This window comes from Vicia villosa, unplaced genomic scaffold (genome assembly GCF_029867415.1).
Source record: "Vicia villosa cultivar HV-30 ecotype Madison, WI unplaced genomic scaffold, Vvil1.0 ctg.000009F_1_1_3, whole genome shotgun sequence".
NCBI classification, from domain to species: Eukaryota; Viridiplantae; Streptophyta; class Magnoliopsida; order Fabales; family Fabaceae; genus Vicia; species Vicia villosa.
The window spans coordinates 454,140-526,228 of NW_026704939.1; the positions used below are offsets into that span (position 1 = coordinate 454,140).

The window sequence follows — 72,089 nt, forward strand, 5'->3', positions numbered from 1 at the left end:
ATCGATAAAAAAAAGTTAATTGTAAAAATATCTTAGAACGTTTTCTAAAAATTAAATATTTTAATGATAGTAGTTAGAAAAAAAGTTTTATTATATTTGCTTTAGGCCTCACATTATATTGGGTCGGCCCTGCCCCCAAGCGTGAGGCTCAAATGGGTGAAGTGCTTAAGATTTATGCCGCCTAACCACTAACATCTAAGAATCAATATATGAGATTTACAATGTATGTATATACATATATAAGACAATGACAAAAAAATTATAAAAACACTATCGTAGTTGCATGTGACAATGGTGTTTACATGATATATAATTCCATAAACTCTGCATGTCGAAATTCAACTTGGATTGTCACATTCCATATTACTCCTAGACATTATTTTCTCATCGTATACTCTTGGTGATTTTAGAACGATAAAATAGAGAAATGAGGGCGTTTGTGAAATTGTTGGTACGAGATGTTTGAGTTGAAACCAATATTAGATGCAAGCTTAAATTAAAGAATGTGAGACATGTTCTTGATATTTGTCCCTACTTGATTTTGGTCAAAGCCTTGGATATTGAAGGTTATCAAACTCACTTTGGTAGTGGTGGCATATGTAAGATCACCAAAGGATCACTAATGGTAGCAAAAGAGCAAAGTCCCACAACTCTTTACAAGATGCATGTAAAGTTATGCAAGGAGGAAGCAAACGCATGTGAAGATGCATATAATAATATATGGCATACACGCCTTGGTCACTTGAGGGAGAAAGGACTCAACATTCTTACAAAGAAAATTTTCTTCTAATGAAAGATACTCCTTTAAAAACTTGCACTCATTGTTTTTTTATAAGCAGCCTATAATTTTCTGTCATAGTAATAGTCATCATATGAGGCTAATTATTCTTTATTTAGTTCACATTTATGTTTTTATAATGGAGGGTAAATCCTTAGGCGGTGCATAGTAGTTTGTTACATTTATTGACGATCACTCTAGAAAAGTGTGGTCTTTTGTTTTGAAAACTAAAGACCATGTACTCCCTGTTTTCAAGAACTTTCATGCAAGTTTTGAAAGAGAAACAATAAAGAAACGGAAGTGTGTTAGAGCTAATAATGGTGGTGAGTATAGAGGTCCATCTGAAGAGTATTGCAATCCAAAGACGCCTCAACATAATGAACTTGCAGAAAGAAAGAATTGTAAGATTAAGGACAAAATCATGTGTATGTTATCTCATACAAATTTATTAAAAGCCTTTCGAGGGTGAAGCATTGACAAGTGCAATGGATTTGATCAATATTTATCCTTCTATTCCAGTAGATGGTGATTTTCCATATAGAGTATGAACAGGGGAAAGTGTTTCTTATGGATACTTGAGAGTGTTTGGCTATATAACTATTGTTCACATTCAAAGAGATGAGAGATCCAAGCTTTATAAAATATCTAAACAATATGTGTTTGTAGGTTATGGTCATGAAGAGTTTCGTTATAGATTATAGGATCTAATTGACAAAAATTATTAGAAGTTGTAATGTCATATTTCTTGAAAGCCAAACTATAGAAGATTTTCATAAAGCCAAGAAGCCAAAATATAATGTTAGAAGTTACATTGATATTGTGCCTAAACCTCCCAGTGGAAATTTTGTTGATGGAGAAGATATACATGTAGATAATGAAAATGTAACCAATGATAAAGAACTGTATCATGATGAGCAAGTTGAAAAGGCTCCACCTGAGCCACTGATTGAGCCTTAGTTGAGAAGATCTACTAGAAAGCGTCAAGTTTCTCAGAGATATCCTTTACACAAGTATGTGATTATCACTAATAGCAGAGAATCAAAATACTACCAAGATGTCATTTCAAATGTTGATAAAGAAAAGTGGTTGAAGGCTATGGAAGAAGAGATGAATTTATTTCATTAGAATCACACATTTGATTTGGTGAAATTTCCTAAGAGTGTGTTTGGATGAAGCATTTTAATGAGGTAATGTAATGTTTTGAGGGAATTTAAAATAATTTGTACAAAATTTATTGTTTGGATACAAAAATGAAGAATTGTTAAAATGATGGAAATTTATGGAGTATTTTATCTAAGTTAAATTTAATTATTTTGAAATGACACCAAAAACCAAAGAATTTGAAGTTCCTCTCATCTTCATAGAATATATTTGTTACTATTATTCTTCAAATTTTGTAAATTGATCCTCATATTTTTCAAAATTACAAATTTGACCCCAAATTTTTTTTAAAATTTGCAAATTGGTCCTTAATAATTTTTTAAATTTTACAATTTGGTCCTTCAAATTTTTAAAAATTGCACATTGATCCCTACTTTTCAATTTTTTATTTGGTCAAAAAAATTAAATTTTATAAAAAATGACCCTAAAATTCTAACAATGAATTATCTTAATACTTCATCGAAACAAAATATTTTAATAATTAATGGATTTCAATTTAATCATTTAAATTGCTTTGAATTTTAAATTCTCTTAAAATTTGCAATTACCTCATCCAAACACACTCTAAGGGTAGAAAGCACTCAAGAATAAATAGATATACAAGATAAAGTCTCAATAGAACAAATCCCAACAAAGATGCGTTATGAAATGTTTAAATCACTTAAATGGTATTGAATTTGAAGAAAATTTCTCACATGTGGTAAATATGGAATTTATTCGATTTGTGTTGCGATTAGCAGCTAGCTTGAATCAAGAGGTTGAGCAACTTGATGTGAAGACTGTCTTCCTTCATAGTGATTTGGAGGAAGAAATTTATATGGAGCAACCTGAGGGTCTCAAAGTCAAAGGTAAAGAATAGCTTGTTTATATATTGAATAAAAGTTTGTACAGTCTAAAGCAAACTCCACGAAAATGGTACAAAAAGTATGATTCTTTCATGGAAAGAAACAATTGTGGTAAAACTACCGTTGATCATTGTGAGTGTGAAGAAATTCTATGATGGTGATTTTATTATTCTCTTTATATATATTGATGACATGTTGATTATTGGTCACGACACTAAGTAAATTAAGAGCTTAAAGGAAGAGTTAAGCAATTCCTTTAAAATGAAGGACTTAGGCCATGCACACCAAATCATTGGCATGATAATTTATCGTGAAAGGAAGAAAGATAAATTATATTTGTCTCAACATAATTAGATTGAGAATGTGTTAGAGAGGTTTAACACGAGCAATTCAAAACATGTGAGTATTCCCCTTACAAGTCATTTCAAATTGAATTCTGAGTAATTTCCTACAAGTGATGAAGACAAAGAAGATATGGAAAATGTTCCTTATACATATTTAGTTGGTAGTTTGATGTATGTTATGGTATGCACAATACCAAATATTGCTCAAGCTATTAGTGTCGTTAGCTGATTTCTCTCAAATTCTGGTACAAATCATTTGCAAGCAGTAAAGTGATTTCTTAGATATCTTAAAGGTACTTCTAAAGTGTGTTTATGTTTTGTGAGTGGTGAACTTGTGTTAAATGGATACACAAATGCAAATATAGCCGACGGTATTGATTTCATAAAATCTACTTTCAAATAGATGATATTTTTGCAGGGGACAGTTCTTGGCAATCTAGTTTACAAATGTGTGTTGCTTTATCTACTATCAAATCTAAGTATATTGCAACAAATAAAGCATCTAAATAATTTTTGTCATTGAAAAAATTCCTACAAGATATTGGTGTTGAGCATGAGAAGTTTGTGGTGTTCTGTGATAGTTAGAGTGAAACACATCATAGTAAGAACCTGATGTTCCATTCCATGTCAAAACACATTGATGTGCATTATCATTGGATACGAGATATGTTGAATATGAAGTTGTTTTCATGGGAGATGATCTATATTAACGAGAATGGTTTAGATATTGATGACAACGACTTTACCTGTGACAAAGATGATTAATTGCATAAATAAGACAAACGTGATGGAGTAGCTAGTTCCCACTTAAGTTGTGACGGGGAGATTTTTAGGGTGTGTTGTGGGATCCACTATTTATTTAGAAATAGAAAAAAAGTCTTAGTTTTTATAGGCCATGCTCATGTTATTTTTATTTTTATGTTTGGTCCCAAGGTTATTATAACCTAATATAATGCCACCAAAAACAACAAAGAAAAGAAAGAAAAATAACAACAATTAAGAAATAAGGGTTACATTGGTGCTATGAGAGAAGAAGAAAATTGAGTTATAAGATATTGGTGATAGATGGGTGTGTAACAAACTTTATTTATTTGAGTTACAAAATGAGTATGTTATTCCTATCACAATATTAATTATATTTATATAATTTTTTAGTATTCTAACTTTTATTTAGGGTCTATTTGGTTCAACGGAGGGGAGGGGAAAGGGAGAGAATTTAATAAAGGGGAAGAGAGGGGAAGAAATGTATTTTAATTAAAAGTATGTTTGGTTCAAACGAGAAGGGAAAGGGAGGGAGAATTTTTAATTAAAAATATGTTTGGTTCAGCAGCGGAGAGGAGAGATTTTAAAACTAATTTACCTTTTAACCCTTAAAATAGTATAACACTCATGCTAAATCAAATAAAAACAATGTGATATTCTTAATATTTTTGTCAATTCATAAACAATATAGATAATCAAACACAAAATATTTACTATTTCAAATACTTTAAAATATATTAAAGCGTAAATAAAATATTGATAAATTTCATACAATAATCATATGATCCACATCTTGATGATCCATCTAATTCCGTAAAATATTTATAAAATTAAATTTTAGATGATATATATAGCTCATATACTATAATTATATATATATATATATATATATATATATATATATATATATATATATATATATATATATATATATATATATATATATATATATATATATATATATATATATATATAATACAACACAATAACTTATAGAATAATTAAATGCTTACAAAATAATAAATCAAAATGAATATAATAAAACACATGAAAAAATGAATAAAGTTGAGTCACCATATTAATATAAAATAATAGAATTATCGTAAAATGGAGGAATTACAATAAGACGATAAAAATTAACGTATAATATATATTAAAAACAATTTAGGATTTTAATTAAAAGGTGAGGATAATTTTGTCAAATATAACAAAAATAGATTTTATCATAACTCCTCTCTCTCCCCTCCCCTCCAAATCCCTCCGATTTGGGCGGAATGAAAAGTTGCTTAAGAAGAAAATCTGATTACCTTCCATTATTTTGTACTTATTATTTATTGTTAAAATTTTTTATTTTAATTTTTTATGCGCCATTTAAATACAATTTCATACTTTATTTAAAAAAATATTAATTATATCCTTTAATTTAGGTTTATAGAATAAAATTTATTGTAAATAAAACAAAACAAAAAACCAATGAAAAAATTGTTTAAAAATTAAAAGAAACTATTTTTTCATATAATATCAATTTGATTATGAATTTGTAGTAGTAAATATAAATAATAGTGTTTATTAGTCAAATATACTTAACTTAAAATATACTTAACTTAAATTATTCGACTAGGACCTATAGTTTTTATTGTCTTACTTTGACAAAAAATTGGCATGTTAAAAATCTGGTGTCTTTTCTATTTGATTTTTCTGCTATTATTATTATTATTATTATTATTATTATTATTATTATTATTATTATTATTATTATTATTATTATTATTATTATTATTATTATTATTATTATTATTATTATTGTGCTCTAAAATTGATTTGTTTTTTTTTTTTTAAATTGCACGGATTTTTTTAAGAAAATTGCTTTAAAAAGACCAATTATTTCGTTAATAAGTTACACCATGATTCTTTTTAATATTTAAAAAACAAACATCAGAATTCTAAAATATTTCTCATGATTCTTAATAAAAAATAGCATGATTCTAAATAAATAAAAAATTATTCTTATTTTAAACAAGTTTCAATTTTTTTTCAATTTCCTTTAAAAATAAATAACACATGAGTCTACTCTTAAAAACTGAATTTTATTATTATTATTTATAATTAGTTTAAGTAAACACAAAAAAAAATTGATCCATAAACAGTACTGTTTTAATTTTTAATAAGTTTCTTTTAATTTTTAAACAAATTTCTCATTGTTTTCTTCAATTTTATTGAAATTTTTTTTTCTATTCAGTTAAATTAAAGGATAATATTAATATATTTTTAATATTCATGTTGTAAGTATTTTATATATATTTTGTTTGAATAAATATAATAGAGTGATAATATAGTACTAGCACGATATTATAATTATAATGCTTCATGAATCTTAGTAAAAAATTGTTTCTTCTTATTTAAAAATATATTGTTTTATTTTTTTTGTTTGTAATTCAATTATTTTGTACTTATTATTTATGGTTAAAAGTTTTTATTTTAATTTTTTATGCGCCATTTAAATACAATTTCATACTTTATTTAAAAAATATTAATTATGTCCTTTAATGTAGGTTTATAAAATAAAATTTATTGTAAATAAAACAAAAAAAAAACAATGAAAAATTTGTTTAAAAATTAAAAGAAATTATTTTTTCATATAATATCAATTTGATTATGAATTTGTAGTAGTAAATATAAATAATAGTGTTTATTAGTCAAATTTTTAGTAGTATTACTTATAATTAAAAATATAATTAAACTTATTTTTTTAAGAGAAGACTCGTGTGTTATTTATATAGGGAGATATCAAATTACACCCGAAGAATTACACCACGAGTTACACCCGCTCAATAATTTCATTTCGAATTTAAAAAAATAAATAAATAAATTGTTGGATTGAAACATAATATCATATAGATCATACCTATAGAGTTTGAGATTAACGATTCACTATACCATCAAAGTATTCAAAGATTAACGACAAAGTGAACTTTCATATAATGTAAATTTTGATGTAATTCAATGACATAGTAAATCATTATAGATAATCTCAAACTTTATAGGTATGAACTATATGATATTATGTTTCATTCCAAAGATTAATTTTTTTTAAAATTTATTTGAAATGAAGTTATTGAGCGGGTGTAACTCGCGGTGTAACTCTTCGGATGTAATTTGATCTCTCCTCATATATATATATATATATATATATATATATATATATATATATATATATATATATATATATATATATATATATATATATATATATATATATTGATTTTTTAACTTTTAGTCCTCTTTTTAAAAATCTCAGCCTTTCAAAATGGAGTTTCCAATAAATGCATTTTATTACAGCCTAATCAATTGACACATGTTTACAGCCGATTAGAAGTTTGAAATATAATTGAGTATAATTAAAAAAAAAAGGAAGGACAAAATATCTAGTTGTTACACATCATTAAGGCGTTGTCCTAATCGCTTAGGACTCAACTTTGAACTAAGCTATTCGATTAGATAGGTCAAAAAATTTCATATAGCTATTTTGACAGTTCCCAATTTATCTAGTACGACTTCAAGATGCTTTTGAAAATATTTTCTTTGGTAAAAACAATTTGAAAAAGTATTTTAGTGTGTTTGTGCTTTAGTCACGCGCTTTTACGATAAAACCCTTATTTTTTACAAAAGGTTCACTCACTACTAATTTAGGAGGGTCTTTAGCACTTAAAGGATTTTCTAGATGCTTTCTCTTTTGTAGACACTTGCTTGGGTAGCTTAATATGAGGCTTTAGTTACATTCCATTTGATTGCCATCATCAAATAGTCAAGTCTGACAAATCCTAATTCTTAGGTTTGCATCTATATCCACTTAATAGTTTATGCTTAACTTGTTAGAAGAAATTAGTTATCAGCATCAAAAGTTGATGTCCTTGTTAGATGTATATCACCTGCAAAACAAGGTTCCACATTCTCCCATTTTTTTGATGATGACAACAAATCTCTTAGGGGAGATAGTAAAAGAAAACAACATAGATATGTTTGGAGTAATCAAACTCCCCCTGATTTAAATAGAGAGTATACCCTACTCTCCTTAAAAGTATAATTCTCCTCCTTTATCAAAATCAAAAAGGCGGGTAAAGATGCATTACGAAGAATAAATATGCAAAGAAGGGAAATTGAGACATTTAGAAAAGGACAAGCAAATACTCATATTATTACTAAGAAATGCAAATTACAACAGGGAAATTTGCAGAATTTGAAATTACAAGAAGGAAAAATATTGAATTTAAAGTTTGCAAGAAAAATAGGAATAAGTGTGACTATTGTATGCCATATGTTTCGCCATTCCTTGCCATGACTTTCTTCATATTCTCAGCTATGGTTTGACTGAGATTTGGGATTTTGTCTGTTTTGGCGCTCTCGTTCTTAGTTGGTTCATCTTCTTCCTCTTTCTTAAATGATGAATATTTTTCTATCTCTCCATGCTTGATGTGAACTCTAATATCTTTTAGGGCATTCTAGGTGATCCTTGAAGGTTCAAGATACACAAGAAATGGCGTTTGAATTGGGTTTCTAGATTAAAAAAAAGTGTACTCAAGAACACAAACAACTAAGATTCAACAAAAGTAAAGAACACAATTTTTTTATCCTGGTTGAGTGTTAAATGAGTTAATCCAATCCACCCGCCAAGGTGATTTTGTCTTCTCAATAAGGACTTAGTCCACTAATCAAAGACTTGATTACAAACTCAATGAAAACATGTCAAAGACTTCTTGAAAATTCTAACTATACCCAAGTCTCTCAAGGAATATAACCAAAAGGTTAATACAAGAAGATTGTGTTTACAAGTTGCTTCTCAAAAAGTTGATACACGCGTTTAATATAAAATAGATTTTCTAACAAACAAAGAATGAAATAGATAAAGCTTTGATAAAAATGGTGTTCATCTTTGTGTGTAGTTTCTCTATTTTTCGTTCTTGGTTCTTCCATACTTTTTCCAAACTTCTAAGACCTCTTTGTATAGATGAAGAATAGATTCGTTAGCGGGTGGTTTTGGAATATCCTCAATATCACAGCTTACATGAAGGTTCTTGATTGTACAATGGAGAGCAACACTTGCAGCATAGAGTGGGTGAGAGGATGGGACAAGTGGAAATATTGTTGGGACGAGTGGTAAAGTGTAGACTTTTCATGACGCCCTTTGTTACCTCGTTATTATAGCCGATGTTAAATGTATTTTGCATTCGAGGTGAAACGTGTTATTTGTAGTAGTGTCTTGAACTGACTTAAACGTTAGAATCCTAACTTTACAAGGTCACCTCACGCCGTAGTACTAGAGATCATCATCACATGCTCGACATTATATATATATATATATATATATATATATATATATATATATATATATATATATATATATATATATATATATATATATATATATATATATATATATATATATATATATAACCTCGGTATCCGGACTTGACCCAATACAATTGTTTGCACCTTGGCCCAACTCAAAACGGAAATTGTTAATACCTACTAAGATTTAAATCTAAGACCTTCAGAAAAGAACATTTTTAGGATTCAAAACTTCACCACTAAATATTATTGATTATTGATTAATGTATTCTATCAATTTAACCGTGAGTTTAATTTACTCTTTAAATACAATCTCCAATCAAATCCACTCATCTAATCCAAACTACTACTCCATATTGCAATGCTGACTGCTGCTGAGTCACACCAGATTTAACATTTTATGTCTGTCTTCTATTAACTAAAATACATTAGCGACTATTAGTTTCTCTCTGCAGCTACAAAGCATACTATACAAATGTTTCATGAGTCAAAATGAACTTCAACAAAAAACATGTCCTCATACATTGTAAAATTCCCTTTGTACAATGACACAATTATGTCCATATACATTTCTAACTTTTCCTCACTATTCATCACTCTATCTCTCTCTCATTTCTCATCACACACATATATAATATAAACAAACAACAATTTGAAGTTTAATATACCTTCTGCTAAACCTCTTTTATTCCTTAAATATATAGGTTTGGCATGTATATGAACTTCAGAAAAGTTTAAGCTAAGGGAACCAACTATGTATCAACATTGTTCAAGGATGTATGGAACACAGTGGGAATCCTACATGGGAATCAACAACCTAGTTAAGGTTGTTGGATCTGAACAGGTGAGTTTTGAGCCAATCAAATCTCCTTGCAACAATAACATTGTCGGTTCTAGTTTTCAAGGTGAAGAATACTATGATGAGGATGAGATTGAAGTTCCTGATTGGTGTTTTGATAACTTTCCAAAGATAACAGATCCTCCATTGGTGAATTGTCAAGCCTCTGGAGATAACTTCACTGCTTCACAGCTCACAAACTCCTTGTATTCTATTGATGAATCTTTGGTGTCCAATACTGAAGATAGTCATAATTCTTCTGAAGAAGAATATAGTAATTTTCAGTCGGGGAATATGTCGTTTTATGATCACTTTTCGCATAAACATGATGAATTGATGAAGAAAGATGATTTCTTAGATGAGAAGAAGCCCTTTGAAATTTCCTTTCAGAGAACTGAGGTAATTCTTACTTTCTTTATATGTAGCTTGTAGTTTTTCCAATAGGGGTAAGTCAAAAACATTAGACACTACACCTCTATAGTATTTGATTTATGTATACATTTATTATTAAAAAAATTATATAAAATTAATTGCTTTAATTCTTTAATTTCTTTTTATATATGTATGAAATTTGTTCAAAAAAATGTATAATATGTGTTAGAAGAAAGAAATAAACAATTTCTATAAAAAAACAGTTGTCCGAATTGTACTGTATATTGTAGGTGTGTCATACCCATACGGATATGGGACACTGATTCAAAGAGTGTCGAAACAAAGAAAAGATCATTTTTATGAGGACATTTGTCTGACTTTTCTGACACTTATCTAATTCTGACACATGTCATATGAGTGTCATAGAAGTGTTAGACGCAGACTAACCGACGAGTGTCTAACACTGTCATACTCTTACAAGTTCTCTTGCTTCATAGTTTGTTTGTTTTAAATTTTCTAATTAACTATAATTTATGACTTACTATAGTCAGGGTCATGTACAAAGTCACAAAAGCATAGTCCTCAAGTCTATGGAACTACCTGTGGCGTCACTTCTAGCAACTCTGGTTCAAGAAAAGCTCTAACAAGTAAAAGAAGAATAAGATGGACAGAAGATTTGCATGAATCATTCATGATGATAGTTGATAACCTTGGGGGTCCAGAAAGTAAGTTTAACTAAATTATTAGTATTAGTCACACATTAAAAAACAAATCTTGTTACTCAATTCAATTAGTTCACTGATTCATTGCAGAAGCAAAGCCTAAGGCTATACTAGATATGATGAAATCAAAATTGCTATCACTTTCCCATGTTAAAAGTCATTTGCAGGTAAGACTATAGTAATTTTCATTTAACAATTTCAAATGAGGTTCATAAAGATTGTTGTGTGTGGCATTATTCGCTATGAATCGACGTTTTAATATTTTTCTTACGTAATTTCTTTGCAGAAATGTAGGTCTACAATACGTTTACATAAAGCTTTGCAGGGTAAAAATTACATTTTTTTATTGCATAGTTCATGAAATATTGCAAATTAGAATTTTGGGCTATTTGACTATTTAATCATATGCTCAATAAGAGTGACAGAATTATCTCTTTTTTTTTTCAGAAAGATCTGAGGAAGGATTTAGAACAGATAGAGCCATAGAGCTTCAACACAAAATGTAACATAAATTTAGTTACTGAGATCTATAATACTGTTATTAATGTAACACAGATTCATAAATTTCGCTAGTTTTTTAAATGTATATTCTTTGTTTTCCTATTTCCTAGCAGCCTTATGCAAATCGAGGAATCGCAGAAGTTACAAGTAGAGGTTCGAAAAAGTATTTCGCAGCAGCTAGAGGTAACATGCAATTTTGCTTACAAAAATAGTTGACTTGTATATTGTTGAGATTGTGATTCAATCCTTAGGCTTATTCTTACAATGTTGTGTTTGTTTTGTCTTTGGGTTTAGATGCAAAGAAATTTGCAAGCACTAATTGAAGAACATAGCAAGAAGCTCAAAGTAATGCAAAAAGAAAAAACCAACCAAAGAATATCATTGACACAACCAGAAGGTCCATAGTTACAATGTTGAAGTCTGTAAAACATTGATCCTTCAATTGTTTGGAGGGTTAATGTTTTCATCAAATAACAAAATCGGATGAGTTTTGATGCCATCTAAGTTGACAGTAAGGGAGCCTATATCTTTCCTATTGGATGACAAGATCCAACAACTCATTACTTGGCAAGGAGGATAAATATTCTTTATACAAAATGTTGTGATTCAAATGTACTAGAGGTTTCAAACAAAGATGAACAATGTATATTATTGCTAAAAGATGATGAATCATTAGAATGAACATTGTAGACAACAGTGTTTATCTTTCCACAAGTAATTAATGGTGAACATCATTAGGAAGGAGATTCACTTAGTTTGTTATTAAATTGTGATTAGCAAACTTTGTTAGGAGAGTTTCAGAGTAGTTTATTTATAATCTATTCAAGATTAAGTACTCATATTTAAACTCCAACTCTGTTGTTTTATTAAGCTGAATCATAACGGTAATAAAAACAGTTGAATCATAAATTTGATATCATTGTATATCCAGCAAGTAAAAAGAGCAAGAGATTAATAATAGAACTCTTCCGAGGTGGAACAATACGTGATGCTCAAGAAATAAGCTCCTCCGATCCATGGGCAAAGACCCATGTTACAACGGAGCAGTAAGTATCTATAAGATTAGCATTCCAACGCTCACGTCAGTGAAGTTAAAGAGATATAATTTGACTGTGAGAGTGAGATCATACATGTAACCAATGCATGGTAGGGTTTATATATGTCACGCGGTTGGAGCTTCCCCCCTCCCCCCGGCCTAACCTGACGTGTGACACGGGAAACCGTCCAATCATATCTAACGACATGGGATGCTCGAGTGATTGGAATCAAGTGTCTCGTATCTCAAGGAAGCTCCACCTAACTATCAGTCCTACTTTGTGAAGTTCTAGATTAGGGCGTCCGTAACTAGGGATGACATTTTGCTTCCATATTCACATTTTTTCCGTGAAAACATTTCTCTCTTTTTATCTCAATATTGTAGTTTTTATCCTTTCTTTAGCCATGGCCAACCTAGGAAGTTGGAACATGAGTTTTGAGGATTTATTTGGTAGGGATTGAAATTTCGGTGTTTATATCTCATATGTCTTAAGAGATGTCGAGACAATGATCTCTAAACAACACACAATGATAAGGTATAAAAACTGTGCAGAAACTTAAAGAACACAAGTAATTGTTCACCCAGTTCGGTATATAACAATACCTACTCTGGGGACTACCAAGCCAAGGATAAGTCCACTATGATAGTATCCGTTTGAAGTATTATGCAAACAACCTTGTTTACAGGTAAACAACCTCCGGTTTACTGCCTTCTTGCCTAATCACTACATGTGGACTCACCTAGGTATGAGGCCCCCCTAAATCCCCCTCAATCACAACTGTGATAATCAATTACAAAAATTTAGAAGACACACTTCCAAGATACAGTCACTTAATGCTTAAAAGCTTATGAATGAACAGAGAACTTACAACTCAATGAAAACGCTTAACTCTTTTATCAATATGATATTAAAGAAGCTCACAATACACAAGACTGTACAAACCCTAACACAAACTACAAAGTAAGTTCCACACAATACTAGGTTTGTTGCTTTCTATTTAAAACAATCTTCTAGATTGGATTTGGGATTTAACCACATCATAGCACTCTAGAAAATACTCCAAAATCTTCTCCATGAAGATAGGGCTCCAATTATTAGTTTCCTAAATATTCTTCATATTTAGAAACCAATCAAATATCTTGAAAACATAGATAGTCTCATATCCCTAAATCAAGCACCACATAGGATTGCATAATATTCCAAAATATTATGCACCTGTAAATCAAAATCGACTTCAACAAATCCAATTGTATCATTAACAGACACGATGTCGAATATTCCTTCATATGACATCTTTGTTGACATATTGCTTCAGTTGAAGTTAATAGAACATCTTATCAAACATGTTCCCATAAGTTAGTTTTACCAAACATAATGTCAACTATAAAGTAGAGAATTAACTGGGATGAGGTAAGAGATGCTTTCTCAGATATTGGAGTGATTGACTCAGAGGTGTTGGATATGTTTCCTCTAGTAGTGATATCTTCCCTTGTGAATGTTATAGGGATTAGTGGTAGTTCTATCTCTATGAGGAGTTCTGAGGATGATGGAAATGAATATAGGGGTCCTTGGGATGCTGAGGTCTTGGAGGAGCTCGTGGAGGAAGACGGGGACACTAACTCATTTATGCTTGATATTAGGAAAGTCGGTCGTGGTTTCACTTTCTCTGAAGTGCCTATGGTGAACCTAGAAATAGTTAGGGATTACGATAGTGTAGCGGTGAAAAATTGAGACCGAAGCCATTGGATTAACTTATCTCGTATTTTAGTGAAAGTCATCACCGCGTTTTATTGTTTCTAAAGGAAATCGGAAAATAGCAAAATAAAACCCACAGAAGTTTTTTAAAACAAAACTAATAAAAATACAGAGATCTTAGGTTCGGAGGTTGGTTATGCTAGGGGGAGGTATTAGCACCCCTCACATCTGTAACACTCTACAGGAACCTCTTTGAAATACATTATTGTTATTATTGTTATAAACTGTTTTTATGTTTTTTGTTTAAATAAATTGGGATGGTGAGAAAAGAAGTTTTAAAAAAGTGTGTTCGGCAAGATATCACATCTTGTGCCTACATACCCCGTAAGTGCAATAGGGAAGTCAGAACATTTGTAATTTCCCTTAAAAGGAAAATAAAGAGTCAAGTGGCAAAATCTTTTTGGGTGCTGAGCTTTAACAATACTCAACAGGTTTTTAAAATGTTAAGCTTTAACAATACTTAACAAGTTTTAAAAGGTGTCAAGCTTTAACAATACAAGACAAGAGTGATTTAAAAGAGTGGTGATTGAGCTTTAACAATACAAAACCAAGGCTGATTTAAAAGAGTGGTGGTTGAGCTTTAACAATACTAAATATATTATAAATTTTACTCTTATTTTACATTAAAAAAATATAATTTTTATAACATTTTATTTAATTACTAAATACAAAATATATTATAAATTTTACTCTTATTTTACATTAAAAAATATAATTTTTATAACATTTTATTTAATTACTAGTTTATATTATAATTTTAGTATATTAGTTATTATGAATATAATTTTTTTTTTATTTTATTATTTATACATGGTGGAAACAAATGTAGGGTGAGAGTAGATTCGCCTTAAGAGTACCTCCAGCGGAGGTTTTTTCACAGATGTTCTAGTGTGAACATCGTAGTCTTTAAGTTTTGTGCCGTTGGAGTTGGCCAACCTAACCAACCGTTGCATTGCAATGCAACAGATCATTAGAATAAAATATTAATATAATTCAAAAATTGAATGCAACGTCTCTTTTCTTTCTTTTAACACTTTTAGTTAATTATAAATACACTCTATTTGAAAAAATTTAGACACAAATTTTCTTTCACACTTTTATTTTCTCTTAAGTTTTTAATTTCTTTCTCAAAATTTCATCACTTTACTCTAAATTTTTAAAATTTTCTCTTACAATTTATTCACATTAGCTTTCATTTGACAATATATTAAGTAAAATTTAGCCTTCATTTTTCTCTTAATTTTTTTATTTATTTATTTTATATTAATTAAAATTTAAATTATTATTTTAAATAAAATAAAATTTAATATGAAAAAAATATTATTATACAAAGTAAATCTGCTGGACATAATATGGATTGCACCATTTGAGTGAAAATTAGAAGAGTTGTTTCAAGATGATGTGTCTTAATGGGTCCCACAAAGAACCCAAAAATGGGTTGTGATGCTAAGTTTAGGAGTGTACATGAGTTGGGTTGGACTGAGTTTGGTCTAAATTATTACCCAACCCGTTTAAACTTTAATGGATTGGGTTTGCCGTACAACCTACAATTTTATTATCAAAACCAATCGAACTGACCTGCTCATTTATGGCTTGGGTTGAGTTGGATTCGTGGGTTGTGTTTCAAATTAAAAAATAATAATTTTTTCAATTTAAAAATATTATAACACAATTTAATACATTTATGCTCATTTATAACACACAAAATAGATGAAGTACATTATATAATATCTAATAGTATTCATCAACATGACATAATATTGGATAACAATATAAAATTCCACAAGACACATTATTTTTGTAAAATACGAAAGTTGAAAAATTTACAAAAGAAAATAAGAAACAACATTTAGTCTTAGAACTACATATACTCATTGATCTTGTAGTATTATTGGTGGAGAATAAACCGTTTTTAGAGAAATTATGGTTAGTACTGAGATAATAATTTTATATTTCTATTCAAAATGATAAGAAATTACTAATGTCACATAAATGGGTTGGGTCAACGGCTCCGCGGGTTGCAAAACTCAAACTTGATACCTGAACCAAAATTATATGGGTTGTTACGGATTGGGTTGTGTATACTAGTAAATGAACGGGTTCGAATAATTTATGAATTGATTCGGATTGGGTTATCAGGTCTGTGGGTCGACCCACACCCATGAACACCCATACTCAAAATTTTAAAGATTATCTTTAAATTTATCACAGCAAGTGAAATCATAACAAAACAAATACAAATTCTATTTAACTATAGTTTAACTATAAACATTTTATAAATCATATTTAACTAGATTTAATTGTAATAAATTTTAGGTTTTGTGGAATAGTTTGCCTTACACAACAGTTATCAAGGGTGGGGAAAATGAATATATTTTCAATTCCGATAAAAGAAAAAAAATGTGGAGTGTGAAAAAAGCCCAATTATAATTCTAATACATTGGGTTGAGTGAATTTGGTGTCAAATAAGGCTTTGTGTAGAGAAAGAGGTGAGACTCGAAAAGACCAAGAATACGAAAAGAACTAGTAAGAAAGAGCAAGAAAAGAAATGGAAAACTTGAACCATGCTGAATCTTCTTCCAATGGAGATATTCGAAGCCGCATCAATATTCTTTCCAAATCCCAACTCGTTGATCTTCTCTGTAATCTGTGAGTCTCCTTTTCATCTTCCTTAAACTGCATTCAATGCTTTATCAGTGATTAACACTGTGCAATGCATGTTATGTTGAAACACAAACAAAGAGCCTCCCAACATCCTTCAGTCGCACAAGAAATCGAAAATCGTACAACCGTTAATGACGTGACTTTCCACCGAACGCTTTTCGTTTGTCGCTTGTCCTCCGGAACAAATTCACCAACCTTACGTCGTGTGAGTGCATGCATTCATCATTCTTTCTCATTCACCGTAATCATAACAATCAAAGATTGGTTATTGATATGGTATGTTCTTCTTTTTCAGGCATTTGAAGAGCATGGAGAAATTGAGGAAGCGTATGTGGTTCGTCATAGAGACACAAGAATATCCAAGAACTATGGATTTGTCACTTATAAAGATGTTAAATCAGTTCAAGATGCGTTGATTCGACCTAGGAAAGTTATTGATGTAAGCTATAGTGACTATGTTAAAGAAAATTATATTTTCTGTTGATATAAGAATACTGATTTTTTTGCCTTTTCAGGGATCAATGGCTGTATGTGATGTAGCTGATGGGAGCCACGGGAAAACTAATACTAGTAGTGATCCTGATTTACCCCTCGGGAGGAAGCTTTATATTGGAAATTTAGCAGCAGGAGTAACAACCGAAAATCTGCGCAGCGATTTTCAGATGCATGGTGAAATAGTAGAAGCAGTTGCAATGAAAACGTATAGCACCATGTTTAAGTTGGATATATAATATTTATTGTTGCTGATAATCATTGTATAATAATAACATTGTTGTTTTATTTTCAACAGAGCTAGATTTGGATTCGTTACATACATGACAGCAGAGGCTGCAAAGAAGGCCATAGATTACAACACTCTTCATGTAAGCAAATGTGTGAAATTTCATAGCTGTTTGATTGAGGGACATGATTGTTTTTATACTGAAAAATTTGTTGAAACTTGTTGTGTGGCAGCCAACATTTGCTGAAGGAAGAAAAAGGATTGTGAAATATGCTAATCCTCCGAGGGGTCGGCGAGTTTCACGTAGGAATCCAAATCCAGAATACCAGCAGTTTGAAGATGATTATGTTGATTCTCATTCTGCTTATGAAACATATGGTGTTTCCTATCCTCGTCTTTCTGCAATGACAGACCAATTTGGGACCCGTTATTACTATGACTATTCCTATCCCTACCAGTGAATGTATTAGACTAAACATTGTGATGATATTGTGAATTCTTTCTTTGGTCCCTAGTGCCAATTCTTGTGATTAGCCCCTAGTTCTTTCTTTGTTCAATTCTTGTAACACCAATGCATATAACTAGTATACATTTGAGATACATTTTACAATTTTTTAGTAATGTTTTCTTTGTTCAATTTTAATGTTTTCATGAATGGAAGAAATACTGAAATAGAAATGTGTGATAAATTCATCATATTAAATTGGTAAGGAGTATTGAGAGAGTATGGTTGAAACCATGGTATTCTGTGCAGGAGAAAACTATGATCTCAAAAAATTGTGGAAACTCACAAGGGCTTTGAGATTCCTGATGTTGACAATGGTTTTCATATGGGTAAGTTTGATATAGAGAAAGTGGTATCCTAAGGCTCATGGATGGTATTTGGTCATTATTTGGTGGTGTCTCATTGGAGTCCAGAGTATATATCTCCGGCGACAAAAGTGAATCGAGATTTGGTGAGGATTCGGGATACTCCTTTGATGTGGCTCAAGTCACTCCTTTGATGTCAGATATACTCCAAAGTTTGATGTGGCTCAAGTCTCTGTCTAAACTCAACAAGTTACTCATAGGTTCAATTCAGTAATTAAAGTATAGATTAGTGAGATAATAGGGAATTGTATTCGAATAATAGCAAGAAATTGTCACAGTGATACAAGCTAGAGTTCAGATGGAATCTAGCTGATGAATTAGAAAAGTAAAATGCTGAAAATAAAGTTGAGCTCTTCAAGAGGCTTAGTCTCTCCTAAGGTGATGATCACACAATTCATGCATAATCCTAACTGAATATTCTCTCAGCATATAATACCCATTTGGGTAATTTAAATTTAAAATCCTTTATCCGTAATAGAAGTCGTCCAGAAGGTTCTATCGCTGAAGCATACTTGGTTAAAGAATCTCTAGCATTTTGTTCAAGATATTTGTCAAATGGTGTAGATACAAGGGTGAATAGAGTGACACAGAAGAGTGATGATATTCCAAGCATAGGTCATCCAATTGGGATAAAGAAACTCATTTATCTTGATCAGAAGTCTCAACACCAAGCTCATGGTTACATTTTTATTCAATTGTGATGAAGTGCAAGAATACATTAGATACAATCTTCTACTTGCTACAATATTTCATCTTCACATTAAGTATTTTTTTAAACATAAAATTAGTTATTTATTTTGAATAAATCATGAGGTTAATATTCCCAATCCTCAAAAAAGAAGTTAGTCGAGCAAAGCTAACAATCGAAGAGAAAGTTTTATTCAATGGTTTGAAACTCGTCTCATGGATGAGGAAGTATATGATTGGTTTAAGGTGTTGTCTAGGGGACCAAATGATATTTGCTAAAAGGTATTATGATTAAGTTATTAATGGTTATAAATTTCATACAACAAAATGCAAATAAAGGCTTAAAACACAAAATAGTGGTGTGACATTAGAAGTGGTAACTCATGTTCTTAGAAATGCAAAGGATGAAAATCTAAAAATTACGGTGTGACTTACTATGTGTCAGTAAAAGATATCATGGAGGTAGAATATTATGGTCAAAAAGTTATGCATTATTTAAATGTGATTGGTTGTGGCTGAAAAAGACAAATATGGGTCAACATGTGTTTACTCTAACAAAAAATCTACTAAAATGATCCATTTGTGTTGGCCTCTAAAGTTCAACAATGCTTCTTTATTGAAGATCTATTTTAAAAAAATAAAAACTATGTTTTGGAGGCACTTCTAAGGGAATCATTTGAGATAGGAGAACTTTTTAGTTCAGATGGCCAAGAACATGATATTTTAACAAACCTTGATATATCAAATGATGATTGTGAAGTTGATTTTGTCGGGAAAGATGTGCCCGGTGATATCTTCAAAAATCATTTGCCAGAACTTCACAAACAACCAGGGAATGAGAGTGACGATGACACGAGTTGTGAAAGTGAATACAAAACAACGGATGATTCTAATACTTGTTAAGCAATGTTTTTTAGGTAGTGTTTACGATATCTTTTCCCAATTTATTTATATCACTTTTTACAAATATTTGTTACTGGGGTTTGTATTTATTTTAATAGCTTAAGTTTGAACATTGATTATACTGTATAAATAAGTAATTTTATGTTTTCCCCTTTCAAGTTCATCATTCTAGCCATAATGGACAAAGTAATAGGTGTAAAATATGGTGGATTTTGTCGCGGCGGGAAAATTGAGATTAAGTTATTGATTAACTTAACTCAAAAAGCAAGAGTTGCAACCGATCTTTATTGTTTCCAAAGAAATGGGAAAAGAACGATAAAACACATTGAAGTTTTAAAACAAAACTACTAAAACAAAGAGATAAGGGTACAGGGGTTGGTTATGCAAGGGGAAGGTGTTAGCACCCCTCACATTCATGGTACTCCATGGGAACCTCTTGAAAATTTGTTATAAGGCTAAAACTGGTTGTTTTCAAAAATATTATGGAGATGAGAAAAGAAATGATTTTTATGATTTTAGTGCTCGAAAAGACATCGCATATTATTCTTACATACCCCTTGCGTGCAATAGGAAAGTCAGGGCATTTGTAGTTCCTCTTAAAAAGAAACAACAGAAATTTGTTGATTGATTTTAATGAAGAGATGTTTTGTCTTATTTGAGTGAAAAACATAATGTACTCTCTACAATTATGGGAAAGTGAGCATTTGCATCATCTTTAATATGGAGAATTTACAATTTAGATAACATCAAAAAGCATATCTCAACATATAAGTGGAAAATGTCAATCACTTTTCCATGTTTGTAGAAGTAAGAAGGTTTGCAATCACTTCTAAAACAAGACTAATATCTAATCTTTTGAGAAAAGGTTTTAAAAGAAAAAATGTACAAAGGCATAAAAGAGTCTTGACGAGGTTTGTTCTTTTATAAAGTTTTTGAAAATGTTAGAATATGCTTAAGTGTTTTAGCATTTATTAAGAAAAGATTTGACGATCACTTGACAAAATCAAGGTTTATTATGAAAGGTTTTGAAAAAGAGAGAAGATTTTGAAAATTTAAGAAGGGGGAGATGAACAGTTATCCTAAAGCATAAAGTAAAAGCTAGGGAAAAGAAAGATCTAACCAAACAAGAAGCAAGCATTTGACAATAAGTCAAACTGAGCATCTCCTTTCCTTTGGATTAAGCCACAAGTAAAGCATCAGATGACACCAAACCATAAATAGATGAAAGTTTAATTGCATCAGATAAACTCAAAGCATCAGATGAACAATCCATGTCTTAGATGAAATCCAAACATCGGATGAATCTCAGAGTATTAGATAGAACAACATGTATTAGATGAGTCATAATGTTTCAGATGAGTTTCAATTTATCAGATGAACCAAGGTGTCTCAGATAAATTCCATTGCTTAGAAAAAAGGTAACCAAAGTTTAAATGTCAAAAGTCCACATCCAAAGCAAAGGATAGTAACCATTATCCTAAGATTAAAGAACCCGTTTTTTTAGGTTTTTTCCTTTATTAATGTCTTAAAAGTAAAAGAAAATGCCCAAGTGGACAAAGGAAAAATAAGCATTAACATAAACATAAACATAAGCAATAATATGAAAGGTAATGCTCAAAGATAAATTGCATAAAGTAAATAGAAAGAAATAAAAGGCAAGAAATTAAATGCATTAAAGTAAAGTTGCATAAAAGTAATGTTAGCACGATAATAATGTTAGTATTAGCATTGAGATTAATCAACCATTTCGGAACAATTTAGCACTATGTTAACCAATTGTAAATGTACTTATGTAGAAGTAGAATCTATGAGGCCGGTCAATAACAATTTATGTACCATACTTGATAGAGAAATGATAGAGATCATTCTCCTAAAATAAGTAACACAAGTAAAAACCAAGGAGGGATCAAGCACGATGACAAGGAGATTGGTCTATTACATTAATCATTCTTCTTGATAACTTAGGACAAACTTATCACCAATCCAAAATACCTTAAATGATCCAAGCATCAACCTAAACTTCATGAGCAAGATGGACTCGTATAACTAAGGATCACCAGTTTGTAACCATAGTCTGGTGGTTTCGTATCAGGGGTTCGGAGGATGTTCTCCTGCATATATCTTCTAACTTCAATGGCCGTTAATCAATTATTGAATCTTGGATCCTTGGTTGCAGCACTTCTTTTGTGGCAACCTTGATATTTCTAGCTTCTTTAGAAACCTCCAGATTTGAAGCTTTGTCAGAGGGATAAATCTGATGGCTCCTACCACGCTATTCGACCAACTCGTCATGGCTTCACTTTGATTTGATTCCATGTCTGACATACAATACCAGATCAGAAATAATATGTTGTCAGATTCTTGAAATGCAATCCATATAAGTGCGATATTCCTGGAAGGACGCGATTGAGATGCGAGCATCCACGTTGCGATTGGGTGTGTGGTTCTTATTGACAGAGCAGCGCTTATTTGACCCAATGAAAATGGAAAGGTTAATAGGGAAATCGTGGAATCACCTAGGAGTAATGCTACGGGTGAGTCTTAACTTTTGTACTGATGGTAAAGCTTTTGTGAGGAGGGTTGGTGTAACCATCGCGAACAACCATAGTGCTCTATCATCCAACCACAGACACAATGATGAAGGATGAAATCTTGAGGCCCATGAAAGTTTTACCGAGCCCCACGGTGGGAGCCAAATGTTCTGACAAAACATATTTGGACAACCTCCCAGAAGCTAATCCGGCGAGGCTGCAACAATAATAGGTCTTTAGGGGAGTTTTTAAGGAGAAGGATGGATGGTAAAGCTTAAGGTATTCGATTTACACGATGAATATGTGTGGTAACTCAATATGAGTGTCTTGCTTATCCCTCAGGTGGAAGCCCTTATTTATAACGTAATCCTTTTTCTACTGACCATTAAGCTGCTTCGTAAAGCTTGTAACAGCTCTTAAGTACTGTAACGTCTTTATTATTCACGTGTAACAGACTCCATCAATGGCTTGTAATTGATTCATAGCCCTTGTTCTTCTTGTAATCAGTTTGACTATTTACTCGCCCGTAATGGGTAGTCATCCGGCCTGACATCTTTAACTATATGTTCTATGTCCTGGGTGGGCGCATACTTCGTACGTTTCGACTTCATATGTCGGTTTTCCCTGCCATACATCTTTGTCTTCCTCCTCAAGAAGTTACGTCCAACTTATATTTATAATATTATTATTAGCATGTTTAGTATATTAGCTTTTAGTTTAACTTACTATTTTTGTTACATAAATTCAATGTCCGGCCAAATATTTAAAGTATGGAATGGGAGGACCGTCATGTCGACGGTACTTGTGTCTAAGAAAATAACCGGTTAAATTGAGATTTGCTTTTAGGATTGATTTGTACATTGCTTTTAACTAAAACATTTACCACGAAAGCGTTATTTTAGAGATACTGATTCCGTTTCGAAAGAGAGGAACCTGTATCTGACTTAAGTGAAAATTCATATTTTAAATTAAGATAAATGCAACAATAAGACTTATTTTAAAATTGTAAAAATAATTGTTTTCAAAAATAGATTTTAAGAGCAGAAATACACTTGCACCGGCAGGTATTTATGAAATTAAATGTCGGTGTTAGGAAGCGAAAGCTGACAACGCCTTTAGAATTATTTTTCATCAAAAACAACTTTTTAATTAATTAAAATTAATTGATTTTTTAAAACATTAGTTTTACTCTTTAACACGCTTATTTCGATAATTCCAGACACATGCAGAACACATCATCGATATTTATTAAGGATGGGAAAAGAATAAATTTTCAATTATGATAAAAGAAATAAGTTTGAAGTGATAAAAACCAAGTTATATCAAAGAAAGAGTGAGAGAGACAACAAACACTCTCAATCCCCCGTCCGTTGCCTTAACTTTTTATAATAAAATAAAGATGAACAATCTGATACCTTAAAACTTAGGTAGGTAGTAATATCTTTCTTCAATCAAATATTATTATTCAATAACACATTATTTTTTATAATTATTTCATTTTAAAATAAATTTAAATTCTAAATCAATATGCATTAAAGGTACCCGTACACAATTATTTATCATGGGTACCTAAAATAAAACAAGTTCATTTCAAATTCAATATAATGTACATCCAATAGAAAGAAGGGGAATTAAAATAAATTAGTGTTTATTAGAAAATTAGAAGATAATGAATATAGAGAGAATTATACTAGGATATATTGAGGGTTAGAGATAGAAGTAGGGGGTGACAATGTAAAAGGAAAATGGTAGTGATAATATTTATCCTAACCCGGGCAAAATGGGCCTTCGAAAGAAAAGCCCAATTTTAATTCTAATACATTGGGTTGAGTGAATTTGGCGTCAAATAGTGCTTTGTGTAGAGAAAGAGGTGAGACTCGAACAGACCAAGAATACGAAAAGAACTAGTAAGAAAGAGCAAGAAAAGAAATGGAAAACTTGAACCATGCTGAATCTTCTTCTTCTTCTTCCAATCAAGACCTTCGAAGACGCATCAAATATCTTCCCCAACCTCAACTCGTTGATGTTCTCTGTAATATGTGAGTCTCCATTTCACTCCTTTTCATCTTTCTTACACTTCATTCAATGCCTTATCAGTGATTAACAGTGTGCAATGCATGTTTGTTTCTATGTTTGCATGTTGACACATAAAGAGCCTCCCAACATCCTTCAATCGCACAAGAAATTGAAGCTCTTACAACCGTGACTCCCCATCGAACGCTTTTCGTTCGTAACTTGTCCTCCAGAACAAATTCACGACTCTTACGTCGTGTAAGTGCATTCATCATTTTCATCTCATTATCTGTAATCTTAAACAATCAAAGAGTATTCTTCTTTTTCTTTTTCAGGCATTTCAAAGGTATGGAGAAATTGAGGAAGCGTTTGTGGTTTGTGATAGAGTCACAAAAATATCCAAGAACTATGGATTTGTCACTTATAAAGATGTTAAATCAGTTCAGGATGCGTTGATTCAACCTAGCAAAGATATTGATGTAAGCTATAGTGACTATGTTAAAGAAAATGATATTTTCTGTGAATATAAGAATGCTGAATTTTTGCTTTTTCAGGGATCAATGGCTGTATGTGATGTAGCTGATGAGCGCCACAGGAGAAATAATATTAGTAGTGATCCTGATTTGTACCTCTTTAGGAAGCTTTATGTTGGACATTTAGCAGCAGGAGTAACAAGTGAAAATCTGCGCAGCGATTTTCAGATTCATGGTGAAATAGAAGCAGCAGTTGTAATGAGAAAGTATATATAGCACCATGGTTCAATTGGATATATAATATTTATTGTTGGTAATAATCATTGAAATAATAACATTGTTGTTTTATTTTCAACAGTGCTAGATATGGATTCGTTACGTACAAGACAGAAGAGGCTGCAAAGAAGGCTATAGATTACAACACTCTTCATGTAAGCAAATGTTTGAAATTTCAAAGGTGTTTGATTGAGGGACATGGTTGTTTTTATACTGAAAAATGTATTGAAACTTGTTATGTGACAGCCAACATTTGCCGAAGGAAAAAAAAGGATTGTGAAATATGCTAATCGCCGGAGGGGTCCACGAGCTTTAGGTAGGACTCGAAGCCCAGAAAACGAGCAGCCTGAAGATGATTATGTTGATTCTCCAGTACCATATGCTCCACCTCCTGCACATTCTCCTTATGAGACATATGGTGTTTCCTATCCTCATATTTCTGCAATGACAGACCAATTTGGGAACCCGTATTACTATGACTATTCCTATCCCTACCAGTGAATGTATTAGACTAAACATTGTGATGATATTGTGAATTCTTTCTAATGCCAATTCTTGTGATTAGCACCTAGTTCTTTCTTTGTTCAATTCTTGTAACATCAATGCATATAACTACTATACATTTGAGATAGATTTTACAATTTTTTAGTAATGTTTTCTTTGTTCAATTTAATGTTTTCATGAATGGAAGAAATACTGAAATAGAAATGTAAAATAGAAATGTGTGATAAATACCATCCTATCTTCTTGAGATGTGGTGGAATCCCTATTGCTATAGGGACTAGACCCTTCAGATTTTAGAGAACAAACTATTGGAAGCTCTCATGGTCACTCCTTTGATGTCAGATATACTCCAAAGCTTGATGTGGCTCAAATCTCTGTCTTAACTAAACAAGTTACTCATAGGTTCAATTTAGTAATTAAAGTAAAGATAGTGAAATAATGGGAATTCAGTCCTCAAATTCATGCAGGCTGGCATCGGTTGGGGTTTCACATTAATAGCTAGGACTTTCTTTAATAAAGAGACATGAAAAACAGTATTGACTTTGGTATCATCAGGTAGTTTCAACTCATAAGCAACATGGTTTATCTTCTTAATCACTTTATATGGTCAATAAAAGCGTGGACTCAGCTTCTGATTCACCCTCTTAGTCATTTTCTTCAGTGTCTAGCAGTTACAAAAAAATGTCACCTTTCTTCTATTTGATTTGATCGAAAGTGGTATTTTTTGCGGAGCATCTGTTAGCCTGAAAATTCTAGTTGAAGAATTCAACAAGGATTGATAGCAACCTTGCATCAAAATGATTAAGGGTGAAAACACTCGATCTTAGACACGCTGCCTACGTCAACCAAAAAGGTTTGACTAGTGTGATAGTTTAGAAGAATCTCAAGAACAAATCCGTAAGATTATGATCATTCTCTCTTCAAAACATATCCAAAATCTCGAAAAGGATTACACAAAACAAACTTTCGACAAATTGTCGAGTTCGACACCTCAACTAGATGATAAGGATTTAACATATTTTCAAGCTAAGAGTCAGATAAAAAAAGGTGTCTTGACAAGTTTTTGAAAATATGTCAGAAACTCTCGACAGGAGCAGTTAGGAGTACTTCAAGACATTTATCAGAACAATAGTGGGTTTTCAGCAATTTAATGCTAAAGACACGTGGAAGTAAATCAATAGTTTGAAATCCACTTAGAGGGATATATGTCAAGTTCTGTAGAGGTAACTCTTGTCGACAGTTAACATTGTAAGTATATAAATCGACCTCAGTATAATGGTTGAGGGGGACAAAAACCTCATTTATTCTCTATAGAACTAAAGTATCCAAGTTACATGGTAAAATGGTTCATGAGAAATGTATGAGTATGCGCACAATCTTTTATTCCTTTGAAGTCTTGTATTCAAATAATTTATGTTAAATGTCATTTAATTTTTTTTTATATTTATCCAAAGTTTATTATTTACATTCAGTTGTTTATTTTCCAAACATTTAAATTCAAATTAGACAAACTTTTCATTCTATCTTTTCTCTGCACAAATTGTCCTTGAAATTTTTCGAGTCAATCTCTTAATTGAACTAAACTCGTGATTGTTTACTAAAAAACACCATTAAACAAATTGGCACACCCGACGGGATCCTTTTGTGAAAAAAAGTTCAAACTTTTACAAGAAAAAATGTTGCCTTTTACCACTAATTTCGTTATTTGTATGAGAAAATGTTTTCAATGTCTGGACTTTTATGCCACCACATCGAACAACGTCGGTGTGATCATTCCACATGGCAATTGGAAAGTATTTGACGTACCTTCCAAAAAGTGCAACACTGCGACAAGCAAGTTTTGACAATACAGATGACCAACAGCTGGATCAATTCAAACATGCCTTCTTATTTCCAAATTTGTGCCTTCGATTCTATTTGGTTTAACCAATTAATATTACCATCTTTGTGTTTAAGGGAAAACACAGAGCAAAAGATGTGACAAGGAATGCTCACGTAACCCAGGTCAAAGGGTTGTTTTGTGCAAACATTGGGTTTGGCACGGTGATAACAAGGAAAAAATTCTTCAATTTCTCAGTGTTAACATCAGGGTCAGGAAGTGGACCAAAAAATACATGAATTTTATCAGAAACAAAGAAATGAATGACTACCTGAGATTTCAAGATTTTAGCTTTTTCCTCTTCCAAGGTGGTTCTGGGACATAAACTCGATTCCCAACCGGTATGGGGACTTTGATTGACGCAGCTAGAGGTAATGTATTCTTTGTTTTAGATGATGAGGCAATGGTTGCAGAGAATGGGAAAATGTGAAAAAGATGAAGTGAGAAACTTTTTTAAATTGATTTTTCTCTTTGAAAACTAAAAAGATGAAGAAGTAGAAGGAGAAAAAATGGTAAGGAAATAGTGTATTTATAGTGAATAAGAAAAACTATTTGTTTCCTTTCTATCTCTCGGATTGAGACAAATTGCGCCTTTTAAGTGACACATGTTGTTTATTTAGAGGCAGAATTAAGGGTTTTGATCTTTGTGGCCCACATTCTTCATGGGAAAGCGGAGCCATGATGAAGATTTAATGGGTGCACATCTCGAAAAGACGTTCAGCGTTAAAGTAGTCATGATGACGATGACATCAGCACACTACTTAGAACAGTTGGGATAAATTTTCAAAAATACCACATGTCTCTCAATTGACCTAAAGTGTCATTTTCGAGGGACAATTTGCTAGCACGTGATTTTCAACATAACAAACTTGACACAAAGGAAAGGAGTTTAGAGAATACTTAGTGAAATTATGATGGTGGTAGTGTTTCAACAGGAATGATTTTTGGCTTAGGGTGTCGAAATTTCCATGTTAACCTTAAGACTTGGGACTTAGCATATTGTTTTAGGCTATGAAAGATAGTATTCCCAAGATTTCGAACAGGGTGATGGTCGACATTGGCAGTTGGAGCGAAACGACGAGATTAGATTAAATAACTGTTTTTTTGGCATTCTCCATGCATTGAAGACACGTGAAAGCAAGTTAAGAAGGTGGAAAACATGCAGTAAGATACATGTCAATCGCTAGAAATAGAGTCGTTATAGACAATTATTTATGTAGTAGTATATATAAGGATCCTAGTGTTAGGATTCAGGTGTGACAATATCAATGCAAAAACTCCAAATAACTCAAAGTATCCAAACAAGAGTGAGAAACGAGTCAGTGAAAAAATATGTATGATTCTACACAATAGTCTTTATATATTTAAGCAAAGTCTTTCCTTTTAAATTCCATTTATCTTTTCAACAACTTTTCCATTTACATTGCTCTTTTATAAAGATTTTGACACAGTCGAAAACCCTTGTCTCTTTTCTTTACAACTTATATTTGTTGTCCTTATAAAGTAAGTGTCGATTTATACTTTTATGACAACAACCAATTACTTTCTCAAGTTTACAAACAAAATGCCCTAGGATTTATTAGTTGATTCTGCAAGTAACCTTCATAAAGACTAACGATTGTTTGTCAAAGATACCGTTAAACAATTGTACTCTACTAATTTGATTTAATGAAGGGTGTGGTGCGGGGAATCCTGATAACTTGGTGATTTAACTTAGGAAAGTATGTAACCATCCTGGCCTCTTAGAATCATCCTATGATGGTTCATGTAAGTTACCATGTGGTTGGATTACCATGTGGTCTGATGATATAACTAATTTTACGACCATTGATACTAAAATTAAACTACATTTTACTTTTGTGATAGATTTTTATTCTCTTGTGAACGAGATACTTGCACAATGTGGGAAATTCTATATGCTCTACTGGTTGTTGCACATTATCATAGATTGAAAATATGTTGTAAGAGTTCCATTTGGATTCATTATAAACTCATTAGGTATAACTTGTTCCTAATTTATGCTCTGTTGATATTTAATGGATCCTGCTTGAAAGTATTGTGCTCGATTGTTGTTTTAATAGTTTGTTATAACTCTAGTGCAGAAATTTGCAACAAATGAAGAGTAATGGATGAGTTGATTTGTTGAAGATGCCCTTTTGGTGAACATAAACTCAGGTGGTTGAAGTATAATGATGGAAAGAAGTTATAATTTATGTTGGTTGTGTTATTTTATCTAGGCTTGTCATGTTACTTTATTTATGAATTTTTAATAAATTTAATTTACTGCATATCATGTTCCAACAATGATAGTGTGTTGGATGATGGACAACTATATGGCTTTGTTTGGCAAGCCATATTTTGAGCTTATAGCTTATAAGCTCGTATGATAATAAAAGACGTGTTTGGTAACAGTTTTTACATCAAGAGCTTATAGCTTATTTACTAGCTTATAGCTTATTTTTCAGACGCTATTTTAAATAGCGTTTTAGCTTATATCTTATCATTTTTTCTTCCATTAATACCTTTATGAATTTTGATTATTTTAAATGTGCATATAATTATTAATTAATAAATGTATTTTTATGTCATGTTACATTTATCAGCTAGTTAACTTAATTTTACCAAATACTTTAATTAGCTTATCACCTATCAGTCATCAGCCATCAGCCATCAGTCATCAGTCATCAGCCATAAGCTATCAGCCATCGGCTATAAGCTATCTTATCACCAAACCGCTAATTTTACTAAACAGAGCCTATATGTCTATTATGTTCATGTAATCCTTGGAATATCAGTCTATTATGTTTATTGATCCTTAGAAGGATAAATTAAAATGGCTCAAAATAGCCCCATTTTGCCAATAGTTATTAGCTTTTTTATCCAAATAATCAATAGATTTTAAAAAAAAACTGTCGATTTTGTCATTTTTAAAATTAAAATAAAATTCATATTATGTTGTAATTGGATTTGAAATTTGAATGATCAAATTACTAGCTTGTTAATAAGAATTTAAAAAAGTAGAAAAAAATCTATTGAAATAAGCCGGTCCAATTACCCAAATCTATTTCAACCTAAACCCGAAAAAATCAATAGTTTAACTTGTCGGAATTCCGCTAATGTATGTCACTCAAAAATTAGATTGGATTGAGGTTTTGCGCCCGAACCCCGATCTTATCTGAATTGATCTCCACCCTACTTTATACCATATTAAAGTTTAGAAAATGATAGGTTTTTAATTTTACTGAAATTTCTATGTAAAAAAATATGCTAATAACCAATCGTTAGTTGGTTCAGTGGTGATTGGCGCTGAGCTTGGTAGGGAGGACCACGGTTCGATCCCCCGCAACTGCAATCGGGAGGGGACTGGAACCACTTGATGCCAAAACTGACCCCTGAACCGAATTATACCGGTGGTGATAAACCAAAAAATATATATATGCAAATAAATACCCCAAATTCCTGCACCAATCAGATAGCAATAAAAAACTCATTTATTTTACTCATCAAAATCCATTAAGAAAACATGTGCATGTACTCCAAAAAAAATCATCGTCAAGAACACTAATTCCCATGTATCTTTACCATTAAGTCAATGTACATTCATTATTAATTCCCCTGATTTCTACTAATACATTTTAGGACTATAATAAGGACGACAACAGACCGAAAAAAAATTTAAATAACTAGGTTTAATAAAAAAAATACGAAAAAAACCATGTTTTCAGGGTAATTACCAAACTGTCTAGGTTTGGGACCCCGGGGAAATGGATGCGCCAAATGAAATGGCGCATACATGTGTTGCATGCCAAATCATTTGGCGCATGAGAAGGGAAAATTAGGGCAAGCCATTTCAAATGGCGCATGGGTATAGGTTCCCACACATAGGCGCCATTTCATATGGCTCCTATGTGTTGGGTTTTTTTTTTTTTTAAAAAAAACCCTTTGGGTATTTTCGCGCACCGTTTTTTATTCCGGTCTTTTATTTTCGTAAAAACGTCTGAGAAATCGAGTTCGTAAAATTTTTAGTAACCCTATATAATGTATGCGTTATCGATATCGGTTTTTTACTAAAGCTCAATTTATTGATGAAAGACCGATGAACGGTTACAAGAGTTGGTAAGCGAAACTGATACATTGCATTAAAAAAAATACAGATTATACTAAACTTGCGACGCTGTCGAGCCACGATTAGGGCATCTTTTTATATTGTGCCCCACCTGACGGCAAATGCTGCATTTTCGTTCCATTTTGTCGCGGACGTCCATTTCGGTTCTAATCCGTGTACTATTGGGACGCCCTTTTTTCTTTCGCCGCATTGCGTCGTTGTGCCAAACTACCTCTCCATCATACTCAGGCCAGTAATCCTCCTTGGCCACCACAGGAAACGCAACACTGTAAACTCTGAGCAGTGTCTGAGTCTTGTAAATCGGAGACAGTAGTGATATAGCGTCGCGGTGGGCATACGCACATGCAGCTATGACGTGTGAGCAAGGCATACGAAAAGCTTGAAACCTTCCACAGTCGCACCAATCTTCGTCAAGAAGAACCCTATATTGTTGCCTTGGCAGTCCCTCATTGTGGTCAATTGTCTCGCGCACACTGAACGTGCGATTGAATCGGTCGAAAGAAGTCACTTGATGAGTGTTCGCTTTTGCCGATTGCTGTTGCATAAATTTCATGCAACTATCGCTTAATAGTTGACCAGCTTGCCTAACATCACCCCATCTCCTGCCTCTTGTTGAGAAGAGTGAAGCCATCCTAAAGTATGTGGCCTCCACCAGTGCTGTGATTGGAAGGTTACGAATGCCTTTGAAAACGCCATTCATGGATTCCACGAGATTGGTTGTCATATGGCCCCATCGCACGCCATTGTCGTAAGCCCTTGTCCATTTGTCCCTGGAAAGATTATCTACCCAAGTACCTGCCTCTGGATTTGTCATTACAATCTCACTCCGATAATGCTGGAATGTGGGTTGGGTCAATGCATAACCAGCATTGACTAGGGCCTTTCTTAGATGTCTGTCCTTGATCTCCCGCATGAAGTTTTGGGCGATGTGGCGAATACAGTAGACGTGTTTTGAAGGGGGGTCATGCCATCCGTTCGCTGGATTATTGTAAGCACTCTCTATGGAAGCGTGCCTATCAGAGATTAAACATATGTCAGGCTGGGGAGCAACATGTTCTCGGAGGTTCCTTAGAAAGAAACTCCAAGCTGCCGCTGTTTCACCTTCGACGATAGCAAATGCCACTGGAAATATGTTGCTGTTCCCGTCTTGTGCAACCGCCATCAGCATGGTTCCTTTGTATTTGCCGTATAACCATGTCCCATCAATTTGAAGTATGGGTTTACAGTGTGCAAAACCTCGGACGCAAGGTTTGAACGCCCAAAAAAGCCGATGGAATATTCCGTTTCCTTGGACAGGGTTTCCATCCGGGGCATGCGCGGGCAGTGTCTCTAGAATAGTAACAGTGCCAGGTGCGTAACTATGTAGCGCATTGAGGTATCGGGGAAGAATTTTGTATGACTCCTCCCAGTTGCCGTAGACTGTCTCAATTGCCTTTGTTTTTGCAACCCACGCCTTTCTGTAAGATGGAGTGTAGTTGAAGGTTGTAACGATGTGTGATATTATATTTTTAACCTTCAGAGACGGATCAGAGCTTATGAGAGGCAAGATCTCCTGACATATAAGATCGGCACTGAGTTTTGTATGATCCTGGGAATTGTTAGGGTTGACACACGTGTGTTTCTGCGTAATCGACCCTATTTTCCATGCATTACTTCTCTTCCTATAAGAGGCCAACAGTCTGAACCCGCACTCTGGATTTTTACAAGTGATTACATACCGTTCCAGGTTTGAACGGTCTACTTCAAAATCAACGTTGTTCGCCATGTGCCATTTTTTTATTCTTCTCAGACATGCCTCCTTAGAAGGAAACTTGTCTCCTTCCTTTAATTCTTCGTCATTTTGGATGTAGGGTGTGAAGAAGATGTCAGATGATGGTTCGTCACCTTGGAGGTTCAAGTTACTCATATGTGCTGGAGGTGCGTACGCATGAGCTGGAGGCACCAACGTTTGCTGCTCGTCGTCGGATTCCTCGTTGACCATGTCGTCAAATTCAGTTTCCAGATCGTCTTCTTCCTCGTCAATGACGTCAACCTCGTCTTGCTCGTTGACTGGTGGGTCAATAACTTGTGACTGGACAACATTAGTTTCTTGTGTCTCAACCTGAAGAGTAACGTACAGCTCGATGGAATCCAACCCAGAGTATTCGTGGGTGGTAAACATATCTTGCAAGTCTTCGTCATTGGCAATTTCCATCTCGTAAAACTTGACGGTGTTGTCTTCATTGAAATTGGGACATTGGTAAAAAACGCTTGCAATAGGACCCATTGCAATCTTAGAGTATAGTCGCTGAATGAAGTACGAAAATGTTGCTCTTTTGCTCAACAACAATGGTACAACCTGAGTGTTTCTCATCACAAAACCGGCTATCTCATGAGAGTAGGTCTCACCGTTTAGATGGGCATGGACAAGATACTGGGTTGATGAAGTCATTTTTGGAGGGGAAAGTGTGTGGGTGTTGTAAGCTCAAGTCAGATTAGGTAAAATTGTTGGTGTGAGTTGTAATGTTTAGTATATATTGAATGTCTTATAAATTGTGCTTCTTATGTCCTTGCATTATCTCAACACATAGACACGCTGATCTATGTCCTGTACCCCATCACGCGTCTGAAAGGATTCCTGATAAGATTCCTGTAACGATTCCCCTAGGCAGAGCATGCATGCAACCCTATCTGGCAGCTAGTTCTGCAATAATTATTTATATATAAATATATATATATATATAAATATATATATATATATATATATATATATCTTTATTTATGCATATATAAATATTTATATATATATATATATATATATATATATATATATATATATCTTTATTTATGCATATATAAATATTTATTTATATATATTTATTTATATATATATATATATATATATATATATATATATATATAATATATATATATATATATATATCTTTATTTATGCATATATATTTATTTATATATATATATATATATATATATATATATATATATATATAAATATATATATCTTTATTTATGCATATATATATATATTTATTTATATATATCTATTTATATATATATATATATATATATATATATATATATATATATATCTTTATTTATGCATATATAAATATTTATTTATATATATATATATATATATATATATATATATATATATATATATATATATATATCTTTATTTATGCATATATAAATATATATATATATATATATATATATATATATATATATATATATATATATATATATATATATTTATATATGCATAAATAAAGATATATATATATATATATATATATATATATATATATATTTATGTTAATATATGGTGGTTCTTACAGACCCACTAGTATAGGTCTGCCACTATCTTCCGAATTGATTATAAAAGACAGGCACACTGATCTAGGTCTGCAACAGGATTCCGTATTGATTGTAAAAGACAGACACACTGATCTAGGTCTGCCACCAGATTCCGAATTGATTATACAAGACAGACACACTGATCTATGTCTGCCACCAGATTCCGAATTGATTACAAAAGACAGACACACTGATCTAGGTCTGTTTATATATAACTAATAATTACGTATATATATTTTATTTAATAAATATAAATATTGTAATTAATAATTATATGTATTTTAATAATATATATTACTAATTATAAATATAGTTAATAATTACGTATATAAATTACCATATATATGTATGTTAATTATTGTACACGTCCGCTAGGGTAAATATTTTCCAAACGAAAACAACTAACACAACAACCACATTTATTTTAATTCAATGACCCTGCGTTGACAACACAAAACCATCGGTAAATCACGATGTTAAGTTGCAGAATAGAAAAGAAGAGAAAAGAACACAGAACAACTGGTAGTACACGCTCACTCTTTGCAACAAATAAAACAACAGTTAATCTAAACTACTCAAGTGTCACTGCAATAACAAGGGGATCTTCAACGCCTCGGTTAACTTCTCCACTGTGTGTCCAAAACATTAGATCCACGTCCACATCGTCTTTCACACGATCCCAATAATACATGTACGTGCCTTCAGGGTTATTATTCGTCGACGTAATGTATGGACATCGGTAATCTAGCTGTTTAACTTTTCTGGTTGGACCATCTAGTTGACGAAACCCAGTGTTGATGGCTCTAACAATTCTCTGGAAATTCCAGTGAGGGTTAAGGCAAACCCGCATGTGACTACCTTCCTCAAAGAAGACCACAGCCCAAACAGAGTTCATTTTTAAGTGTTTACACTATGATTGAAAGAAGAGTTAGTACTTCAACTCCACACGCACACTTCTATTTATAGCGGGTGCAAGGAAGAGGGAAATTTTATTGTTAATTATTAATAACTTAAATAATAATTGGAAACTTTGTAACAATAAAATATCATTTCATTGAAATATGTTAACAACATTTAATTGAAAGGTACAGATATGCTAAGAGCATTTAATTGAACGGTACCGAAGTTACTGAAATGATATAGAAACTGTAGCGCCTAAGATATAACAACGGTTAAAACAATGTCTTCTCTGTCCTCCATCATTAGAGTGCATTGGATGTCGTCTTCCATAGTCTCCCACCAACGCTGCCTTTCGAGAAAAACACCTCCCCTTGTTCGAAGTCTCTTAATAGATCGGATTTGTTTGCCTGGACTGAACTCTCCGTCCAAAAACCTGAGGATGTTTCTCTTAAGCTGATCCATGGTTTGGATATTCCAAAACATCACTTGCATGGGAGGTTTGACTGCCGAGAAGATAACGTATCCGTTCCTTCTACGAACGTCCGGTTGGTAATTCAGACGCCTAACAGGAGGTGGAGGCTCAGAAGTCCGGTGCGACCCATCTGGCCTAATTCGAGTTCTCATTTTTCAGTGTGGGTACCAGTGCGCAAGAAACCCTAATTTATAGAGGCATAGACGTCTTGCCGTAGCCTCATTTCCTCATTAGGGTTTCTTCTAGGAAGACCACGTAGGTAAGATAACCAAAACCCTAATTGTGATACGAAAACCCTAATTTTGAAAAAAAAAAGTTTCCTTCTAATGCGCCATTTGATTTGGCGCATTAGTGCTTTTTCTCCTCAGTAAGTCGCCAAATGAAATGGCGCATTAGAAGGATTTTAAAAAAAAAAAGCCATTTGATTTGGCGCATCCCTTGTTGGTGTGGACCACCACCTGGCCCCACATGGTCCCCACCTGCAAGTGCTGAAACGATTCCAGGAGTTACTGTAAACCAGCATGGAGTTACTGTTAACAAGCATGCGACTGCAAAAATTTCTGATAAGATTCCTGATCAGATTCCTGCCAGGATTCCTCCTACTCCTGCATGCATGCTACCCGAGCTGTCACCTAGACCTGAGCTGCATGCATCCCACCATGCCTTGTCACCGAAAGTTTGACTGCATGCATGCCAACACATCCTGCAGAAGCAACACCAAACACTTATGGCTGTGTTGACATGTCAAGCATGCATGATGTTACCGTTTTTTTCCTCATCAATATATAAAGCACTTGGAATTCTGGAGATACATCACCATAATCACTCATCTACTCTTAGAACAATCCTTTTGCAATCAGCTTACGAATTTTCAGCCTTCAACCATGTCTCTCCTAACCATGGGCGAAACACACAGAGGAACCCCCCAGAACATCGCTACCTACGTAAGTGTATTAGTATTACTTTAAAATCATGCAACTGTCCCTGATAAACTAACTGATTTTTTTGGGCATGCTTACTCTTTTCAGAACGTTCAACGTTTTCGCACTCGTAGTCACGCTACCATCGCTCCGGACGACCGCATTATACCATACCTGAACGTTGCTGGTTTCGGTCCGATTAGCAGGATCGCCGAGTCTTCTATTGACCACAAGTTTGTTCTTGCTTTGCTAGAACGCTGGAGGCCAGAGACACACACCTTCCATCTTCCAACAGGGGAGTGCACCATCACCCTTGAAGACGTTCATATGCTACTTGGCCTTCCTGTTGATGGTAAGGCAATTAATGGTTGTGTTATGCAGGCGAATTGCTTATGCCATGAGGCAATTGGGATAGACTTGATAGAAGGAGCCGTTGGTGCTAGGGGGCAAGGTGTTAACCTCAAGAGGTTAAAGGATTATTATAAAAATTTTCACTTGAATGATGCGTCTCCCCAAGAGACCATACTGCAGAAAACTAGGTGTTACGTACTGTTGCTTATTGGAAACGTTTTGTTCCCAGATAGCACTGGTAACACGGTTAACTTTATGTATCTTCGTTTGCTAATGGATTTTAGTAGAGTTGGTCTGTACAGCTGGGGGTCTGCGGTTCTGGCTACCGTGTACCAGTCACTATGCAAAAACGCGGTTGCTGAGTCCTGCACATTCTATGGATGCGCCCTGTTGGTGCAGGTGTGGGGGTGGTGGAGGATGCCCATACTGGCCCCGGTTAACAACGGAAGTTGGGACTTTCCGTATGCCTTGAGGTAAGTTTTTAGTATACCATTTTCTCCTTACACATTCTACTCCATTCTAACTAAATCATTATATTTTCATTGTAGATATTGTGTGAAAAAAATGGACTTCACACTTAATCCGCGGTCAAATATCACAATGTACCGCATGCTAATTGATCACCTTGGACAACATCAGGTATTATCTCTAATTCTTTTCTTCTTTTTTTTTAAGTATTTTCCATAAATAATTTTTCCGGCAGTAACGTATAACTCTCATGCATGCAGTTCATATGGCGACCATATCTCGAGTGCGAGTATGAGCCTAGAGCTCAGGATGCAGAAATTTGGACGACAAAGTGTTGCTTAATCCGGTACAACATAATAGAAATGCATCAAAGTGACCGGGTGATGCTTCAGTTTGGGATGCGTCAACGGATACCCGACCCTCCTGTTGACTTGGGAGTGTGGCACCTAAAAAGAGTTAACCATCAATGGACACACCAACACTGGAAGGATTTTGCACCCGATCAGCGCCAGATGTGGAAGAACCGTCGCCAGTATGTCCTAAACTTCCCCGTTAGTGACCATGAAATGAAACCTTCTCCTGAATACATGAGTTGGTATCGTACAGCCACATCCCCTAACTTGTTTCTTGCAGCTCCGTTCTATTTAATTGATCCCCGTGCACAGAACTACATCTTGCCACAACAACAACAACCGGAAGAGGAACAACAACAACAACAACAACACGAACAACAACAACAACTCCGGCAACAACAACGACAACAGCAACGACAACAACAACGCCTACAACAACGCCAACAACAGCACCTACAACAGCAACAACAACAACAACTCCAGGAACAACAACAACTCCAGCAACAACAACAAAATATTTTCAGTACTCCTTCCCGTTCCGCACGCAACATCCGCCAATCAAATATGTTTCAATCCCAATCTCAACCATTACAAGGGTATGAAGACCGCCATCCTTCCTCGGACCAATATCAGACCCACTCACAACCATTCGGATTTACAACATTTGCTGGGTCCTCAAGGGGATTCGGCCAAAACCTAACTCCCGGTTCATCTAGCCTTCATCTTAGTCCCGACGATGGTCCTCATGGTGAATCCTCTTACCGTGGCGCCCCCTCCGGCTACGCAACACCTACAAACCAATTCGGCTTTAACCAAGGTAGTTCTAGTGTTGCGGGATGCTATGAACCGGAAGTCTTTTCCCACCCCACTCCACCACCACGAATAAACACATTTGAGGGAATGGGTAGCCGACTTTACAACAGCGGTTTTCCGGATAATTATGGGGGCGTCGACGAATTCGTAGACAGCGATCCACGCGACATCCCAGTACCAGCCCCCGTGACACAAACCCAACAAGAAGCACAAAGGGGAAGGGGTGGGGGTAGAGCTAGGGCAAGAGGCGGTGTCAATATTCGCGGCGGAATCAACGATCGCGGTAAACGTGTCATTACAAGACCAGGTTGCGGAACGGATGGCTATCTTGGTGATGGACGTCATTGATCATTTTGTTGTATTTTTCATTAATCTTTGGTATCGTTTCTGAAATTAATTGTAACCGATGTTTAGTTTTTAAATTATATTGTAATCGATGTTTAGTTTTTAAATTATATTGTAATCGATGTTATAATTTTGATTTTCGTTTTCTGCATTACATTTTTAAGGCGAAAAAAATATTTTTCAAATTTATTTCTGTAAATATCATAACAAATAAAATAAAAAAAAATATTTTAAATTTAATATATTCCAGTAAAATGAATTAAAAAAAAATGAAAAAAAAAAAAAAAAAAAGGCCTTGAACTAAGGCGCCAAATGGTTTGGCTTCTAGGGCAAAACCCTAGACTTATGCGCCATTCCATTTGGCGCAAACCTTTGGGATTTTAGGGCATGCCATTTCATTTGGCGCATGCACCCAAAATTTACACCTATACGCCATTTCATTTGGCGCATTCAGTATTCTGATATCCCAAACCTAGACAGTTTGGTAAATACCCCGAAAACATGGTTTTTTTCGTATTTTTTTTATCAAACCTAGTTATTTAAATTTTTTTTTCCAACAGACCACTCACGATCGACTAAAAGAAAAGTCGCCCGGAGATTCGTCGCAGCCATCTGGTTCATCGGTACTACCAAAAAAAATTCAACGTGATAGTACCGTCACGGTTTAAAACTAAGTAAAAACTGGTTTGATACTAATATTAATAAAAGGACTAATATGGTCCGGTTAAATTTTATAAGGGATGAAATCGAATCTATTTTATTGTGAAGGACTAATTTGAATTGTATAATTTTTGTGAAGGATCAAAAAGGGTTTTCACTCTATATTTTATGTTTATCTTTTGTATAAATTAAGGACCCGTTTATTTTAGCTTTAAAATAATGAATTTTTTCTTAGTATTTTTAAGAATAAATTTTTCTGTTCTTCAAAATATTACAAATTTTTTTATTTAAAATGAAACACTAATTTTGACGTCTTATAACTTAGTTAAAATTATAATTTTTAAAAAAATATTGTATTTCAAAAATGATTTTTATCAAAATCTATTTGAAATATTTTCAAAATTATAAAAAAAATTCATATAAAATTATGTAACACTATAAAAATTATTTAAAAGAGAAAAAAACAAAACAAACTGAATCTAAAATACTCCCTCCGTTCCTTTTTAAGTGTCGTTTTAGAAGAATTTTTTTGTTCCTATTTAAGTGTCGTTTTATAATTTAATGTTATAATTTGTCATTTATACCCTTATTTTCTCAATAACTCCACCTCAAAATTTTCAATTAGTTATTGGAAAAAGAGAGTTTATGATTGAATTTATTTGAAAAGAGAAAAATAAATAAGGGTATAATAGAAAAAGTAACTCAAATAATCTACTATCTTGGTTGAAGAGTTTTTTTGCTAAAACGACACTTAAAAAGGAACTGAGGGAGTAATAGATCTCAATTCTTCAACTACCGTTGAAATGTAAGACCTATTTATAAGTAACGATATATTTTCATTTTAATATAAATAAATTTTCTAAATAAAAATAAGGGAAAGCATGACCAAGAAAATAATACTATAGCATTTTATCTTATAAGTATACTTCTATTTATATATGATAAGCAAGTATACTTCTATTTAAATAGAGGATACGAAAAAGGTAGAATTACGAAAAGATCCAGTAAAGAAGAGCAAGAAAAGAAATGGAAAACGTGAAGAAGAGAAAAATGGAGGAGACAGAAAACAAAAGTGATTCTTCTTCCAATATAGAGATTCGAAGTCTCGTTGAATGTATTCCTAAACCTCAACTTGTTGATCTTCTTTCTAAACTGTGAGTCTCCATTATTCACTCCTTTTCTTCTTTCTTACACTGCATTCAATGGCGTATCAGCGATTAACACTGTGCATGTTGACACATAAAGAGGGTGTCAAAATCCTTCAATTGCAGAACAAATCAAAACTATTGCAGCTCCTTATGTTGCGGCTTTCGATCGAAAGATTTTCGTTAGCAGCTTGAACTACGTAACAGAAACATCTACTTTGAGACAGGTGAGTACATCTCATTGTAATCCTAAGATCAAAGACTCTAAAGAATATTAGTCTTTCTTCTTTGTAGATTACTTCTTGATATGGTATTCTTCTTTTCAGAAATTTCAAGAGTATGGAGAAATTGAGAATGCAATTGTGATTCGTGATAGAGTCACAGGAAAATCCAAGGGCTATGGATTTGTCACTTACAAAGATATTCAATCAGTTAATAACGCATTGAGCAAACCTAAGATTGTTATTGATGTAAGATATAGTGACTGTGTTTGCGTTAGAAATTGAACAAACTGATACATTGTGCATGGAAATATGAATACTTGATTTTTTGGTTTCAGGGAGCATCGGTTGCATGTCGTCTAGCTGATGATGGCCAACGAGTTTCGCACAGGAAGCTTTTTATTGGAAACTTACCACCAATTTTTACAAATGAAAACCTGCACGACAAATTTAAGATGCATGGTGAAATAGAGGAAGCAATTGTATGCAAGAATCCAATTGGAGAATGGAAAAAGTAGTAACATGCTTCAATTGGATATATAGTAGTTATTGTTGGTAATTTTTGTACCTGGTTTTTTTAGTAACATTGTTATTTTATTTTCAACTGTAGTCGATATGGATTTGTTACGTACAAGACAGTAGAGGCTGCAAAGAAGGCCATAGAATACAATGATCTTCATGTAAGCAAATGTTTAAAGAGATGTGTTGGAACTTTTTATGATAGGCAAGAATTGGTCAGTGATTGAAGCTATTACACAATGTTCTCTTGTTTGATTGCAGGATAGAAGTATGACTGTAAAATACGCTGATTCGCAGAGTCGGCCACCTTTGCCTGGAGGAGTAGCTTCAAGGGCAGTTCTACCTATGACTTCAGGTCCTGGATACGTGCGGCCTCAAAATGTTGATGTTAATTATGGTGCCCGAAATGGTTATACATACCCCCAAAGTGCGGCAGTACCTCCATATGCTGCACCTCCTTACCCCCAAACTGCTGCAGTACCACCATCTGCTGCACCTCCTTACCCCCAAAGTGCTGCAGTACCACCATATGCTGCACCTCCTTACCCCCAAAGTGCTGCAGTGCCACCATCTGCTGCACCTCCTTACCCCCAAAGTGCTGCAGTACCACCATATGCTGCACCACCTTATCAAACAAATGGACAGGGTCCTTATCCTCATGTTTCTGCAGTGACAGGCCAATTTGGGCATCAGTATTACTACAACAATCCCTATCCCAACCAATGAATGTATTTGATTAAAAATTGTGATATTTGTAACTGTTTCTTTGCTCTCATTGTTCAATTCTTGTAATTAGTCCCTAGTTATGGTGAGTGATAAAAGGTCACAATGTATGGTTGGTAACAAGGGCGCTATTGGGGTCCATGAATATTTTAATGAAAAGGATATGCCATAAACTAATGAAACTTGGTATTCTCTATTTGAGATTCTTAAATAAATTCCGCATATATACCTCACTCATTTTATGTTTTTTTTTCCTACGTACTTATGCCTAAAGTTTCTCGACTAACCACATTACAAAAAAGACACGGCAATGACATGACACTCTATTGAGAAACTGCATTGCAAGTTGAGATATATTCGTCTTGAGAAGAAGATATGGCCACCAATAGCACTATGAAATTGAACAATTGAACAACTTAAACACACATAACACACATTTCTATTTGCTTATTTCATTTAAAATCACTTTATGTTTAGTTAATGAGATTAATTAATTAATATTGATTTAGTTAGTTAATTATTTTTAATTAGTTTAATTAATCTAATTGAATTAATTTTTTAATCGATAATTTTGATAATTAATTCTAATTAACCTAACTAATTGATTTAATTAATTTTAATTGATTAATTTTGCTAAATTATAAAAGTCATTCCTCTCGGTTAATTCATATGATTTAATTGAATAATTTGACCTCTAACATTATTCTTTTTTTAAAATTAAAAACGTTTGATCCAACCTCAAACTATTTTTCAAATAAATTTAATTGAATGCAACGCAAGTGGTTAATTCAACGTCAAGTATCTTTACTCTTCTTAACTCAACTCTTTTCATAATCAATTAAAACGCTTGATCCAACGTCAAGAAGTTTTGTGCGCGAAAAATCTTTTTCCTAATAAACGGATTGAATGAACGAGTTGGACGTATGTCCTACCTTTTCCCATATTATTCGAATACTAGTCGTATATCTTTATCACTCGAATAATTGTCATCCAATTAAAACATCTTAATTAAGAGAGTTTAGTTCAACTCAGTAAACAGTAAACGAGCGAGTTGGACGTATGTCTTACCTTTCTCACGAGTATCTGAATATTAGTTGTATAGCTTGATCATTTGATACTCATTCATTATTAAAGGGTTGTGACTAAATTTGTCTCACTATTTCTCAATTAAACGGGCGAGATGGACATATGTCCTGTCTTTTTCTAAGTGTTTGATTACAAATTATATAGCTTGGACATTTGGCACTTATATCCTTTAAAAGCAACTTAACCAATCAAATTTCTTTTTTGGCCCGTGTGTGACTCCGAAAGCCTTTTCATAAATGCGTACAATGCTTAATCTCTCAATGTGATTCAAGCATCACTCTTTAAAAGCAACCAACAAATTTGTGGTTCTTTACCATGAACTACAAAGCTCTGATTTTCCCATTGCACCTGAGAATACTATGACACATTATATTGAAATCTTGGCGAGCACACTAATAAAAAACCTTTAAAAACTCTTTTTTTTTCGCATAATAATTAGAAGATCACAAATAACTTCACGCTAACACTCATTCGCAAAACTAACTAAATTGGTCTGATTGAGTACAACATATGTGAGGGATGCTAATTTCTTTTTCTTGCATAATCGACTTCTAAACCCTAATCTGGTTGCGACGATCATTTTTCTTCTCTTTCGTGGGTTTTATCGATGAAGAGCATCGTCTTACAATTTTTTTTCTCATATGTATATGTATAGTTTTAAGAAGTGGTATATAGAGCTTGAAATTCTTGAGTTTCAAAAGTGTTCAAGATTTGATGTTTACTACATACACATAAAAGAAAAAGAGAAAAAACAAAATTGAAAGTGTGTTCAAAGTTTGAACACTATAAACGCGCATTCATTATGTATTATTACCAAGTCCAGCAACTTAACCAACTTAATGAAATAATTTTTTATTGAGTTAAATATACAAAACTCCTATGTAATGTTAGCGAGTTTTGATTTTAGCCCCTTACACTTGCTTTGTCCTGGATGTTGTTTTCAATAGTGTTTAAGCTTATGTAATTTAGGGTTATGATTTTAAAAGTATATCAGAGTTAATGTAATGAAAGGTTATTTGAAAAGTGTATTAGTTAATGTAATGAAGTGTATCAGCATTTTGTTTTAATGAAAAGAAAATTTATGTTTCATTTTATTTAGTGTGTCTTCATCAATAATGTTTCTATGATTACATGTTTCTGTGTTGCAGTGGTATAAACAAGTTCCATAAATATGAGATTACATAGATAAGGAATAAAAAAGATAAGTTTGTTATATCAGTACAAACACAAATTTATCATCATAACTTAAATCAGTTACAACATGCCTACAACGAATTCCTACCAACTCCCAAAAGTTACAGCTACACGATCATTTTGCTATGTCAACAATAAATTCTTGGGTGTTGAAACTATGTGTAATCTGGAATTTCTCATCCATAGACCAAGTTGGCAGCCAATGATCACTATTGAACACTTCATTATCCAACCTCTTCTTAGGTATTGGCATAACTCTATGTTTCCGTTTTTCAATTTCAAATTTGATTACAGATGTTGCTAACTTATTCATGAGATACTTTCTAATCCACTCACACATAATAAGAATAGGTTTGTCTCTAGCAACTAAAATTGAGGCATTAAAAGATTCTGAAATATTATTCACCAATACATCACATGTAGAATAAAAACTAAAGGCATGTTGACACCAACATTTGGTAGGAACAACCATTAACCAAGTCCACGCATTCATATCAACCTTCTTCAATTCATTCATATTTTGTACCCATCCTTAATGGTATGTGGCCTTAGTTGTTCCCATCATCATATCCCTTTAAGGGTTCTTCCACCAAACCTTTTCTTGATATTAGCATACAAGTGCCTGAGACATAGTCTATGTTCAATTCTGTCAAATATTTCCCCAAACACATCAACTATTCCCTGAAACATAAAGTAAAGCACCAATAAGTAAAGCATCAACAAGTAAAGCACCAATAAATAAAACACCAATAAGTAAAACACCAATAAGAAATACCTTTTGTTGATCACAGATAAACACATATATTCTCTCTTATTCAATATCTTCCATCAAAAGTTGGATGAACCATATCCAACTCTCCTTTATTTTAGTTTCAATCACACCAAATATCAAAGGGAAGTATTGATCATTGGGATCCCTTTCCACTGCAATTAGTAGTTTCCCACCATACTTGGTTTTCAGGTGACATCCATCAATCTTAAAAAATGGCCTACATCCATTTATAAAACCTTTCTTATAGCCATCAAAGCAAAAATAAAAAGATCCAAACCTAGGTTGGATAGATGGACTTGGTATTTCAACATTTATCTTCAGTGTTACCACTATTAACCCTTCTTAATTCAGATGTATACCTCCATAGAGTAGCATACTGCTTATATTTAATCACCTTCAATTATGTTCTTTGCTATCAATTTATCTTTCCATGCTCTTGAAACAGTAATACCTACACAAAAAGTTTACCAACTGTCTTGCATGATATCCCTAATTCAGACTATTTCACATGTTTGCATTTTCTTGACCACAAACTTAGCCATCAATTTTGAGTTTGCCGATCTGTTGTTTAAAACCCTAGCACAAGTGTGGGTATCTACTAGTGTTTTTATAGCAAAAGTGTGCATGTGGCCCACTTTAGAACATAACACTAAAAACCCACATTTAGCCTTGCATTATACCCTTACCCTATAATTCTCATTTTTTACAAATGTAATTTTCCTTCCATTTAGAAGCGACCACTCACATATTGCCTCCTTAAAGTTAACAAGAGAATTAAATTTCATACCCCACTTAAATTTATAGTGCTTGTTGAGGTGTTCTTTCCTATACTTCTCATATTTGGGTCGTTTCTCATCACAAGAATCGTCTGGATTTGAAGAGTTTAGTTCATCACTATAATAAGCATCTTCGTCACCTTCCTAATTGGCCCCACCCAAAAGTCCAGCAATTACCAACTTCCCTTATTGGCAATTTTACATCAAATCCATCTAAAAGAGCAGTATCTATGTCATCTTCACTATCATCTAAACCTTCAACCACCTCATCTGCTAAGTCTTCCACATCAGTCACCCCATTCACACAATTAGGTTTCCTTACTCCAAGTTCTATGTTTTCAACATCATGTTCCACAAAGATATCTCCATCAGTACCAGTTGCACAAAAATATGATGCAAAATTGTATGCATCATCAGGGTCGGTCCCGACTTTTTAGAGGCCCCGGGCAAAAAAAAATAGACCTCTAACAAAAAAAATAACGTTTTACTCGTTGACGGTAAAAAAAATTTACACCGTTAATCTATAATATAAGAAAATTAATGGTTGTGGAAAAGTCAAAAATACCCTTATTTGATTTTTTGCCACCACATTAAAATTGTGGTTTTTTGGCCTTTGTACCATAAAGTTCTTAATTTTATTATTAAAATAATACAACTCTTATATTTTATCAAACTTATTAAATCTCTCTCCATTCTCTATTTTTTTTTCTTTCATCACTTTCTCACTTCTTTCTTCCACAAAAACAACTATTATTGATATATTTTTTTATATACGAAAAATGGTATTTATGATCGAAATATTTTTTAGTAAAAAATGATATACGGAAAAAATTTATTAAAAAAATCTATTATTGATCTAAATATTTTTATATACGAAAATTTAATATTGATCCAAATATTTTTATAAATGATACCTAAATAAAAATAATATATGTATACGGAAAAAATCTATTATTTAAGAAAAATGGTATTTATGATCCAAATATTTTTATTCAAAAATGATATACGGGAAAAAAATCTACTATTGATCTAAATATTTTTATATACGAAATTTACTATTGATTCAAATATTTTTGTAAATAATACCTAAACAAAAATGAAGTTTGTATATGGGAAAAAATCTATTATTAATGTAATTATTTTTATTTACGAAAAAATGTTAGTATTTATGATCCAAATATTTTTTATTCCAAAATGGTATACGGGAAAATAATCTACTATTGATTTAAATATTTTTATACAAAATTTACTATTGATCCAAATAATTTTGTAAATGATACCTAAACAAAAATGAGGTCTGTATACGGGAAAAAAAATCTATTATTGATCAAAATATTTTTATATACGAGAAATGGTATTTATGATCAAATATTTTTTATCCAAAAATGGTATACAGAAAAAAATTATTATTGATCTAAATATTTTTTTATACGAAAATTTAATATTGATCCAAATATTTTTGTAAATGATACCTAAATAAAAATAATATTTGTATTATTATTTACGAAAAATATTATTTATGATCCAAATATTTTTTATTAAAAAATAGTATACGGAAAAAAATCTACTATTAATGTAAATATTTTTATATACGAAATTTACTATTGATCCAAATATTTTTATAAATGATACCTAAACAAAAATGAATTCTGTATACGGGAAAAAATTTATTATTAACCTAAATATTTTTATATACGAGAAATGGTATTTATGATCAAATATTTTTTATTCAAAAATGGTATACGGGAAAAAATATATTATTGATCTAAATATTTTAATATACGAAAATTTAATATTGATCCAAATATTTTTATAAATGATACCTAAACAAAAATAATTGTACACGGAAAAAATCTATTATTTACAATAAATGGTATTTATGACCCAAATATTTTTTATTCAAAAATGGTATACGGGAAAAAATTTAATATTGATCTAAATATTTTTATATACGAAATTTGCTATTGATCCAAATATTTTTGTAAATGATACCTAAACAAAAGTTAAGTCTGTATATGGAAAAAAATCTGTTATTGATATATGTTAGACGCTATGCTTACGTATCTAGAGGGGGGTGAATAGATACTTCAAAATTTACTCGGATTTCCTTTAAAAAATATGGCGAAAGCGTTTAGGGATCGACTCGCGTCTATTCCGAACCGCTACGGGAAGGATCAGATATGTTTTAAACCACAAACTGATTATGATGTAATGATGAAAACTATTAGAGAATCAACAAGTTATAATGTGATAAATCGTTTAAGTGTTTACTTGGATAAACTTGTTTTCAATGACTTGATTAATGAAGAAAGCAATATATCAAACACTTGGTGTATAATGACTAAATTGAGTTATGAATCAATGTGTGGTGACTTGTGATGTTTATGCAGAATCTTATCACACAAGTTTAACACTTTGATATGTTAATCAATTTGCGATTATAATCAGAATTAAGCACAACTTAACGAAAAGATAAAAGTGATAACGAACACGATATTTGTTCAGGCAGTTCGTCGACCATCCTCGCTACGACTACATCTGCCCCCAATTCTAAACGGGAATTGGGATGTCTTTCATTATGATTGAAAAGAATTTATACAAAAAAGATAACAAAGCAAAAATGATAAACCGAATATGTTGATTCTTTGTATCTTCTTCCCCTTGATCTTGAGCTAAATCAAGTATCCTCCAAGAGCTTATCGTTGATTCCCTTTCTACAGTGTCGTGAATTGCTCGAACCTTTGTTCTTCAACTTCCACACTCAGCTGAATCGTTGATGAAGCCTCTTGACAAAAACCCCCAAAATTCACCAATCTTGGAGGACAAAATCCGCAGATTTTATTCACCAAAGACCCCACAAATCTTCACCCACTGGGAATCTTCAATTCCTTTCCATGGACGTTATCAATCTTGATCACAAACCCTCGCCACAAGAATTGTTGTGTGTAATTGTGTTGGAGTTGAGAAGAAGATAGAAGATGAGAAGACTTTGTGTATCTTTCAGTTATTGGTGGTAACTTCAATAATTAGCTGATAAAGATATATAAAGGTGCTAGCAGAGTTGGATGAGGCAAACACAAAAATTTAGGAAGTTTTGGGGTGATAGGTCGACCTACTAAGTTACTTGGGTCGACCTAAATGGAACAGATTCAGCAGATTAAACTTTTTCTTCAGTTGAGTTGACCTATTGAGGCACTGGGTCGACCTAACAGCATCTGAATTTGGTTCTTGTGACTTTTCTTCAATTTAGGTCGACCTAGGTAATTGGTTGAGTCGACCTAAAGTGAGCAGAGGTGAAACTTCTTTATTCACTTCAGTTTGTGTCGACCTAAAGGCATGGTGGGTCGACCTAACTGGAACATTTTTCTTCCACATCATGTTGAAGCATTCTAGGTCGACCTAGACTTGTGTTGAGTCGACCTAAGATGTCCTAGAGTACCAAAATCTTGCTTTTCCTTATATTATCATTCACTAGTAGCTTGATATTTGTTCAATGACGATGTTTGCCATGAATCAAAAACTCTTGATGAGTATATGCTTGCACTTACAATATAAATATATTTATATACGAGAAATGGTATTTATGATTAAATATTTTTAATCAAAAAATGGTATACGGGAAAAAAAATCTATTATTGATCTAAATATTTTTATATACGAAATAATCAAGTATTTATTTAAATTTCTTTTCTTTTTTAACATTTTTATTTAAAATAAATGATGTATCCAAGTTCGCGTAACCGAACAGAACCCGTGCGTATGCACGGGTTTGTTACTAGTTTGTTGAAAATGTTTGACTTCTATTTTAATTTATTTAAAAGTAATATAATTGAGTGGTTGTGATGCATTGATAGTGTAAAAAGTTGTACACTAAAAATACATAGCAATTAAACATTAAGAATGCAAATTTTTTAGTTATAAAATAAAAATTTGATTTTAAATCTCATTATAAATTTTAATTATATACAAATTATTTTATAATTAAAATATGTGAAATGTTAATTGTAAGGTATAATTAACTAAGTTAGTCATTACCTCTCCATATTCTTTCTAAATAATAATTGAAATGATGGCTTAATGGAATTTTCCTTAAAAAATAAAAATAAAATGTATAGAGAGCCCTGGAAGATGATAATTGAAATGATGGATTAAAATATATAGAGAGCCCAGAAAGATGATAATTGAAATGATGCAGTGCCGGTCCAACACATGTTGAGGCCTTAGACGAATTTTTAAATAAAACATCTATATAGTATTTTATAAAATGAATATATTTTATTTAAAGTTATTTTTCAATGCGAAATCATTTATTTTATAACTATAATTATTCTCATTTACTATTTTTTAAAACAAGTATAAAACTTTGGTAAAAAAAAACAAGTATAAAACTAATTCATTTAATTTTTTTTAAATTGATCTAAAAATTCAACCATTTTTTTTATTTTAAACTTTCCAATTCAAATTTAGTTTTAAGTTAACATTACGCTAAAACAAAACCAAAATAATAAATTTATTAGAAGAAATATAAATAAAAAAAGATTGTAAATTAAAATTAAATAAATAATATTAGAACAATAAAACTTAATTATTAATATATATTGAATGTCTGTTATCCCAAAATAAAACTGTTGATGGAAAACACAATCTTTAGAATAGAAATTATTAACAATATGTTTTTACATAAAATTACCTAAGTACTAAACACAAAATGAAATATTACATATTATAAAACATTATAGTTCACATTTATAAAACAATATATTTGGTCACTAAAACAAGTTAAAGAAATTGGTAAACACATTTATTAAACATACGGCGCATAAATATAGCCAGCTACACAGGAATCGAAAAATAAATATTCAAACTATATATACCATGAAGTTATAATAATATCACAGTCAAACAAAATATTTACAGTTGTTATAAAACTAATTAAAATAATAAAAATCAAAGAGAGGTAGAGAAGAGAAAAACAATATTATATCATCTTCTTTTAAGTGTATTTTACATTGTAACATGGGTTTCTATTTATAGGACTCAATGGAGATAGAAAATCACACATATTAAACACATATTAAGTATGGAATAGGAAGATGAAAAACTAGGAGATGGATGGACATCCACTAACATAAATATTCATAACACTCCCCCTTGGATGTCCATTGAGGATATGCCTCGTTAAAACCTTACTAGAAAAAATCCAGTGGGAAAAATTCTAGTGAAGGAAAAAGAGTACAATATCCTTTGAATGTGAATTGCCTCGTTAAAAACCTTACCAGGAAAACCCAATGGAAAAAAACCATGGTGAAGGGAAAAAGAGTGCAAAACATATGTATGTCATGCACATAGATAACTATTATTGCAAATTCTTTTCCACATCATTTTATGAAAATACAAGTACAAATTGAGTTATTTGTATATTCATCATTTAATAGATATTCACTGAGGCGATTATACCACATGCATCCAGATTCTTTCAGCCCATAGAGAGACTTGTTCAATTTGATGTAGTAGTTTTATCAAGATCCACAATTACGTGCCTCTAGTATATTGAACCCTTCAGGGAGTTTCATGTAAATGTCACTATTAAGTGAACCATATAAATAAGATGTCATTACACCCATCATGTTCAAATTAAGCCCTACACGTGTTACAAGGCTAATTAATTATCAAAAATCGATTGAATCCACTACAGGTGAATATGTTTTATCAAAATCAATCTTAGGTCTTTGTGAAAATTATTGAGCAATAAATCAAACTTTATATCATTCTTATTTTTCTTTTTCACAAAAACCCATTTATATCACATTAGTTTTTCATCTTGAGGTGTTCGGACTACAGGTCCAAAAGTGAGTTACTTGTAAAGTGAGTTACTTGTAAAGTGAGTTTAATTCTTCTTCAATTGAATATATTTATTTTGGCCAATTCTCACTTAGTCTACAATCTTAAATAGACTTTGAATCATGATCCTCGTTATCATTGATCACTTTTAGCGCTATATTGTATACAAAGATATTGTCAATATTGACTTTATTCAGTTATCTCAATTTCGGTTCCATTCTATTTCATCCATGACATAATTTATCGAGATCTCTTTATTTCATATTTCAAGTACTTGATTTTTTCTTCTGGAACTGAAAATTAAATTAGGTCATTATGCTTTTAGCATTTTCATATCCTCACTTGGGTCACCTTTAGTTTCTTAGTAGAGGACTTTTAACATTGGAATCGACTTTCATACCACGCTTCAAGCGCAACAACAACTCATTTGCAATATTATTTTAAATTTTCATATTGATTTGTACGAGGATCAAGACAACAATTTATTTTAAATTGTTCATTTGAACTTCTTGTTCATGATTTCAGCTGTTCATTCGAGCTTCTTGTTCATGATTTCAGCTGCTTGTTCCCTCCCCCTAATATTGGGAAAATTAATTTATCAAGTGATAATCAACCTACTGGGCTGCAATCAAGTATTTGATTATTTTCTCAAATTATATCCTCAAAATTGAGAGTCATATTAATTATATTTTTCCAATATTCTTTCATGACTCATCTTAATGTATTATATTGGAGCAATTGGAATATACACCACACATCCAAATGTTCACTAAAATGAGAAGTATTAGAATAAATTAGGGAGGACTAAAATATAGTATCTTGTTGGCTTAAGGCGAATAAATATCTTAATATCATACTTTGGGTGTTTCAAATATATAATTTAGAATTGATGATCTCATAAGTATCAACCATATAATTAACTTTAGACGTCTAAAGAATGGATATTCAGGTCCATTTTATTTTTATGAACATATATTATATGATATTCAATATCAATTTTAATAATATATGTGATACTTATACAAGAATTTTTTAAAAATCCAGAAAACAAGATCTTAGTCTAATTAGTTGAGAAAATAATTTCACAAACTTCTGGTTGTGAGTAGAGACATATGGATGATAGTTTAGTCGATGCAACAATTAATGTCATAAAAATGCAATTTCTCAAATTTTTATTTTCCTTTAGAAATACACAAATATTGACTGGATTAAAGAAACTTCTGGTTCTTCAATACAAATTATTCGCATCATATTATATCCAAGATGACCCAATCGGTTTTACCAACGACACATTTAAGTCTGTAAACTACTGGTTTACAATGACATGTTCTTCAATTGTACTAATATAAGTGTAGTACAAGCCTGGGGAAAAAGACGGTAGCTTTTCTATTACACATTTTCTGGCCAAATTGTGTTATGTAATACAAAGATATTCGATACCTCCAATATAAGTCAAAACCAATATAATAGTATTTCATTATTAAACACTTTAATCAAATACATTCATATGAACATATGATCATATAACTATCAAACAATTACCCCTTATAAAATTAAACATATTTAATCATACAATATTATATCACTAAAATTATATTGTTATATAATTAATTTGATTTACTATCCTTCAGGGATGGATAAGTTCTTCAGGAACTATAAAAATAATTTATTTTTCTATCCTTCAGGGATGCTCGATAAGTTCTTCGGGAACTATGTAAATAATTTGTTATAAACAATAATCTAAAAAATATATATAACCATCCTTCTGGGATGCGTTAAAATCATTTGTGTCATTTTTCTGGAATGACAATATTTTAATGAACATATTAAAAATTATGAATTTTTAGAACGATACAACAACAAAAATTTATGAAATCCTTCTGGGATTCAATAATATTATAGATGCGACCTTTTAAAGGTGATTGAACGTTGAATTCTTCTAGAATTCATCAATTATTGATAAACACAATACTCGATTAAACTCAATCTTTGAACAATAATTTGGAGTTAGTTTAATAACAATCTTTAGTTTTACAAATATCACATCACAAACTATTTCCATAAACAACGGTCAAGAAAAATTATTCTTTGTGCAATCCTTCAGGGATGCTTGAATATTAAATTAACACTTTTATGTGTTAAAATTCAATTCCGGACAAACATATAAAAATGCTTTAAAATTAAATTCATCCGGAATTTAACAAGAATGATCAAAGAAATCTAATATTATTGTACAAGGAAAAACAATTTCTCTACAAAATATATAAAAAATAAACATATTTATATGAAGAAAAAAAATAGTAACAAAATCATGGATTATATTATATTGGTTCAAATATATTAAGATTAGGAAAATAACGTAGAACCTGGCTATATCATTACTCGCGTTGTAGAGTATTGTGCTGATAACGTGTTATAAAACTAACTAAAATAATAAAAATCAAAGAGAGGTAGAGAAGAGAAAAGCAATATTATATCGTCTTCTTTCAAGTGTGCTTTACATTGTAATATGGGTCTCTATTTATAGGACTCAAGGGAGATAGAAAATCACACATATTAAACACATATTAAGTATGGAATAGGAAGATGAAAAACTAGGAGACGGATGGACATCCACTAACATAAATATTCATAACAACAGTTTCATAAAATAACAATATTAACATTATCATAAAGTATAAAAATTTTGAAGTATAAAAATTAGAGGCCTATGATGATAAAAGAATAATTGGAGGCCCTAGGCATAGGCCTATGTTGCCTTACCCTAGGGTCGGGCCTGAAATGATGGCTTAATGGAGTTTTCCTTAAAAAAAAAAGTATAGAGAGCCCAGGAAGAATCGAACCAAATACACCATTCTTTATTAGCTATGGCAACGCCGTTGGAACACAAGCATAGGTTATATAATAATTTCGCTATCATATGGATATAATATTTTTTCAATATTTATAATTTCTTAACCACACCTCTCAAAATTGAGACCTCCCAAAATTGTGGCCCCCATTTTTTGAGGCCCTGGACTGTGGGCCTGCTTGCCCTGGCCCAGGGCCGGCCCTGTGCATCATTATCTTTTCTTATTTGAATAAAACCCTCAATTTCCAAAAAAAAAAATTGTTCGTAACTTATAACTCCCTTTCTTATACCATTATCTATTCACCAACTTATCAACACTCTCCATTGTCTAGTTCTCAATGTGTAACACAGACACAGTCGAATCAACCCCTCCTCTATAAATTATCTCGCTTTGGTTAAACATTATAAATTCACCTCCATGGTAAAAAGTAACGTTAAAGTGTTGCATTTCTTGTGCATAAAGTTTCATATAAAAAATAAAACCTAAAAATAGAAACCAAGAAGGACGAAGAAGAGGAAGGTTGCTTCAGACATCCTATGTTTCAATGCCGTCGGACTCGTTTTCGTTCACTACAAACGTTGCAGCCACCGCCGTTGACTGAGCAAAGATTACATGAGCAGCGTCGTTCCTCCGTCGCAATCTTCTTCTCTAATTTTTACAATGGAGTAATTAAAATGAATTAATTTAAAAGAACAAGTGGCATGAAATTGATTAAACAAAATGTCTGTATTATTCTCCTATATTCCATGTAGACATAAAAATTAAATAATGGTGAATTTGGATGAACAAGTGACATTAGGGGAGTTTGGTGAGAAAATTTAGATAAATTACGGGGATTAAAAAAAATTTAATCCGAACTAAAATCAAAATTCGTTAACACTACATAGAAATTTTGTATATTTAATTTTTTTTAGGCTTAAATGCACTTTTGGTCCCCCTAATTTAAAGTTTTTAAAGTTTTAGTCCCTCCATTTTAAAAACCAATTTTTTGGTCCCTAAACTTTACTTCTTTTGGGATTTCCATAGTCCCCCCCTCCATTTGGCAGTCTCATTAATGACGTGGCATAGGTCCACTACTTCCACATCATATTTAATGAATATTTTAATTTAAAATATTTAATTTTAGTTTTAAAAAGAAATTTTAATTAAAGTAAAAATTTTAAAATAACTTTTTAACACAAACCCAGGAACACATGAACGTGAACCCTAGTCCCTCTTTTAAAATCAAACACAAAAACCCATCTCCTTGAAATCAAGCACACAAAGAATTGATATAGTTTTTTAAAATAATCTAAATTCTTATCCTAAACAATTATGCATTTGCTTCTCAAATAATGATTGATTTGTGATGCTACTTTGTGAATCTGCTTCATAATGGTTAATTTCAACTTGCCGAGGTTTTACAAAAAGAACTATCCCAATATTTTAACTATTGATTTGAAAATTAAAGGTTGAACCATCAAATAAGATTAGAGCAAAGTAATTCATATCCAAAAGATAAGTAAGTGAACAACTCTTTAATAGGTTCATGTTCAATCTTTCTTGTTCATCCTTATTTGCTACTGTAGAATCATTAAATTGAAGTGTTGAATAGTCCTCTTTTTTGCAGCAATGTTTTTCCCATGTGTTTCTTCTTATAGATCCTGCTAAAAACCCAGTCATCAAGCTGATGACACATACGAGCAAAAACAAATTAAATATAGTTCAATAAACTCTTGAAATTTGGAATCTAACAAACAAATATTACAATTAGGTTAAGGTTTGAAGGGCTTTCTTGTTTGATTTTAAGGAAGAAGAAGAAGAAGAAAACGACTCGCAGCTTGTTGGTTTCAAAAGAGGAACTAGGTTATGTTCATGTGTTTCTGGGTTTGTATTAAAAAACCATTTTAAAATTTTTATTAAAATTATTATTTGAATAATTGTTTTTTAAAAACCAAAATAAATACTTTGAATTAAAATATTTATTAAATATGATGTGGCTCTCCTATATCTATACCACGTCATTAATGAGACTGCCAAATGGAGGGGGACTATGGAAATCCCAAAAGAAGTAAAGTATAGGGATCAAAAAATTGGTTTTTAAAATGGAGGGACTAAAACTTTAAAAACTTTAAATTAAGGAGACCAAAAGTGCATTTAAGCTTTTTTTTTTTTTTTTTATATAACTTCAAATGTGCCGATCTCATTTAGTCATGTTTAAGACTTGAAATACTAGTGATTAGATTATTAGATTGAAAATTTTAATATTAATATTAAATGAGAAAAGGGGTGATGCACTGACAGTGTAAAATATTTTTACACTGTCAACCAATCACCACCATTTATCCAATTAAATCACTCTTTTATTTAAAAAATAATTTAATGATATGGCTAATTGATAGCTTTCTATTGGATGACAGTGTAAAACTATTTTCCACTGTCAGTGCACTACCTTTTAACTCATATTAAATAAAATGTTAATTGAGGCATCTAATTTTTTCAGCATGCGCTAATGTTTGTGATTACAACCCTAAAAAATGTTTCATTAAAAATAAAGAGAGAGAGTCTTCCCTGAGCTGCTGGATACCGGACGGCGAGTGTGTTTCATTGTCATCCCCACCGTGTAACAACACTAAAACGACACCGTATCCATCTTCTTCCCATTCTCCCTAAACCTTCTTCCTCTTCCAAACCCCGTCATGCTCGACATAACAAAACTCAGATTAACATTCAAATTTTTCAATCTTAAACCCTCCCTAAACCCTAGATTTCACAGCACAGCAAAAACCTCACTTCAAATTCAATTACACCCAAAACCCAAACTTCCCTCAAAATCCACCATCAAAGAAGCCCAAGCCGCATTACTAGACTATCTTCACTCCACAAGAAGCTTGCAGTTTCTAGACGCGGACAACATGTGCAAAAACTCGCCTTTTTTCATTCAAACCCTCGTCGAAAAAACCCTAAAAAACGAGAAGCTTGTAAACCCTAAGCGCTTGATTTCTCGGTATTTACGTTACCATCCAATCAACGAATTCGAACCGTTTTTCGAGAGTTTGGGTTTGAAGCCTTCGGAATATATACCTCTTCTTCCTCGTGACTTGATTTTCCTTAATGATGATCCTGTTATGATGGAGAATTATCATACTCTGTGTAACTATGGGGTTCCGAGGTCTAAAATGGGGAAGATTTTCAAGCAGGCACCGGAGGTTTTTAGATTTGAAAATGGGGTTTTGGGTTTGAAGATTAAGGCTTATGAGAAGATGGGTGTTTCGTCTTCGGTTTTAGTGAATGCTGTTGCTGTAAGTCCTGGGATTTTGGTTGGTGATGTTAATGTTGATTTTGTGGAGGTTGTGGATATGTTGAAGGATATTGTTGCTGATGGTGGTGATGTTGATAGTGGTTGGATTAAGTGGGATTTTTTGGATGAGGTTTATTGTAATTGGGGCTTGATGCGTGAGCTCTTGTGCTTGCTTTCGGATGCTGGTTTGAGGAAGGAAGAGTTGGCGGAGATTATTCATCGTAGTCCTTGTGTTGTTTTTGAGGAATCGGGAGGTAGGACGCTCTCTATGATTGGTTTTTTGACTAAATTTGGATTGTCCGTGAACCAGATTGCCCCTGTGTTTCTTGAGTTTCCGCAGATTCGGATGGTCAAGTTTTTAGCCAACTTGAGAGTGTGTTTTCAGCTTCTGACTGAGATTGAGATGGAAGCTGCAGAGATTGGAAAGATTTTCCAGTCTCACACGTTATTTATTGGTTCATATACTCTTAAGACGACAAAGAGTTTGCTCGGTTGCTTGAATGTTGGCAAGAAGCGTCTCTGTGCCATAGTGCAGGAAAATCCTCATGAAATGAAGAAGTGGATTCTGGGGAGGAGAGTTAAGCCTTTGGTTAGCTTAAGGGAGGAGGAAGAGGAAAGATCGAGGGCGGGGAAGACAGAGTTCTTGCTGCGTTTAGGTTATGTGGAAAACTCAAAACAAATGAATACGGCATTTAAGGTGTTCAGGGGTAAGGGAGCTGAACTTCAGGAGAGATTTGATTTTATTGTTAATGCTGGCTTGACACGTGACGAAGTTTGTAGAATGATTAGAGTTTCCCCGCAGATTCTTAATCAGACCACAGACAGGGTCAAGATGAAAATTGAGTATCTTCAAAAAACAGGATATTCTGTATCAGATTTAGTGAGTTTTCCATCTTATCTTTCATACAAATCTCTAAGAGTTAAACATAGGTTGTCAATGTATAACTGGCTCATAGACAATGGAGCCGTAGAGCCCGGGCTTGCTTTGAGCACCATAATTGCATGCACAGATAGAATATTCTTACAAAGTTATGTAAATCGCCATCCCTTCGGCCTTCAAGTTTGGGAAGATTTGCAGAAAGAAATTCATTCTGAAGATTAATGAATAATCAGATACTAGCATAGCATGCTCAATGATTGTTTAATCTAGCGAATATTTTTACCAATTGAACTGCAATTGGCATTCTGAAACAAATCACTTCAAGTTTACTTAACAAGAGGTCCGTGGTTGTGATGTCAAAGGTTTTTTGTGTTTTTGTCCCCACAACGCGGCTGCAATCGAGAACCCGCATTAGATCAACTCTTTGTCCCCACAACGCGACTGCAATTGAGAACCCGCATTAGATCCACTCGACCGCGATTCTCTGCAATAACAAAAATTGCAAAGCCATTGCTATTCAAAACCATCTAGCCAGCCACCAGCATGCTGTTACGAAACCTATGGGGATGACTAAAGCGCAGCAGCTTTCATGAGCAAGCATCATAGGTAAGAACAGCAGCTTTCATGAACAAGCATCATAGGTGATTGCCGATTGCGAATGTTTCGGACATGACCTGTAGATGGGGAGACTTGAGAGGAATGTTTCACTTGCATTACATTGAAAATTACTGTCCAAATGGTTGAGATTTGCAATTTCTAGAACTCGCAATTGTAGAATACAAACAGTTGAGATTCACACACAGAATCTGGATTCAGCATACATGTACCTGTCTGCAATTTGGCATGGTTTGTATTACGTGCCGCCGAAACCATTCGAACAGAGATTTATATCATTTGTCACTTGATTTTTTTTGGAACAAATTTAGTGTTTGTATTAGTTGAAGTGGAGATTGTTGTAGTTTCAAAATGTTGCAGAGAACTCGATAATACATTAAACTGATTTAAACCAGGTATATTCGCCGTCGAACTTTAGCACATTTATGTAATTATCTTCTTACTTTACTAGTAGTTTTTTCATTCTATTTTATCAATTTGGCATTGAGTTACTAGCTACTAGTTTATGATTCCTCCTCCATAATGTTAGTTAGAATTGTTGCCTTTCTTGTTGGGGGCAAAAGTTGAGCATTCAAATGCAAACTTTATTATTTTGGAATCATCAAATACAAACTTTAAAGCAACGAATTTAATTGTAACTAACTACCATTCATTCACTTTAAAATTGTAGATGTAGATTAGGTGGGTAGCTTCAATAGCCTATTGAATTCTTAATTTCAAATCTGTAAAACTTTTCTAACAAATATAGTAAAGTCTAATACAGTATGAATTGGCCTTTCATTACATATTTGACTCTACTTGGAACTAGTTAAATTCACATGATTATAACCAGACAATGGCTTTTTGGTGGGTCCAATTGTTAAGCTGTGTTTATCATTTTGGATTTTATGTTAAGTGGAGGTTAAGGAAGTGTTTAATATTTATTTATATGGTTTTGATAATCTTTTATTAGAGATCTCAAATTTTGTTGAAGATTTGGTTTGTTATGAACAAGAGCATGCTTAAAGTTGATGTTGGTGTTGCTGTTGTTGATTCTAATGGGATAGTACAAGATTAAAGTTGATGTAGGATGTTTCCTTTAAGGAAATTATTGGTTGGGAGTATGATTATTTATGATAACTATAATTCAATAACATGGTTGGGGTATATCATTTCTCTGTTGAACAATTTCTAGTGTGATGCTTTAGATTTGCTTTAATATAAGCTCTTTTAACTTCATGGAAACAAATGACATTTTGAGATAAGTCCAATTTTCAAACATCTTGTTGGCGAATCTAATTTTCAAACTTGAGAATAAAACAAAATGGATGGAAGAAGTTCCAGTCTCAGGATAAGTCTCACTGGTGAGAGGTGGGGATATCATGTGGTAATAGTTAAAAGACTTGAAATTATACGATTGCTTTTTATGATTGGTATTTGTTTCTAAATATATATTTGAAATAGTGTTATAGAAACCATAACACAATTCGTCAACAATAGGTATTTTTTAGGCAGGGTAGTAGTGTTAAATTCAATATTTACATCTACAATTTCTTTTTATAACTTTGATACATAACACATTAATAAATTATTTTTTTTATAATTTTTCAGAATATTTTTGGCTCCCCGTTATTTTGGTGCTCCAACCTAAACTATTTCACTAAACTCCTATAACATTCTGTCTTTGATCTTCATCTCCCGAAGAGGATCTAAGACTTCATGACCATTGAGTTTGAAAGGCTCAATTTTGTTAAGGCAACACAACTTCACTCTTAAATCTTCAATATCGACAGTAGCACATCATCAAAAAGGGTTAAATGCCAAACAAAAATTTAATTTCATAAATGATTTAAGGTCAAAATAGAAAACCAAAAGAGTTTTTATGCATTATATTTTTTTAAAATTTTGTTCAATTAGATTTCATCAACTTATAATAATATGATATAATACTAGAAAAAAATTTCAAGTATAAATGTACTATTATATTTGTAAAGGACACACTAGCGACGACACGTGAACCATAAAAGGCGGGCGGATAACTATTAGTCGTTCATGTATAATCGTATGCGCCTTTGTCAGAATGCACTTTTGTTTCCTGATTACCTCACCTATGTATTGAAATACTTATCCATCTATACGGATGTGGGAATGACGTGTCACTGCTTAGTAACAACATTAAAGGGTCAATCAACAAAGAGGATCATGTTTCTCAATATTATAGGGAAAATAACTACGCATTCCCCACACTTGTAAAGGAGAAAAAAGCAGTTAACATTTTCTTGCATTCTAAGACTCAAACCCTAGAGGTTCTTATAAATACATCAACCTTAAGGTTAAGGGGGACATTCAATTCACTAATAAAAACATCAGTATATAGAGCTTCTTATCATCCTTGTGTGAGCTTATTCTAACACCACAACAACCCTAAATATCTTTGACTTCCATACACTATAAGGGATAGCCATGAGTTGTACTTTTAGCAAGCTTGTCAGCACAAAAGGTGCAGGGCATAACCAACACAAAGTCTCATATGAGGGGCTCAATTTAAAGTCTTACTTAAGGGACTCAACGTAAAGTCTTACTTAAGGGACTCAACGTAAAGTCTTGTATAAGGGATTCAACATTAAGTCTCACCTGAGGGATTCAACATAAAGTCTCGCTTGAGGGTCTCAATATAAACTCTCATGAGGGATTCAACCTAAAGTATCGCTTGTGGGAGTCAACATGAAGTCTTGCTTGAGGGAGTCAACATAAATTTTCATCTGAGAGACTCATTGTAAAGTCTCGCCTGAGGGACTCAACATAAAGTCTTCTTTGAGAGACTAAACATTAATCCTCGTCTGAGAGTTTTCATCTTGAATTTGCAAAAGGGGTTTAAAACTAAATCACTTGGCCATTTATGAGGTCTCGTGTTTAAACGGTTATGTACTGGTATTTTTGCAATTGACACACTAGAGGTGATACAAGATTCATTAGAGGTGGGCGAACAACCACTAGTGCCCATGTATAATTGTATTATAATGCACGCTTGTTTCCTAATTACCTCACCCATGTACTGAAATACTCGCCCATCTATACGAACGTGGGATTGACGCGCCACTACTCAATAATGACACTAAAGAGTCTGTCAAGAAAGACAACCATGTTCCCTAATATTATAGGAGAAATAACTACAGTTTTTCATGTTTTTGAAGGAGAAAAGGGCATGTACTACTTTCTTAGGTTCTAAGACTCATGCCCAAAAGGTTTTTATAAATATCTCAACCCTAAAGTTAAGGAGTACATTCAATTCACTAATAGAAACACTAATATACATACTTCTTAACATGAATTTGCTCTACAATAACAACAACTCTAAAAATATTTGACAATACACCACAAGAGGTTGCCGCATATTGTACTATTAGCATGCAAGTACAATAAAGATATATCAAATATCAAATTAAGTTTAATTGTGCAAATCATCTCCCCCAAATCAAACTTTACAACTCTATAAATTATATTTTAAGTTGCATTCTTTATTCAATATTCAAGCTTGCATTACAACCTTCAATCAAACTCTATGTTTTGTTTTCATATTTATTTTTAAAAAATCATTAGTTAATATCTTTTCCAACACGTTGAAGACAAAAGAGAGATTTTATGAGAGAAGGAATTCAAATTATCAATAGACATCAACATAAATTGATCAAATAAAAATTAATTAAACTAAAAGATCAAATTAAAAATAAATTAAAATTACAAGGTTAAAATCAAAAGGGAAAAAATATGCCTAAGTAAAATTTCAAGATTTCTAATTTTTTATAGAAATCGAGTATTCTTTGCGCGGAACTGGATATATTAACCCTTCGAGTTGAACTATAATGAATTATTTTATTTTTTTTCAAAATTTTTTTAAAACTAAGTGAACAGTATCAAACTTAAAACCTCTTATTAAACGTAATAGATCATTTATCATCTTGAATAAACTTATATTTACATATTTATTTGCATAATTATAATTAGATTATCAGATTATATTTTCCATGTATAAATATCAAAATCATTTAAAATAAAATAATATAAACCTAATGAAAAACAAGTAGTATGTTGAAGTTTTAGAACAACTATTGAAGCATGTGTGTATATAAGAAGAAGAATAATAACTCCAGCTATCTCCCATTTTGTAATCTTCCATCTCACTTCCTTCCTTCCCCCTCTAATGCTTCACTCCTCTCTCTAACTCTAACCTACTTCTCCATTTTTCACCACTCTTCTCTAAAACCTTCTAAATCCCTATATCACTTTCTCTCTATCATCATCAGATCAAAATCTCATTTTCTAAAATGGGTTCTGTTTCATACACACACAGTTGATTCAAAATACTACAAAGTAAGCTCCTTTTTTATTACCTATCTCTTGTTTGTATCCTCACTTTCAATTTATGAAATCTTCTGACATTGGCTATGTACTGGATCGAACATGGGTTTTGAAAAATCTTCATAGTATCTGTGTTTGAATGCTTTTTCTTTGGTTATTTGCTATGAAATTGAGTTTTGTTTTTTGTTTGCATTTTGGGTTTTTCTAATCTGTTGGATAGAAATTTAAAAAGGGTTTCGTTTATTTTGTTTAGGATTAGATGATCTGTGATAAAGTTTTGTTTTTTTATGCTATGGTGAATGATTTGAAATTTGTTTTTTTTGTTGTTGTGACTGCTATGTGTTTGTGATTTTTACTGTGTGAAAATATGGAGATAAGTTGATCCTTTGATTGGTTATTCAGAGTTTCAGCTGTAGTGAGAATGTAAGATGCAAGTACAGTGTTTGTGTCTGTTGTTTCTGACCATTGACAAAGGAATGGGTTTTCTGAAGGGTGTTTAGTTTAGGGTTTAGGTTTTTTTTTTTATGTTGTAGATTTGAAAGATTAAGCATGTGTGGTAGTATCTTGAAGTTCTTGCTTTTGGCCCTAATCAGAATTTGATCCTGAAATAGGAAACAACTGAAGGGAAATTATAGTTGCATATTTGATCTCTGTTAATAGTTGATGCAAATCTTAGTTATTGTATCTGAAAGGTGGTGTGGAAAAGTGGTTGGCTGGTAGAATCTCTCAAAATCGATGTGCAGTTTTAACTACCATTATTAAACCTAATGGTTTATCAAGTTTGACAATTTTCATAGTCTTAAGTTTTTGCTGTGTTTGGACTTTCAAGTATAGTTGTTTCGTCTGTGCAGATTTCTACTTAGTACTTTCTTTCAACGAAGTTCTTTGACGATGGGTAGAGGCCGAGGAAAAGGGAAGAAGCAATCTGCTATTGTTGAGGATCTTGTAAGCGACGAAGAGGATAAAGTACCAGCTCACAGAAAAAGAGGGAGACCGATAAAACCAGTCACGGATGAAAACGAAGAAGTCGTTGAAGTAACTGAAAAGATAGAGAACGGCGAGGAGAATGTAAATGGCAATGTTTCCAACAATGATTTGAAAACTGAGGTTATCACTGTGAATAAAAAGAAAAGGAAAAGGTCTTCACAGGTTAAAGAAAAGATAGAACCAATGAAAGAGGAGAACGGCATCCGAGCAAAGTCTAGCCCTACTGATTCAGTGAAGTCTACTGGATTCCGACAAAATGGAAGCAGGCGTAAAAGCAAGCCTCGCCGCGCCGCAGAAGCTGGCGTAGATTGCAAGTGAGCAAGGGATTTTTGGTAATAGTTTCATGACCTTGAAATTGCTGGAGTTTGTTTGATTTATATAAGGCTTCTTATGGCTGCTGCTGCTTATTATTATTGTAACTTTCATATGCTTATTTTAGTTTTGAGGCTTCATAGTAGGGACTATTGCTGAAAAAAACTATTAAAATTTTGTAGATATTCTTTTATCATGATGAGTTTGATTTCCTCTTGCTTTCACAAATCTCTGAAGGCACATTTGTTTCCTTGATTTTCCCTTGCTTTCTCAGTCCTCAAATTACTTATCTGGCGTAAAATAGAAGTAATAAAGGCATGCTACCTTGGATGCACATGTAAAGAGACAACTTTCTAACACCACTCATTATTGCAATAACTTTCCTACAAAGCAGAGGCCCCATACTCTGCATTCAAAATTTCCAACATCACTCTAGAACTTACAACTTTGCAATGGGTCTTATTCCATTTTGGCCTTTACAATTTAGATGTGGCTTATTCATTTTGTTGCTCTTTCCGTTTCATGTTAGTATTTGTCAATAATTCAACCTATTTCTTTAGGCCACATCTCCTTACACTGGAAAATAATAGAATTGTAGTGTCTCTTACATTATTAAGAGGTTAGTAAAAATGATATTTGCATTGTTTTTTAAGTTAAGACGATTCTAGTAAAAGGAATAGTACAAAATATGAATGCCTATGAGTTATAACCTCACACTCTACTTGAAGTAACATCTCAAAAACACTAAAATTGGTGTAGCATTTGGCAAAGAGATCCCACATAGACCCAATACAAGAGTGTGAGGGCCTGAATTGATATAAGTTGGAAAGTTGTAACATTAAAATTTATAGCTTATAGCTGTATGTATCTCCACAGATAACATTCATACCCTACAATTACATATTTACCTTTTTGATGTGTTTTTTTCTCTCAATTAGACAGCTGTAAAGTGCTATTTGTAGTGAATAAATGTGTAAAATTGTTCACCAATCACCATAAATAGTTAGTTAGTGATTTTATTTTTTGAAATAATGAAGGATGGTTTTGACATGTTATAAAATTACGGGGGTATAGGTGTTAAGTGTTGGGTATATATCAGAATATTATAATTATGGTGAATATGTCTAAATTTAAGTTTTTCCTGTAATATCTGTGTAATGATTTAGATCAGTCTTATAAGGGTTTGTTAGATGTGTGGGATAAACAATAAAATAAAATATTATATGATATCATCTTAATTAAGAATTTGGTGACACATTATTTTGAAATTTATCATATTTTATCTAGTTAAAATCTACATTTTGAATTTATATTAGATTAAAATTAGAAGGATAAGACAAGAAAGTTAATTAGAAGGATAAGCCGAGAAACATATTTGCCGATTTGAAAAAAAAAAAACAAGAAAGTGTTTCAAATATCAAACAGGTATACAATGAACGTAACAAATTGAACATCGCGAAAAAAGGGCCAAGGTCGGAAATGCAACAACTTTTGAAACTTTTGGACGATAACCAATATGTTTCAAGTTATAGAGCTTGTGAGGACAATGTTACTGTTCGTGACATATTTTGGATTCATTCCGAAAGTATCAACTTGTTCAACACATTTTCAATCGTCCTTGTAATTGATTCGACGTACAAGATCAGACTTCCGCTTCTAGAAATTGTTGGTGTGACCTTTACGAACAAGACATTTTCAGTTGGATTCACTTTTTTGGAATGTGAGAAAGAAGATAACGTTACATGGGCACACCAACAATTTCTTCCATAGAGAAATTCTCCTTTTTAAATCTCATAACTATTTTGGATCCATTTGGACTTTTACCTTATATAGAAAAGAACTTGAGAAGTTTTACATTCTCATATTTTGAAGTTTTATTAAAAAATAATTCTTGAGGTTAATGATGATATCAGTTTTCATCACAACAACAATTATGCGGTATGTTATATCTAGATGTTTTACTCAATCTTTCTCATAATCTAGTTATATTCGATTGTTAGGAATTGATATTTTTGAACATACAATTGTTTTTGTTATTTTAGAATAACTCTTAATTTCTGTACCAACTTAAAAACTCTTTTTTGAAGCATGTGTCTTTCATAATGACATTTTAGAATAAAATATAAAATCAAAATACAGTAAATTCAAACTTAAAAACTCTTTTCTGAAGCATGTGTCTTTCGTAATGACATGTGAGGGTGGAAATTTTCAAACCTTCCATGTTCCTTGCTCACATGTTATTCAGCGTGCTCAAGCATACACCAGGACTATTCTGTGCATATAATTGATGTGTTCAAAGTTGTTAGCGTGTTTAAGGTATATAGAGAAAGCTTCCTCGATGTTTTGACCGAAGCAAATTGGCCTTGATATGAAAGAGACACTATTTTCTACAATGACACCATGAAAAGAAAAAAGAAATATCGCCTAAACACTACTCGCAGTATAACAAAAATGGACAATATAAGGAAAAAAGGAGATGTGGTATTTGTCGCAAGAGTGTGCATGTGCGTAAAAAATGTTCAAACAGAGTTGGGATTTCTATTTAGTTATGTTTGTTGTTTTAGTTCATTGAATCACTGTCTTGTAATTTCTTTTAACAACAAAGATAAATTTTATTTAAAATTCAAATCTTCCAGCTACATCACAATAACGATTACAATAAAATAACAACTTAAAATAAAGTTACAACACAATAAAAGATTACATCAAACCACAAACTTCAAATAAAGTTACATTAAATCAACACTAACATAACATACATTGTGTTAGACTACTCGACGAAAACACCTAGAACTAGTAGATTTTAAACGCCTCGTTAACTTCTCCACTGCGAGTTGAAAACATACAATGGACATCTAAATTAATTTGTATATGATCCTAATAATATAGGTAGGTACCATCTTGTCTTGCATCCACCAAAGTAATTTATAGACAACGATATTGATAATTCAACATTCTTACACACCTCTATTTATAGAAGGTCATACCCAGATGACACACCCCTTCTACCAAAAAAAATTTGGCGGAAAGTTGTTGAAAAATAAATAGATTTATATTCATAATAAATATGAATTTTTAAAAATATACAACAATAATTAAAATATATTACAAAAAAAATTTCAAAAAAATAATTTATATTATTAAATATTTATTTATTAAATTTTATATTTAATTTATAATTTAAAACAATTAAATTTATTAAAAAAATAAAAAAACAAAAAAAAATAATAATAAAGGGTACTCCATCCAAGATGGTGGCCCCATGAAAGGGGACTAACACGTCACCCATCTGGGATGGAGTGTGGGTTTTTTCTTTTAAAAAAATGTGAAAAGGTGGCATGTGGAGAAACAAATTTCATAGGGTGGCATTTTGGAATATATTTTCAGAAGTGTGGCATGCAAGTCAAAATTCCTAGTTTTGGCCATGTTTGTTAGGGTTGTTCAAAACCGAATCAATCCAATAGAAAAACGTCAACCGAATCAAACTAAATCGAAACCGCAAAAAAATGTTTTTGGTTAAGATGTCTTTATGTCTTTGAGCCATTTTCTAACAAAACCGTGCAGTTCCGTTCGATTCACGGTTTGTAGTTTGCAAAACAAACCAAATCAAACCGCATTATGTTACAAAATTTAATAAACCATTATATATATATATATATATATATATATATATATATATATATATATATATATATATATATATATTAATTCTTTAGAGAAATCAACAAGTACTATATATTTTATCATATTCTTTGTATGATATTTGTTTTAATTTACATTTCAACAAAAAAATAAAATATTATTCTTTTATAAATACTATTTTGACAAAATATATTTCTTCGTATTATTTGTATGATATTTATTTTAAGAATGCAATTTCATGTATATCTTTCTTTAGACCTAAGATAAATATGTAAGACGCAATTTTATACATCAAATTGTAAATTTATTAAAGTGACAAGACTAAATTGATCAATCACTTCAAACTAGTAAAAGTATCAGAATCAAAATTTAAACAATTTGTTGAAATCAAACTAGTGTTTACGCCTTATTCGGCTCAACACCTGGTGGACTGTGGACTGGCATGCATAGACTAATATGATGAGAAACAAACGTCTACACTTTATTAGGCTTGGCGCTTGGCGCACTGTGGTCTGTCATACATATGACGATTTGATGAGAAGGAAACATTTATGTCTATCTTATCATGCTTGACGCTTTGTGGACTATGGAATGACATGCATAGGCCGATCTGATGAGAAGAAACATCCACGCCTTATCATGCTTGACGCTTTGTGGAATGTGGACTGGCATGGATAGGCCGATCTGATGAGAAACAAATGTCAACACATTATTTGGCTCGACGTAGGATTGTGTGTGTGACCATGCCAAGTAGAGAAGGTCTAGCTCAACTCAAGCATTTGACGTGTTTAGCTCATCTTGGACATTCATGTTATTTCGGGCTTTCACTTTGATGAGATTACCCAAAATAAAGCTCCTCCTAGAGTTTTCCTATGACATGTCACGTGCCTGACATGGATGAGTGACATGGATGAGTGACGTAAGATGCGTGTGCTCAACTACACACTCCTATACATAAGAGTGACGTAATGTGCATTCTCAACTCCACACTCCTGCACGGAAGAATGATGTAAGATGCACATGCTCAACTCTATGCTCATGTAATGACAAATTGTGCCGACCTTAGAGATAAAGCCTAATAAATTTGGACATCACATAGAGGAGCCCATTAGGTCAAGACAAGGTGGACTTTAAAAGACAAGATTTATGAGAAAAAGAGAGAGATTGGAAGATTGAGAGAAACAATGAATTTTAACATTCCTAATTTTTTGAGAGGGTTTTTGATATTCCATCTAAGGTTTTCTATTGAATAGTTCGTCCGAAGGAACTATCTTCTATTTTACGTACGTGAACAAATACCAATTAACAACTGGTAAGGAAAAAGGAAAAAACGATAAATTGCATGACAAAGAATACAATATTCTTTCGTTGTTAGATCAATTATGCCTACGTCTTAGATCAATTATGCCTACGTCTTCAATTAGAGAACAATCGTAATTCAATATTATTATTCAAGTGAACTAATATTTACTTTATCACAGACCATACCGGGGAGAGAAAGGGCAATGGTAGCTTAAATGCTCCTCTTGATCTTGGCTTTGAGCCATATTCAGCATAGTTGAATAGATTAGGCACCAATGCTTTATTGCTCAAGAGAATCCTATTCTCATGGTACCCAAAGAAGCAAACACGTAGGTATACTGGCAAAATTTGAGCTTAGTTTAAGAATAATTCTTGGACAAATACATTTGAAATACACCATTAGTATTAGGACAGCATGGTTTGGTTTTAGTCATGTTTGTGGGTTAGGGGAGTAGGGGTAGGTAAGGTATAAAAAAGATAACTAAAATTTACCAAAAGTTGGCACAAAGAGAACAGTTAAACTTGTTTGGGCCTGTAATAGTTAATGTGAGAGAAATGAAAAAGGGTACTCTCTCATGCTTTACTTCCTTTCATTATTTAATTTTCTTTTGTTTCTGGGACTCCACAAACACAAAACACTACACTACAACAATCAACACTAGTCTCTTGTTCTGAGTGTACCATACGCTGCAATGCACTGAACTGGCCTCTGGCAACAACATGGCCCAACGTCAAGTCTCTCCTTTCTTCCATCTCCTCTTTTGTCTTCAACTTTACTTTTTCACTTTCATCTCTCAAACTCAAATTTATTAAACAACCACCAACCCCTACACTAGACCCCCACTCTCTCACTC

At 32.4% G+C, this 72,089-nt stretch overlaps 7 protein-coding genes across 8 annotated transcripts in view; all 7 read left to right on the top strand.

Annotated features, from left to right (window-relative positions):
- The first annotated feature begins 9,856 nt into the window (after positions 1-9,856).
- Positions 9,857-12,443, top strand: LOC131621520 (protein PHOSPHATE STARVATION RESPONSE 3-like). 2 transcript variants are annotated; one of them, XM_058892566.1, is made up of 7 exons: positions 9,857-10,473; positions 10,994-11,171; positions 11,259-11,335; positions 11,455-11,494; positions 11,616-11,670; positions 11,780-11,852; positions 11,964-12,443. In XM_058892566.1, exons 1-7 carry the CDS (start codon positions 9,991-9,993, stop codon positions 12,072-12,074), a joined length of 1,017 nt encoding a protein of 338 aa, XP_058748549.1. In that variant the 5' UTR covers positions 9,857-9,990; the 3' UTR covers positions 12,075-12,443. The 2 variants fall into 2 exon arrangements, with proteins under 2 accessions (XP_058748549.1, XP_058748550.1); XM_058892567.1 differs by having other exon boundaries at positions 9,859-10,473; positions 11,783-11,852; positions 11,964-12,441.
- A 1,530-nt stretch (positions 12,444-13,973) lies between these two features.
- Positions 13,974-18,307, top strand: LOC131621543 (UBP1-associated protein 2C-like). Its single transcript, XM_058892585.1, has 6 exons — positions 13,974-14,061; positions 14,211-14,386; positions 17,421-17,564; positions 17,641-17,825; positions 17,916-17,988; positions 18,080-18,307. Exons 1-6 carry the CDS (start codon positions 13,974-13,976, stop codon positions 18,305-18,307), a joined length of 894 nt encoding a protein of 297 aa, XP_058748568.1.
- A 6,459-nt stretch (positions 18,308-24,766) lies between these two features.
- Positions 24,767-26,100, top strand: LOC131621544 (UBP1-associated protein 2C-like). The gene is made up of 6 exons (XM_058892586.1): positions 24,767-24,876; positions 24,991-25,108; positions 25,186-25,329; positions 25,405-25,589; positions 25,682-25,754; positions 25,846-26,100. The coding sequence occupies exons 1-6, from the start codon at positions 24,767-24,769 to the stop codon at positions 26,098-26,100; spliced, it is 885 nt and encodes a 294-aa protein (XP_058748569.1).
- A 15,676-nt stretch (positions 26,101-41,776) lies between these two features.
- On the top strand, positions 41,777-43,361 carry LOC131621545 (UBP1-associated protein 2C-like). The gene is made up of 6 exons (XM_058892587.1): positions 41,777-41,904; positions 41,996-42,122; positions 42,222-42,365; positions 42,455-42,630; positions 42,727-42,796; positions 42,897-43,361. The coding sequence occupies exons 1-6, from the start codon at positions 41,777-41,779 to the stop codon at positions 43,359-43,361; spliced, it is 1,110 nt and encodes a 369-aa protein (XP_058748570.1).
- A 15,017-nt stretch (positions 43,362-58,378) lies between these two features.
- Positions 58,379-61,794, top strand: LOC131621562 (transcription termination factor MTEF18, mitochondrial-like). The gene has a single exon (XM_058892601.1). It carries the CDS (start codon positions 58,558-58,560, stop codon positions 60,259-60,261), a length of 1,704 nt encoding a protein of 567 aa, XP_058748584.1. The 5' UTR covers positions 58,379-58,557; the 3' UTR covers positions 60,262-61,794.
- A 2,971-nt stretch (positions 61,795-64,765) lies between these two features.
- Positions 64,766-66,519, top strand: LOC131621564 (uncharacterized). Its single transcript, XM_058892604.1, has 2 exons — positions 64,766-65,004; positions 65,844-66,519. The coding sequence occupies exon 2, from the start codon at positions 65,884-65,886 to the stop codon at positions 66,295-66,297; it is 414 nt and encodes a 137-aa protein (XP_058748587.1). The 5' UTR covers positions 64,766-65,004; positions 65,844-65,883; the 3' UTR covers positions 66,298-66,519.
- A 5,304-nt stretch (positions 66,520-71,823) lies between these two features.
- LOC131621563 (squamosa promoter-binding-like protein 9) overlaps positions 71,824-72,089 on the top strand; it is a 3,669-nt gene continuing 3,403 nt past the window's right edge. The window contains exon 1 of the mRNA XM_058892603.1: positions 71,824-72,089. This exon is cut by the window's right edge and continues 397 nt beyond it. The gene's annotated coding sequence lies outside the window, so the exon portion shown is untranslated.

What these genes read in the sequence shown, in the direction of transcription:
- LOC131621545 (XM_058892587.1), top strand. Translation starts at nt 41,777, where the DNA reads ATGGAAAACGTGAAGAAGAGAAAAATGGAGGAGACAGAAAACAAAAGT. An exon ending in AACCTAAGATTGTTATTGAT is followed by an intron (nt 42,366 to 42,454) that starts GTAAGATATAGT and finishes TTTTGGTTTCAG; the next exon opens with GGAGCATCGGTTGCATGTCG. An exon ending in TAGAATACAATGATCTTCAT is followed by an intron (nt 42,797 to 42,896) that starts GTAAGCAAATGT and finishes GTTTGATTGCAG; the next exon opens with GATAGAAGTATGACTGTAAA.
- LOC131621520 (XM_058892566.1), top strand. Translation starts at nt 9,991, where the DNA reads ATGTATCAACATTGTTCAAGGATGTATGGAACACAGTGGGAATCCTAC. An exon ending in TTTCCTTTCAGAGAACTGAG is followed by an intron (nt 10,474 to 10,993) that starts GTAATTCTTACT and finishes GACTTACTATAG; the next exon opens with TCAGGGTCATGTACAAAGTC. An exon ending in ATGTTAAAAGTCATTTGCAG is followed by an intron (nt 11,336 to 11,454) that starts GTAAGACTATAG and finishes ATTTCTTTGCAG; the next exon opens with AAATGTAGGTCTACAATACG.
- LOC131621564 (XM_058892604.1), top strand. Translation starts at nt 65,884, where the DNA reads ATGGGTAGAGGCCGAGGAAAAGGGAAGAAGCAATCTGCTATTGTTGAG.
- LOC131621544 (XM_058892586.1), top strand. Translation starts at nt 24,767, where the DNA reads ATGGAAAACTTGAACCATGCTGAATCTTCTTCTTCTTCTTCCAATCAA. An exon ending in GCAGCAGTTGTAATGAGAAA is followed by an intron (nt 25,590 to 25,681) that starts GTATATATAGCA and finishes TATTTTCAACAG; the next exon opens with TGCTAGATATGGATTCGTTA. An exon ending in TAGATTACAACACTCTTCAT is followed by an intron (nt 25,755 to 25,845) that starts GTAAGCAAATGT and finishes GTTATGTGACAG; the next exon opens with CCAACATTTGCCGAAGGAAA.
- LOC131621562 (XM_058892601.1), top strand. Translation starts at nt 58,558, where the DNA reads ATGCTCGACATAACAAAACTCAGATTAACATTCAAATTTTTCAATCTT.
- LOC131621543 (XM_058892585.1), top strand. Translation starts at nt 13,974, where the DNA reads ATGTCGAATATTCCTTCATATGACATCTTTGTTGACATATTGCTTCAG. An exon ending in TATCAAACATGTTCCCATAA is followed by an intron (nt 14,062 to 14,210) that starts GTTAGTTTTACC and finishes TGAATGTTATAG; the next exon opens with GGATTAGTGGTAGTTCTATC. An exon ending in GACCTAGGAAAGTTATTGAT is followed by an intron (nt 17,565 to 17,640) that starts GTAAGCTATAGT and finishes TTGCCTTTTCAG; the next exon opens with GGATCAATGGCTGTATGTGA.